Below are 72,089 nucleotides of genomic sequence, written 5' to 3' on the forward strand. Positions count from 1 at the left end.
ATTAGGTTATGTTTATTCAGTTTACCTTCTCAAATCCATGTGCTGTTAGCATTCCTGTGTATTTCTGCTCATTACACATAATCTCAGATGCACACATTTTTATGTTTATATATGAGTATATGAGACATATAAATACACATTTATTAATAATTTAAAATGACATATGAAGTATAAGTAATAATTATCCTCACTTGACTATTCTTATAAATTATTTTTATGCAAATTAGATTTGTTCATTGATTATTTTATTTCCTGATGATGTACATAGAAGACAATCCAGTATCTCTATGATGCAAATAAATCTATTGAATGTTAAAAAGTAATTGAAGCAAGCAAAAAAGAAATTAGGAAAGTTAAAGATAGTTATGTAAGAAATATATTCAAAGGACATGACAGACTTATAGATTACAGAATATTGCACTACACTTTCACCATTCAAATCATAGAATCATCTCATGCTGCTTTTTCAAAGTAAGATCATCAAATGCATATAGTCATACAATGTCTCTTAATCAAAACATGATACACATTTTAACCAATTTGTGGAAAGTGAGCCAAATGAAAGAGAGGCAAGACCCTTATTTGTCATAGAGTAGACTTCATATGTAAGGAGACAAAAACAACTAGAATATGTTTATTTATTAATGTGTTCAGAGCACTCAGTTTAACTGGTGCCCAGAAGTCAATCTCTAAATATATGATGAAATCATTTATCCTTGCATTTCCCTCTGAGAAAACTCATAACAAATTTCAATGTTCATAGCCTCATTCAAGGAACCACATAGCAAAATGAACTTAAGATATTATATAGTTTTTTCCATAGTCTATGAACAGCATATTTTACATCTTTGTTTCTCAAGCTGTAGATCAAGGGATTTAACATGGGGGTAATTAGCATGTAAAATATAGATGCCACTTTATCAGCATCAAAGGAATGGCTGGACTCTGGTTGAACATACGTAAATATCATAGTCCCATAGAACACTGTAGCCATGGTCAAGTGGGATCCACATGTAGAGAAAGCCCTGTGCTTTCCTTCATCAGAGTTCATCCTGAGAATAGCTGTAAGAATAAGCAGGTAAGACATGAGAACTATTAGCAGAGATGAAATTAAATTAAAAACTGTAAAGATCAGAATAATCCGTTCAATTTCATGTGTATTTGAACAAACCAAAGATATCAAAGGGAGACAGTCACAGTAGAAATGTCTGATGACATTGTAGCCACAGAAGGATAAATTAAACATTTTTATAGTGATTAGAAGAGACACAAATGTGCTATAGACATAGGAGATTGCCACCAGCATCCAGCACGCCCTTTTTGATGTGATGACTGTGTAGAGAAGAGGGTTACAGATGGCCACACCGCAGTCATAGGACATTGCTGCCAGATAAAAAGCTCACTAATAATGAACATAATGTAGAAAGCTCCCTGAATGGCATAAAAATTGTAGAAGATTTTATTTTGATCCACAAGAAAATTTACCAACATTTTGGGTCCCACAGTTGTTGAATAACCAAGATCAGTAAAAGCCAGGTGCCTGAGAAAGAAGTACATAGATGTCTGTAGCCTGGAGTCCACCTTAGTAAGGATGACCATGCCCAAGTTGTCCACTACTTAGGTCACGTAGATGATGAGGAAGAGTCCAAACAATGGAGCCTGCAGCTCAGGGCAGCCTGTGATTCCCATGAGGATGAATTCACTCAGCAATGTTCAACTGAGCTTTTCCATCAAGGTTTCCATCAAGATGGGGATACCAGGCCTCTTGATCTGCCTTTTGAGAAATCTATATGCAGGTCAGGAAGCAACAGTTAGAATTGGACATGGAACAACAGACTGGTTCCAAATTGCAAAAGGAGTACGTCAAGGCTGTATATGGTCACCCTGATTATTTAACTTATATGCAGAGTACATCATGAGAAACTCTGGACTGGAAGAAACACAAGCTGGAATCAAGATTTCCAGGAGAAATATCAATAATCTCAGATATGAAGATGACACCACCCTTATGGCAGAAAGTGAAGAGGAACTCAAAAGCCTCTTGATGAAAGTGAAAGTGGAGAGTGAAAAAGTTGGCTTAAAGCTCAACATTCAGAAAACGAAGATCATGGCATCTGGTCCCACCACTTCATGGGAAATAGAGACGGAAACAGTGGAAACGTGGCAGACTTTATTTTTCTGGGCTCCAAAGTCATTGCAGATGGTGACTGCAGCCATGAAATTAAAAGACGCTTACTCCTTGAAAGGAGTGTTATGACCAACCTAGGTAGCATATTCAAAATAGAGACATTAATTTGCCAACAGTTTCATCTAGTCAAGGCTATGGTTTTCCCTGTGGTAACATATGGGTATAAGAGTTGGACTGTGAAAAAGGATGATCAGATCAGATCAGTCGCTCAGTCGTGTCCGACTCTTTGAGATCCCATGAAACGCAGCACACCAGGCTTCCCTGTCAAACACCAACTCCCGGAGTTCACTCAGACTCACGTCCATCGAGTCAGTAAAGCCATCCAGCCATGTGATCCTTAGTCGTCCCCTTCTACTCTTGCCCCTAATCCCTCCCAGCATCAGAGTCTTTTCCAATGAGTCAACTCTTTGCATGAGGTGGCCAAAGTACTGGAGTTTCAGCTTTAGCATCATTACTTTCAAAGAAATCCCAGGGCTGATCTCCTTCAGAATGGAATGGTTGGATTTCCTTGCAGTCCAAGGGACTCTCAAGAGTCTTCTCCAACACCACAGTTCAAAAGCATCAATTCTTTGGTGCACAGCCTTTTTCACAGTCCAACTCTCACATCCATACATGACCACAGGATAAACCATGCCCTTGACTAGACGGACCTTTGTTGGCAAAATAATGTCTCTGCTTTTGAATATGCTATCTAGGTTGGTCATAACTTTTGTTCCAAGGAGTAAGCATCTTTTAATTTCATGGCTGCAGTCACCATCTGCAGTGATTTTTGGAGCCCAGAAAAATAAAGTCTGACACTGTTTCCACTGTTTCCGCTTCTATTTCCCATGAAGTGATGGAACCAGATGCCATGATCTTCGTTTTCTGAATGTTGAGCTTTAAGCCAACTTTTTCACTCTCCGCTTTTACTTTCATCAAGAGGCTTTTGAGTTCCTCTTCACTTTCTGCCATAAGGGTGGTGTCATCTGCATATCTGAGGTTATTGATATTTCTCCCGGCAATCTTGATTCCAGCTTGTGTTTCTTCCAGTCCAGTGTTTCTCATGATGTATTCTGCATATAAGTTAAATAAACAGGGTGACAATATACAGCCTTGACGTACTCCTTTTCCTCTTTGGAACCAGTCTGTTTTTCCATGTCCAGTTCTAACTGTTGCATCCTGACCTGCATACAAATTTCTCAAGAGGCAGATCAGGTGGTCTGGTATTGCAATCTCTTTCAGAATTTTCCACAGTTTATTGTGATCCACACACTCAAAGGCTTTGGCATCATCAATAAAGCAGAAATAGATGTTTTTCTGGAACTCTTAATTTTTTGATGATCCAATGGATGTTGGCAATTTGATCTCTGCTTCCTCTGCCTTTTCTAAAACCAGCTTGAACATCAGGAAGTTCATGGTTCACATATTGCTGAAGCCTGGCTTGGAGAATTTTGAGCATTACTTTATAGTGTGTGAGATGAGTGCAATTGTGCGGTAGTTTGAACATTCTTTGGCATTGCCTTTCTTTGGGATTGGAATGAAAACTGATATTTTCCCGTCCTGTGGCCACTGCTGAGTTTTCCAAATTTGCTGGCATATTGAGTGCAGCACTTTCACAGCATCATCTTTCAGGATTTGAAAGAGCTCAACTGGAATTCCATCACCTCCACTAGCTTTGTTCGTAGTGATGCTTTCTAAGGCCCACTTGACTTCACATTCCAGGATGTCTGGCTCTAGGTCAGTGATCACACCATCGTGATTATCTGGGTCATGAAAATCTTTTTTGTACAGTTTTTCTGTGTATTCTTGCCATCTCTTCTTAGTATCTTCTGCTTCTGTTAGGTTCATATTATTTCTGTCCTTTATCGAGCTCATCTTTGCATGAAATGTTCCTTTGGTATCTCTGATTTTCTTGAAGAGATCTCTAGTCTTTCCCATTCTGTTGTTCTCCTCTATTTCTTTGCATTGATCGCTGAAGAAGACTTTCTTATCTCTTCTTGCTATTCTTTGGAACTCTGCATTCAGATGTTTATATCTTTCCTTTTCTCATTTGCTTTTCGCTTCTCTTATTTTCACAGCTATTTGTAAGGTCTCCTCAGGCAGCCATTTTGCTTTTTTGCATTTATTTTCCATGGGGATGGTCTTGATCCCTGTCTCCTGTATAATGTCACGAATCTTATTCCATAGTTCATCAGGCACTCTATCTATCAGATCTATGCCCTTAAATCTATTTCTCACTTCCACTGTATAATCATAATGGATTTGATTTAGGTCATACATGAATGGTCTAGTGGTTTTCCCTACTGTGTTCAATTTAAATCTGAATTTGGCAATAAGGAATTCATGGTCTGAGCCACAGTCAGCTCCCAGTCTTGTTTTTGCTGACTGTATAGAGCTTCTCCATCTTTGGCTGCAAAGAATATAATCAATCTGATTTCGGTGTTGACCATCTAGTGATGTTCATGTATAGAGCCTTCTCTTGTGTTGTTGGAAGAGGGTGTTTGTTATGACCAGTGCATTTTCTTGGCAAAACTCTATTAGTCTTGCCCTGCTTCATTCTGTATTCCAAGGCCAAATTTGCCTGTTACTCCAGGTGTTTCTTGACTTCCTACTTTTGCATTCCAGTCCCCTATAATGAAAAGGACATCTTTTTTGGGTGTTAGTTCTAAAAGGTCTTGTACATCTTCATAGAATGGTTTAACTTCAGCTTCTTCAGCGTTAACTGGTTGGGGCATAGACTTGGATTACTCTGATATTGAATAGTTTGCATTGGAAAGAAACAGAGATCAATCTGTCATTTTTGAGATTGCATCCAAGTACTGTATTTCGGACTCTTTTGTTGACCATGATGGCTACTCCATTTCTCCTGAGGGATTCCTGCCCGCAGTAGTAGATATAATGGTCATCTGAGTTAAATTCACCTATTCCAGTCCATTTCAGTTCACTGATTCCTAGAATGTTGACATTCACTCTTTGCATCTTTTGTTTGACCACTTCTAATTTGCCTTGATTCATGGACCTGACATTCCAGGTTCCTATGCAATATTGCTCTTTACAGCATCAGACCTTACTTCTGTCTCCAGTCACATCCACAGCTGGGTATTCTTTTTGCTTTGGCTTCATCCCTTCATTCTTTCTGGAGTTATTTCTCCACTGATCTCCAGTAGCATATTGGGCACCTACTGACCTGGGGAGTTCCTCTTTCAGTATCCTATCATTTTGCCTTTTCATACTGTTCATGGGGTTCTCAAGGCAAGAATACTGAAGAATTCTGAGTGCCGAAGAATTGATGCTTTTGAATTGTGGTGTTGGAGAAGACTCTTTTGCGTCCCTTGGACTGCAAGGAGATCCAACCAGTCCATTCTGAAGAAGATCAGCCCTGGGATTTCTTTGGAAGGACTGATGCTAAAGCTGAAACTCCAGTACTTTGGCCCCCTCATGCGAAGAGTTGACTCATTGGAAAAGACTCTGATGCTGGCAGGGATTTGGGACAGGAAGAGAAGGGGACGACAGAGGATTACATGGCTGGATGGCATCACTACTCATTGGATGTGAGTCTGAGTGAACTCTGGGAGTTGGTGATGGACAGGGAGGCCTGGCCTGCTGCAATTCATGGGATCGCAAAGAGTCAGACATGACTGAGCAACTGAACTGAACTGAACTGAGAGTTCATATGTAAATGGAAAAAAACAACTAGAATATGTTCATTTATTAATGTGTTCAGAGCACTCAGTTTAACTGGTGAACAGAAGTCAATCTCTAAATATATGTTGAAATCATTTATCCTTGCATTTCCCTCTGAGAAAACTCATAACAAATTTCAGTGCTCATAGCCTCATTCAAGGAACCACATAGCAAAATGAACTTAAGAGAAGATATTATATAGTTTTTTCCATAGTCTATTACCAGCATATTTTACATCTATTTTCCTCAAGCTGTAGATCAAGGGATTTGACATGGGGGTAATTAGTGTGTAAAATATAGATGTCACTTTATTAGCATCAAAGCAATGGCTGGACTCTGGTTGAACATACATAAATATCAAAGTCCCATAGAACACTGTAACCACGGTCAAGTGGGATCCACATGTAGAGAAAGCCCTGTGCCTTCCTTCATCAGAGTTCATCCTGAGAATAGCTGTAAGAATAAGCAGGTAAGACACAAGAACTAGTAGCAGAGATGAAATTAAATTAAAACCTGCAAAGATCAGAATAATCAGTTCAATTTCATGTGTATTTGAACAAACCAAAGTTATCAAAGGGAGAAAGTCACAGTAGAAATGTCTGATGATGTTGTAGCCACAGAAGAATAAATTAAACATATTTTATAGTGATTAGAAGAGACACAAATGTGCTATAGACATAGGAGATTGCCACCAACATCGAGTATGCCCTTTTTGACATGATGACTGTGTAGAGAAGAGGGTTACAGATGGCCACATAGTGCTCATAGGACATTGCTGCCAGAATAAAAACCTCACTAATAATGAACATAATGTAGAAAGCTCCCTGAATGGCACAAAAATTGTAGAAGATTTTATTTTGATCCACAAGAAAATTTACCAACATTTTGAGTCCCACAGTTATTGAATAACCGAGATCATAAAAGCCAGGTGCCTGAGAAAGAGGTACATAGATGTCTGTAGCCTGGAGTCCACCTTAGTGAGGATGACCATGCCCAAGTTGCCCACCACTGAGGTCACATAGATGATGAAGAAGAGCCCAAAAAGTGGAGCCTGCAGCTCGGGGTGGTCTGTGATTCCCATGAGGATGAATTCACTCAGTACTGTTCTATTGAGCTTTTCCATCAAGGTTTATCAGAAAACCTATTCCCTATAAAGATATCAGCATAGTCAGTAGTTATCATATAGTATCATCTGGTAGGGTTTAGTACCCAAAGCTAGTACAAATATGACAAATTTGAATTTCTAATTCATGGTATTTTAAAATAATCCTAACTGTCACACTAAATACACATAACAATGATAGATAGATTATAGATAATCAGTGATGATAGAGATAGGGATGGCAATAGAAATAAATCAGTGGTTTTTCAACTGGTGAAAAGCTGTCCTCCAAATAACCTTGATAATCTTTTGAGAGATTTGGATGCAGGAATTGCAGATATTGGAGGGAGGCTACTGCTGGCATGTAATGGTTAGAGTCTAGTGATGCTGCTGGAATGAACCACCCCCCAATCAGCATAAAAAATAAAAATTTACCAAACCCAAAATATCAATAAGGCCAAGATTCACAAAGACTTTTAAAGACAGATATAAATAGATACAAAGATATAGGAGGTAAAAATGAAAAAAAAAAGTTGATACTTTATATATTAATTTTACAGATGATTATTAAATTTTTAGTATATCATTTATATAATGATAACATAATTGGGGCATTCCAGGTGGCTCAGTTGTAAAGAATCTTTCTGCTAATGCAAGAGACATATTTCGATCTTTGGGTTTAGAAGAACCCCTGGAGAAGAAAATGGCAACCCCCTCTAGTATTTTTGCCTGGTAAATTCTGAGGACAGAGGAGCCTTGTTGGGCTACAGTCCATGGGATTACAAAAGATTCAGACATGACAGTGACTAAAAATCAATAATAACATAATTACATTATCATATAACAGTCCCTGATGGTGCAGATGGTAAAGAATCTGCCTGCAATGTGGAAGACCTGGGTTCAATCCCTGGGTCAGGAAGATTCCATGGAGAAGGGAATGGTTACTCACTCTAGTGTTCTTGCCTGGAGAATTCCATGGACAGACCCTACAGTCTATGTGGCCACAGAGTCAGACACAACTGAACGACTAACACTAATATATGTTAGTTACATAATAAAAACTGAACCCAAATTTTAATACTCTATGGAAACATTAAATCAGTTTATAGTAAAAGTCATGTGAGACCCTTTGTGAATGCAGATGGTGCAGGATGAAGCAATTAACACTGTTGATACAGGACATAAGCTTTCAAAAGGAAACTCTAACAGATTGTAGTAGAAACTACTTGTATATATCCTGGGAAATACTCCAGGAAATAGACATGGGTAGATAGAGTCAGCTATACATACAACTGTGGTATATGTAAAGGAATACTTTGAAAAAAATGATATAACTAATCTTACTCTATTTTTCCATATTGGAAAAATCAACTCTTCCTTTTTTGCAGTTTCTGGGAAGACAGATGAGAATTAAATGTTTCAGTGTGTCAGTAGTATTTGGAAATATGCCTGAAATATCATGTATTTAATGTGTTCTTAGTGTGTTTGAGGGTTGATTATCTGATTATTATTTTTAAAACTATCCATTTTGAGAAAAATATATGTATTTGTTTCATATTCTCCTGGAAACTTAACATGTTATATATCATAATACCACCATAAACCTGATTACTTAAGAGATTCCTAACTACCAAAAATGTTTTTTCATGTCAATGTAAAGTAGAAATGCCCATCTTTGCTTATTAAAATACCAGAAAAAAATAAAATTTACAGATTTTTAAAAATTTGTATTAATTCCCTGGTAGCTCAGCTGGTAAATAATCTGCCTGCAATGTAGGAGTCCTTGGTTTGAATCCTGGGTCAGGAAGATCTGCTGGAGAAGGAGTAGGCTACCCACTCCTGTATTCTTGGGCTTCCTTTGTGGCTCAGCTGGTAAAGAATCCACCTGCAATGCAGGAGACTTGGGTTCAATCCCTGGGTTGGGAAAATCCCCTGGAGAAGGGAAAGGCTACCCACTCCAGTACTCTGGTCTGGGAAATTTCATGGACTGTATAGTCCATGACGTCCCAAAGAGTCAGACATGACTGAGTGACTTTCACTATTAATATTTCTGAGAAGAAAATAAGAAGAGCACAGAGACAATGACTGAATAAAATCTAGCTAGAAACTAACCACTTGCAGCTTCATGATTCTGCCATGATTTTCATTTTTATTCTTAACCCTTTAGTTAGGCTTCTTGTGTTATACTTTTCCTTTCTTATTTGTATAATTAGGCATTTATAAAAATATAAATATTACATAACATGGCACTGATGTTTCAAAGATGCTCATTAGTGTTTGTGAAAATACTTGTATAATTAGTCTGAAGAAAAAGTACTGACGTCCTATTCTGCTTATATATTAACAATAGCAAAGTGTACACAGAATTAAAACAGAAATCCCCTTATTTTGCTGTGGTTTATCATAGAATAAAAATATTACCTTGTTAGTATCTTCAGAACTATCTGGATATTGATAAAATATGACACTACATGAGCTATACTGCTTACCTGTCATGAAACCTCTGTCTTGGCTTCCTCGTGTGCTTCATGACATGTATAGTAAGAACAATTTATGGATTCTTTTCCATCCTCTGGGACTCTCCCTGAGGAGATGACAAGCAATTTCTTGCTTGACCCTGAAGCATTTGAAAGCTTAACAGAAACAAGGGAGGGGGTATTTTTGTTAGTGGTCCAGGATTGTTTATACACACCAATGAGTTAGAATATTTACAGGTATTTTTGTGTGCCATTTCACCTTTTACTCTTGAATAATTTTCTTCTTCACATGACCCTAAAGTTTATTCTCTGTGTTTGTGTGACTAGACTATGCTACCCAGATGTTTAATAAAAAAACAGTCAAGGTGTCTCTGCAGAGATACTTTTTTAGATGTGATAAACTTTCAAAGCAGTAGATTTTGAGTACGGCATATTTCCCTCCAGAATATGGTGAGACTCTTTCAATTAAGAGTGAGAAACCCCAAAGAAAAAGGAATCATTTTTCCAGATTGCCACAAAAAAAGTCTGCCTTGGTTTCTTGCATTTGTGCTCAGCATCATTTAGTGCTGTCTGCCACCCTGGCCCACAGATTTCTGCCTTACCATCCCCCATTATAACATTGTACACTTTCTTAAATAAATCTATTTATCTATCTGTCTATCATATATCTATATTATATTCCCTGAAATACCCTAATACGACCATATAGGAATCTGGATTAATATATCTCATCTGTAAGACAAGCCTGTCAGTATTCCTTCAGCTCTCCAAAAGTCTCTCTAGTGGATTTCAAAATGCTGTGCTAAATTACTGTTCTATGGCATTATTTAAAATGTTTAAATGAAATACAAATAATAAATTTTGTGTGTGTATATATATACATATATATGCAGAATTTTGTATATATATTCTTTGCTTTTTTTAACTCTATGGAGCAGTCATGTCTGACTCTTTGTGACCCTATGGACCTTAGCCAGCTCTCCTCTGTCCATGGGATTCTCCAGGCAAGGATACTGGAGTGGATTTACCTTTAACACATTTCAATATTTCTTGCTTTTCCATCATGTCCAAAATCCTCTCCAGTTCTGCTTGTCTACCTTGACATATGTTTTCATGTGTCTCATGTAATCCACATATTCTACAACAATATAACTTGTTGTTGAGCTGTAAATGTGCATTGTTGAATATAATTCAGTAGCTATTTGTGGTTTATCTATGCTGTAGCTTTTCACTATTCATTAAACTAAAAATTCATGGATTTTTTCTTTATTGATTCTTTTTTATGGCCAATTAATCTACGACCAAGTAGAAAATAACACTGCAATGAAGAAAAGATGGTTTCTTCAACAAATGGTGGTGGGGAAAATGGACAACTATGTGTAAAAGAATGAAATTAAAACATTCTCTATCACTATACATAGTAGATTAAGGGTCAAAATGTAAGACCAGATACTATAAAACCTTTAGAAGAAAATATAGGCAGAGCACTCTTTGATATAAACCATCTCCCAGAGTTATGGAAATATAGACTACTCTTTCTTATCCCATATTGTTCCAAGCAGCCTTAAACTTGATTAAAAAAAAAAAATTATGTTGAAGTAATTATAGGATCACAAGAAGATTTCAAAAAGAAAACATGGAGACTTCTGTCCATTTTAGTTCTCTTAGTGGTAACAACTTGCATAAAACAGTACAATATCATAACCATGAAATTATCTTTGGTAAAATTGACTAAATTTGTTCAGACTTCACCAGACTTGTACGCACTGATTTGTGTATCTTCATTTATATAATCACATACCCTCCTCAATGTTATCATATGTGCACAGTTGTATAACCACACTATTGTCAGCACACAGACTTACTTCATCACCATGAATATCGCTCATGTCGTTCCTTCATCGTCACACCCATTCTCTCCTCTAATTCTTATCTTTAACCTAAAGATAAAATAAAATACTTACCTTAAAATACTAAAATAAAAATTTTACCTTAAAATACTAAGCAGCTTTCATCACTATAACTTTAACAATTGAATATTTTATAAAGAAAATACCACGTGTAATCTTTCCCAATAGGTTGTGTTCATTCAGCATAATTTTCTTGAAGTGCATTCAGACTTTTTGTATATCAATGCCTGTTCTTTACCAGGGCTGAATATTATTACATGGTGATACACCTTATTCACTCATGGAAAGACATGTGGATTGTTTTCAGTATTAAACTATGTGAAGTGAGTAAGTTTACCAACTCATTCAATTTGTCTTTGGTTTTGTTACTCAGCACTTTGTACTTTTCACTATACTGATCTTGTTTATGTATTTATTTATTTGTTTGTTTCACCAAAACATTTCATTTTGCTCTGGTAATTTACATGCCTTCTTAGTTTCTACTCAATTATTTTATTATATTAATATTGGCGAGATTTAAATGGTATGTGTGTAAATTACTTTTAATGTGAAATATATTATTTTCTCATTATGCATTATTGTTTCCATATTTTGCTAATTCAATTTGATACAATTTTGTTTAGAATTTTTGAATATATATATTAAGACTGATACTGTTATTTTTTTCTTAAAATAACTTCTCTTGCACTTTTATAACAGGAAAGTTTTCCAAGTAGTGTTAGGAAATGTACCTTCTCTTTAGTTTTCTGAAGGAATTAGAAGTTATTTGTTTACCTCTTTAGCCCTAAACATTATGTAGAGTTTTGCAATCAAAGCACCTGAATCAGAATTTTGAGTGGAGTTATTTTAACACAAATTTATGCTTGAGATTATCTTAATTCTTAATTTTTTAATAGTGTGTCTTAGTGTCCAAACACATCAATATATATATATTTAAATTATATCCTTTCATATGGTTCTGGCCTTAAGCATAAATTGCTATTTCAAAGAAATATTGGGGTTGGTAAATTTTCCTTTTTATCTAATTTTATTTATTTAAAAAATATTATTATATTATGCATTAAATTATATTTACATCAAAAATGTCCATTCAAATTATTCATTTGTGTATAAACTGGTATTTTTCAATGTTTGCATTCTATGAAAAATTAGCCAACTTCCTTAAATAACAGATATATGGGATATTATATATACTTAGTCAGAGTTAATTTTTAAAATTCAGATATTAGAGACTATATCTTTCCTCATTATGAAAGTTATAGTGTTAGTTGCTCAGTTCTGTCTGATTCTTTATGACCCCATGAACCGAACCCATCAGGCTCCTCTATCCATGGGATTCTCCAGGCAAGAATACTGGAGTGGATTGCCATTCCCTTCTCCAGAGGATATTCCTGACCCAGGGATTTAACCCAGGTCTCCTGTACTGCAGGCAGATTCTTTACCATCTGAGCTAGGGGACAGATCATGAGAGTTATAACCATTCATTTAAGATGTTTGGGGAAGAATATATAAAGAAAAATATAAAATTAAGCATTTTAATAATCTCAATAGCCACTACTATCTAATGTTATTTTACTGTATTTCTGTCAACATAATTTCCTAGAAACAAATGTTTTTATTTTACTTATATGTGTATTGTTCATACTTTTTTCCTAATTAAAAATCAACTGTAAAAACTTTTAGTAATATTTATTTTATATGTGTGTGTGTGTTAGTTGCTTAGTCATGTCCGACTCTTTGCAACCTCATAGACTATAGGCCACCAGACCCTTCCATCCATGGGATTCTCCAGGCAAGAACACTGGAGTGGGTTGCCATTTCCTTCTCCAAAAGGAACTATAGAAAGAAAGAAAATGAAGTCACTCAGTCATGTCTGACTCTTTGTGACTCCATGAACTGTAGCCTACCAGGCTCCTCCATCTGTAAAATTTTCCAGGCAAGAGTACTGGAGCAGGTTGCCACTTCCTTCTCCATATTTTTATATGACATTATACATATCTGGTATCTGGTCCCATCACTTCATGGCAAATAGATGGGAAACAGTGGAAACAGTGTCAGACTTTTTTGGGGAGGCTCCAAAATCACTGCAGATGGTGACTGCAGCCATGAAATTAAAAGACGCTTACTCCTTGGAAGGAAAGTTATGATCAACCTAGATAGCATATTCCAAAGCAGAGACATTACTTTTCCAACAAAGGTCCGTCTAGCCAAGGCTATGGTTTTTCCTGTGGTCATGTATGGATGTGAGATTTGGACTGTGAAGAAGTCTGAGTGCCAAAGAATTGATGCCTTTGAGCTGTGGTGTTGGAGAAGACTCTTGAGAGTCCCTTGGACTGCAAGGAGATCCAACCAGTCCATTCTGAAGGAGATCAGCCCTGGGATTTCCTTGGAAGGAATGATGCTAAAGCTGAAACTCCAGTACTTTGGCCACCTCATGTGAAGAGTTGACTCCTTGGAAGACTCTGATGCTAGGAGGGATTGGGGGCAGGAGGAGAAGGGGACGACAGAGGATGAGATGGCTGGATGGCATCACTGACTCGATGGACATGAGTCTGGGTGAACTCCAGGAGTTGGTGATGGACAGGGAGGCCTGGTGTGCTGCAATTCATGGGGTCGCAAAGAGTCGGGTACGACTGGGTGACTGAACTGAACTGATACATATTTCCTTGATGCTGGGTACGATTGAAGGAAAAAGGAAAAGAGGATGAAAAAGTAGTAGATGAGAGGATTAGGTAGCATCTCTGACTCAATGGACATGAATTCAAGCAAAATCTGGGAGATAGCAGAGGACATAGGAGCCTGGTATGCTGCAGTGCATGGGGTTGCAAAGAGTTGGACATGACTTAGCAACTGAACAGCAAAAACAACATACACATAATTATTTTATTTCAATGAATGTTATTCACTGAAATTTAATTGACTACATAGAAAATTCTACTTCTTTGTTGGCAGACAAAGAAGTGAGTCTAGTCCTTCAATGATGTAAAGAAAATGTCTTGAATGTTAAAAATACTAAAAGTAAGCAAAAAAAATGGGGGACTTTAGTGAGGGTTTGGAGGAAGTTGGTCCAGATATCATATGATATATATATCAATTGTTACATTTCACATTACACATTCGCTATAAATACAGCATAGACAAAATCATGAGACTGCCTCCTTTTTACTTCTTAAAAGAGAAATTGAGTTTGCTTTTAACACACCTTATGGAAGAACATGAAGACTAAAATGGAGTGAATGTGCTAACACAAAACACACACATGTACACAAACACAAATAGATACTTTAAAGTTTATTCCAAAGACTGACTGTCCTAAAAGTCATTTCATTCTCCTTCTGTACTTACTGTTTTTCATCATTCCTACATAGCTTACTCTCCTTGACTGCTCTTATGGTCTATTGTGTCCTAATTCATCCCACTGTACTCCAAAATTGATTTCATATTTTGCTTATATTTTGACTCTTGTCAAAGATGGCAAATATTTTCCTGTTTTTTCTTACACTAATAAATTTATATCACATAGAAGTGTGAATGGCATGTAGAAGTTATTCTCTAAATATCTAAACTGTTGTGTCCATTTTCCCCTCTGAAAACACAAAAAGTGAGATATGAAGTCCTTAACCTAATTTGTAGAAATCACATTGACACTGATCATTAGGAAAAGATACTACATAGTTTTCTCCACATCTTCTGTAGTGCATATTTTACATCTTTGTTTCTTAAGCTATAAATCAAAGGATTCAACATGGGAATAACAAGAGTGTAAAATATAGATGCCACTTTATCAGTGTCAAAGGAATGACTGGACTTGGGTTTCACATACATAAATGTCAAAGTGCCGTAGAACACTGTGACCACTGTCAGGTGGGATCCACAGGTAGAAAAAGCCTTCTGCCTACCTTCAGCAGATTTCATCGTGAGAATAGCTGCAAGGATGAGCAGGTAAGACACAAGAACTATCGCAAGGGTGAAAGTCAAATTAAAAGCTGAGAAAATCATTATCATAAGTTCAATTTCATGTGTGTTTGAGCAAAGCAAAGATAACAAAGGGAAATTGTCACAGTAGAAATGACTGATAACATTATAGCCACAGAAGAATGAATTAAAAAGCTTTATGGTGATCAACAGAGACACGAATGTGCTATAGACATAGGGGATTGCCACCAGCACTTTACACACCCTTTGTGACATGATGACTGTGTAGAGTAGAGGGTTACAAATGGCCACATAACGATCATAAGACATTGTCGCCAGAATAAAAAGTTCATTAATAATGAACATGATGAAAAAACCCATCTGTGTAGCACACAAATAATAAGAGATTTTATTCTGATCCACAACAAAATTTACCAACATTTTGGGGCCCACAGCTGTTGAATAACCCAGATCAGTAAGAGCCAGGTGCCTGAGAAAGAAGTACATGGGTGTCTGTAGCCTGGAGTCCACCTTAGTGAGGATGACCATGCCCAAGTTGCCCACCACTGAGATCACGTAGATGATGAGGAAGAGCACAAACAGTGGAGCCTGCAGTTCAGGGCGGTCCGTGATTCCCATGAGGATGAATTGACTCAGCACTGTTCTGTTGTGTTCTTCCATTTTATCAGAAAACATAGGCTGGATAGAGACCTCAGAGTAGTAAATAGTGTTATGATTTAAATCCTGGTGATTTTTTAGCATTCAAAGTTAATGTAAATATAATAAATTTAATTTTAAAGTTTAGATTCTATTAAAATGACTGCCTCCTGGAAGTAAAGCATACATTTAAAGACATAGAAACGGTTACAGAGATAGCAATACAGTTGGAGAGAGGGCTAGGTTTGTCATTTTCCAGCGAGAAAAATTAGTTCCCCAAAGAGCATTCAATAATATCTTGAGGCTGTTTGATTGTCACCAGTGGAGGAAGTGTGCTGCTGGCTCCAAATGGTTATAGCTCAGTGACACTTCTAAATATGATACTGTATTATGGTATCCCCCCAACCAGAAAGAATTATTATGCTTCCCTTGTGGCTCAGATGGTAAAGAATCTGCCAGCAATGCAGCAGACCTGGGTTAGATCCCTAGGTCAGGAAGATATCCTGGAGAAGGGAATGGCTACCCACTCCAGCACTCTTGCCTGGAGAATTCCATAAATGGAGGTGCCTGGTGGTTAGAGTCCACTTTTACAGGCTTTCCTGGTAGCTCAGATGATAAACAATCTGCCTGCAATGCAGGAGACGCTTGTTTAATTCCTGGATGGGAAAGATCCCTGGAGAAGGTGTAGGTGAACCACTCCACTTTTCTTGGGCTTCCCTGGTGCCTCAAATGGTAAAGAATCTGCTTGCAATTCAGGAGACCTGGGTTTGATCCCTGGGTTGGGAAGATTCCTTGGAGAAGGGAACAGCCACCCATTCCAGTATTTTGGCCTAGAGAATTCCATGAACAGAGGAACCTGGCAAGGAACCTGCAACTCCATGGGGTTACAAAGAGTTGGACACAACTTAGCAACTTTCCCTTTACTCAAATGCCAAATGGCTATTTTTGGCAAACACTGACACATGTGTAAATATATAGATTGACATAAAAATAGATAAAGGAAACAGAAAGGGAAAGTATTGACATAACCTTTATTACTTGACAACTTTTTAGTTATATATTATATGCTATCAATTCTGTAACTACAAATCTTTAATTTGTAAGCTGTCTAACATGCAAGTGTGTTTTCATGTGTACAATTATGTAAGTTAGTTCAGGTGTCTGCCATACATTATAATGCACCTGTATCCATGTAGCTGTGATTTTTTGTACTTACTGTACTGTACAGTAGTTTGTACTGTAATATACCATCTTTATTTCTATCCCAGGATATCTGGAAGCAAGTGTACAAACAATGGTGATGGGTGCTATAAACCTATTAAAGTTCAATACTATATAGTCAATTGCATTAGTTGGGGACCTAGGGTAACTTTGCTGATGAAAAAAGAAAGTGTTAGCTCCTCAGTCTTGTCTCTTTGTGACCCCATGGACTGTGGCCCACAGTCTCCTCTGTTCATGGGATTCTCCAGGCAATAATACTGAAATGAATTGCCATTCCCTTCTCCAGGGGATCTTCCAGACCCAGGGATTGAACTGCCATCTCCTGAATTACTGGCAGGTTCTTTACCATCTGAGACTCAAGGAATCCTACAGACAAATCAAACTTGCAAACATGCTCTCGGAAGGAAACCCGTTATTATGTAGAGGACTTACTGTAATTATAATTTATAATTATACTTACATAATTACAATTATATAGTATAATATAGTCATGTTCTAATTGCATAAATTTTTTAAATCCTATTTGCAGTTGTGTGTAGACACATTTAGTAGTCCCTGTATTCAAATATATTTATGTGAAAGACCTTCTGTCTACTGATAGTAAAAGATGAACTAATTAATACTCTTGACTAATACTGGACAGAGGTGTAAGAGTAAGGAAATTCTATCAGAACATATTATACATTTGTCTTCATACAAGGAAATTTTAAGAAATATACATAGGTTGATATAATCTGTTATTCCTATATTTTGGCATATACAAAGGAATAATTTGGCAAGTGTAAATTTTGTGAATATCTTTACATACATTGGCAAAATCAACTGTTTATTGCAGGGTTGCTGTGAAAATAATCAAAAATAAAATATTTCAAATTATTCATGGTACCTGAAACACCCTCAAAATCAATTACATAGGAATTTTTTGTTGTTTGTTTTCCACTTCTTAGTAGAGACAGCAGGTTACCTAAAATAGATTATGCTTACACAGGTACATATAAATTCATTTTTTGTGACTTAATTTTTTGTCAGGATTATCATGATGATTAATAGGTTGATACCTTGTTCAGGTAACAGGTCCCAACTCTGTGACTACAAGGGGACTGTCACTTCTTTTGAATAATTTATGGACTATCTTACCTCATATATGTAATGTATATTAACCTAAAATTTTGCACATTTCTTCCCCCAAGATTATTTTCAGTATAACTGACATATTCCGAGTTGTTGGTAATGTGTAATGTATATTTTGTCAAGGAGGAACCAAAGATATTGTAAGGAAACTGAGCAAATCGAGAGAAAGTGATGTCACTGGAATTTGTTTTATATAATGAAATTTTATAAACATTACTTTTGGATAAAGACATTGTCCACCTTATATAAAAAATAAGTTTTAAATCACTATATTACACAATAGGATACTGGCAAAATAAAATATATGTATGTGTTAGTTGCTCAGCCATGTCTGACTCTGTGACCCCATGGACTGTAGCCCACCAGGCTCTTCTGTCCATGGGATTCTCAAGGCAAGAAGACTGGAGTGGTTTACCATGCCCTTCTGCAGAGGATCTTCCAGACCCAGGGATCAAACCCAGGCCTCCCACATTGTTGGTAGATTCTTTACCATCTAAACAACCAGGGTCTACCCTTATATATATATATATATATATATACATATAGACTCTTTGCTGCCCCATGAACTGTAGCCCACCAGGTTCCTTTGTCATGTAATTTCCTAATTACAAACAAAATAATAGTGTCAGGAGCTTCTTAAGTTTAATAATTCAAAAAATATTTTATTAAAAAATAAAAATATTTTAAATGTTAAATTATAAATATGTTTGTAGGAAATAAACACACCTCAAATAAATCTTGTGTACAAGGCTGTGAGCTTCTGATATCATGTCCTCGCATACATTAATTTCTTATGTCAGAAATACTGAGCTACAATTAATTTTCTTAAATTAATGAAAGGAGGCATATAAGTCTTGTTTAGGTGCAATTTTTGAAAGGCTAAGAATAAATAATTACACTGGCAAGAGCTGATTTTCCTGTAAGATAATTAAGGACTGAAAAGATTATTTCTAACAACATCAGAATTGTATGGAAAGCATCAAATTACTTTTTCCTATTTGCTATCTGTGTTGATTATCTGATATTTCATTTTAAAATCATAGTCTTTGAGAAAATTACATGTGTTTTCTGTCTGATTCCATTGGAAACATGCTGTACATTATATCATCACCATAACACTCAGCAAAGTCCCCTAGGCTCCAAAAATTACTTTTCACATCTCAATGCAAAGGGGAAATCCCCATTTTTCTCATCAAAAGATCAGGAAAAAAATTATGCATTAATTTAAATGTTCATTAAATATACAATTTTTGAGAGGAGACTAAGAAAAGCTCAGAATCAGTAACTAAAGATTTGGAAAGACAATAACCTGGAAGTTGACTACTTGCCACTTCATAATTTTTCCATAAGTTATATATATAATTTCTTACTCTTTCAGTTCAGTCACTCAGTCATGTCCGACTCTTTGCAACCCCATGAACCGCAGCACACCAGGCCTCCCTGTCCATCACCAACACTCCCAGAGTTCACTCAAACCCATGTCCATTGAGTCAGTGATGGCATCCAGCCATCTCATCCTCTGTCATCCCCTTCTCCTCCTGTCCCCAATCCCTCCCAGCATCAGAGTCTTTTCCAGTAAGTCAACTCTTTGCATGAGGTGGCCAAAGTACTGGAGTTTCAGCTTTAGCATCATTCCTTCCAAAAAAAAACAAAAAACAAAACAACCCAAGGCTGATCTCCTTTAGAATGGACTGGTTGGATCTCCTTGCACAAGAGACTCTCAAGAGTCTTCTCCAACGCCACAGTTCAAAAGCATCAATTCTTTGGTGCTCAGCTTTCTTCACAGTCCAACTCTCACTTCCATACATGACCACTGGAAAAACCATAGCCTTGACTAGACGGAACTTTGTTGGCAAAGTAATGTCTCTGCTTTTGAATATGCTATCTAGGTTGGTCATAACTTTCCTTCCAAGGAGTAAGCATCTTTTAATTTCATGGCTGTAATCACCATCTGCAGTGATGATGCATCTTACTCTTTAGGCTGTCTTATCTCTCAGTTTTGTCCTTTCTTATATGAATTGTCATGCGGGAAAGACTCTTAAGAGTCCCTTGGACTGCATGGAAATCAAACTAATCAATCCTAAAGGAAACCAACTCTGAATATTCAATGGAAGGACTAATGCTAAATCTGAAACTTCAACCCCTTGGACACATGACGCGAAGAGCTGACTCATTGTAAAAGATGTTAATGCTGGGAAAGCTTGAAGGCAAAAAAAGAAGAGGGTGGCAGAGTATGAGAAAGTTGAATAGCTTCACTATCTCAATGAACATGAATTTGAGCAAACTCCAGGAGAGAGTTAAGGACAGGGAAGTCTGGCAGGCTGTAGTCCATGGGATAGCAAAGAGTTGGATACAACTTAGCAACTGAACAACAAATTCACATATTGAAGTCTTGATATAGAACATAAATATTACATAAGCATTGTGGCACTGATGTTTCAAAGGTGGTCATCAGCAGTGGTGAAAATATTTGTATATTAATCTAAAGAAAAAGGGGAGCCATCCTATTCTGATTGTGCATTAGATAACAACCTGTTATCAATAACAGGACGCATACAGAGGTCAATCAGAAATCTTGATATTTTGATATGCTTGGTTATAGAATAAGTGCTCTATTGCAAATTACCAAACTACTTGTATATTGGTAAAATATGATACCACATGAAATATACTACCTGCTTACCTGTCACAAAAGGTGTGTCTTGATCTGTCCATGTGTTTCAGAATATGCTTAGTGAGAGCAATTTATGGAAACTTTTTCAGTCTCTGTGTCTCTCCCTGAGGACATGATAAGCAATTTTGTGATTGTCCCTGAGGCATTGGAAACCTTAATGGAACCTAGGGAGCAGATGTGTTTATTACTAGTCCAGTGATTTGTATTCCCCCAAAGTGAGTAACGGAGAAGGCAATGGCACCCCATTCCAGTAGTCTTGCCTGGAAACTCCCATGGAGGAGCCTGGTGGGCTGCAGTCCATGGGGTCGCGAAGAGTCGGACACGACTGAGCAACTTTACTTTCACTTTTCACTTTCATGCATTGGAGAAGGAAATGGCAACCCACTCCAGTGTTCTTGCCTGGAGAATCCCAAGGACAGGAGAGCCTGGTGGGCTGCCATCTATGGGGTCACACAGAGTCGGACACGACTGAAGTGACTTAGCAGCAGCAGCAGCAAAGTGAATAAGATTTATTTGTGTGTTTTTCCTCTTAGTTAGCTTCCTGTTGATTCTGTTGCTCTGGTGTACTCTGATCCCACCAGATAGGGATCTGGAATAATGTAATTTACCTATACAACAAGCCTGTCAGTATTCCTATCATTCTGTAATGGTATCCTCAAGTGGGTGATGCAAAGGGGATCTGTTGAATCAGTCTTATTGTGTTACATAAAACATGTAAATGAACTAAAAATAATAGTACATTGTGCATATACAAACTGTTTTCTTTCATATTTCTTTCTTCTTATTTTTTTTTTAATATAGGGGATTACTGTTTTAATTGTTGTGCTGTGCTCGGTCACTTAAGTTGTTTCTGACGCTATCTGAATTTTCATAAAGTTGATTGCCAAAGAATAAGTTTTCATTTCCTCAGCTGAGTGCTCAAGAGTGATTCGTATTAAATATACCCTTTGAACTCTGATGCAGCTCAGTTTATAAAGTTTACTATGATAGCTACTAATTTTGATATCATGATCTATAAACTCTTCACTAGTTCTATAACAGAGAACAAACCTGCCTCCATATCACATATTGCTTTAGCTCTGAATTATATGCTCCGTTGCCTGTGCTTAGTCATGTTGGACCTGCCCCTTTTTGAAAATGAATTTGCATATAGTCTGAAATATACCTAATAGCTCCTTTTTAAAACTCTGATGTTTAAAGGTACAAAGAGTGTAACAATTGTCTTGCTGGAGGTTGGCATGAACATTATGACCAGATCTGTGTGGACTTCTGCAAGAACACAGCATTCCTGCACTGAAAAGTTTGCAACAATCAGCCACAACCCTTGCCCTTTTATTATTAAAGAAGCCTGAAGTCTACCTCTGTTAAGATGATTCTTTGGAACATTAGTCTACCATCTTCTCCGCTTGCTGGCTTTCCTAATAAACTCACTATTCATTGTACCAGGAACTCCTCTCTTGATGTATTGTCCTATTCTGCAGCACAAGCTTAGGCTGGGTAACAATTCTGGGTCCCAGACAGAGACTTTGCCCTATATTGTTCTCTAAAGATTTTCTGTCTTACATTTTGCATTTTTCTACTTTTAATTTGATTTTTAAATGGTTTAGATAAACATTATTTGTAGTTTGTTTCCCTTCAGTTCAGTTCAGTTGCTCAGTCGTGTCTGACTCTTTGCAACCCCATGGACTGCAGCACGCCAGGCCTCCCTGTCCATCACAAACTCCTGGAGTCCACCCAAACCCATGTCCATCGAGTCGATGATGCCATCCAACCATCTCCTCCTCTGTTGTCCCCTTCTCTTCCTGCCCTCAGTCTTTCCCAGCATCAGGGTCTTTTCAACTGAGTCAGCTCTTCACATCAGGTTGTTTCCCTTTTGAATGTCTAATTCATCTAGCCCCATTTTAAAATAGACTTTTATTGAATTACCTTTGCACATTCATAAAGAATTAATCAGATTTCAAGGGCAACTTGTGAGTTTTTATTCTGTTCTGTTGATTTATATGGCCATCTCTCCACCAGTACTAGCAGTTTTTATTACTGTAGCTACATAGTAAGATAGTAAATCTTAGCACAATGAGGAGTGATCATTCTTCATTATTCTACATTTTAAGATATGTTGGGTGGGCTTCCCTGGCAGCTCAGATGGTAAAGAATCTGCCTGCAATGCAGGACACCAGGGTTCAATCCCTAGGTCAGGAAGATCCTCTGGAGAAGGGAATGACAACCCACTCCCATATTCTTGCCTGGAAAATTCCATGGACAGAGGAGCTTGGTGGGCTACAGTCCATGAAGTCACAAGGTCACTCTTCAGATTTAGTTATTCTAGGTCCTTGGCCTGTCATACATATTGTAGTATAAACTCATCTGTGTCTATAGAATATCTGCTGAAACTTCATGGACTTTGAATTAAATCTATAGATCACTTTAGAGAGAACTAGGATTTTACCACATTTAGTCTTTCAACTGTAAACTGAGTATGTTTAACATCTCATTCCGAACATAGTGTACAGATCTTCTTAATTTTTTTCTTTGTTCCACAAAAGTGTTTCACTACACTTGATAATGTCCAAGTTTGCTTAGTTTTCGCCTAAGTATTTCATTTTACTTGAGGTGAATTAAATGGTACGTATGTAAATTTATTTTTTAATATTAAACTTATGATACCTTTCAAAATTAGCTAATCATTATGCATTATTATTTATACATATTGCTAGATTAAATCTGTTCAATTTTTGTTTAGAATTTTTGAATATCTATTAAGACTTGTATTTTTTTCTTAATATCTTTTCTTGTTTTTTATACTATTGGAAAGCATTGATTTAAAAGTTGGAAAATGCAATAGATTTTTTTGTTGTTTGGCTCCAAAATCTCTGCAAATGGTGATTGCAGCCATGAAATTAAAGGACGCTTACTCCTTGAAAGGAAAGTTATGATCAACCTAGACAGCATATTAAAAAGCAGAGACATTACTTTGTCAACAAAAGTCCATCTAGTTAAGGCTATGATTTTTCCAGTAGTCATGTATGGATGTGAGAGTTGGACTGTGAAGAAATCTGAGCACCAAAGAATTGATGCTTTTGAACTGTGGTGTTGGAGAAGACTCTTGAGTGTCTTGGACTGCAAGGAGATCCATCCAGTCCATCCTAAAGGAGATCAGTCCTGGGTGTTCATGGAAAGGACTGATGTTGAAGCTGAAATTCCAATACTTTGGCCACCTCATGGGAAGACTTGACTCATTGGAAAAGACCCTGATGCTGGGAGGGATTGGGGGCAGGAGGAGAAGGGGATGACAGAGGATGAGATGGCTGGATGGCATCACCGAGTCAATGGACATGGGTTTGTGTGGACTCTGGGAGCTGGTGATGGCCAGGTAGGCCTGGGGTGCTGCTGTTCATGGGGTCACAAACTGAACTGAATTGAAAGAAAAGAAGAAAATCAGTTACTTCTTATTCCTCAATATCAAGTAGTCAGTGCACAAGAACCTGATTTGAGGGAGTTATTTTTAATATACATTTCTATTGAGATAATCCTTATTCTACAATTTGTTGTAAAGTGTTTCTTAGTGTACATACATGAATTCATACACACACTTATATATATGTTTAAATTACACCTCATGTTTCTGACTTAAAACTCAGATTACTGTTTCAAACACAATAATAGGGTTGTTAAAGTTTCTTTGTATTTGTCTTTTTCTAGTATTCTAGTGATCTTTTAACATTGTTTCTGTATTATGTATTAAATATAATCGATATTCAAAATACTCTATCAAATTACTCATTTATGCTGGTAAATCATTCATTTACCAACTCCTATTTTTTCAAGTATTCATATCCTATTAAAAATTGGAAAACTTCCTTAAATAAAGTTTGTGTGTGTGCTAAGTTTCTTTAGTCATTTCAGACTCTGTGTGACCTATGGACTGCAGCCTGCCAGGCTCCTCTGTCCATGGGGTTTTCCAGGCAAGAATACTAGAGTGGGTTGCTGTGCCCTCCACCAGGGGATCTTCCTGATTCAGGCATTGAACCTGTGTCTCTTACGTCTACCTGCTTTAACAGGTGGGTTCTTTACCACTAACGCTATTTGGGAAGCCCAAATAAAGTATGGATTCAGATAATATTGAAATAGAGAGTAACATAGAATGAATGAAATGTATTGGAAACTTATGTGAATCTGAATTTTTCCGCTTTTGTACATCATTTTAAGGGGACTTTCATATGAAGCACACTGACTGATTTTAGAAAAAGTATATTGCATTATGCTTACTCAAGATTTTTTTCAATTCCAAATATTAGACACTTTCTTTACCATAAAAGTTGCAATTATTTACTAAAGATGTTTTGGGAAGAACATATAAGCAAATTTATTAAATTAAGCATACCGATAATCTCAGCAGCCATCAATAACTAAAATTAACATTTCACAGTATCACTGTCCAATATAATGTTCTAAGAAGATAGTTTATGTTTATAAGTAAATATTTCTTAGCTATATTAATTTTCATAATTTAAAAATCAACTATAAAAAACTTATTAGTAATATTTATTTTTACAAATGAATTTTGTTTATTCAAATTTATTTGACTGCATGAAAAATGTTAATATTTTTAAATATTTTTTATTAAAAATGTTTATTTATTTTTAGCTGTTCTTGGTATTCATCGCTGTATGCAGGCTTTCTGTAGTTGCAGCAGGTGGGAGCTTCTGTTTTTGTGAAGCACAGGCTCTAGGTATTCTGGCTTCAAAGACTGTGGCCCAAGGGCTTATCTTATCCAGAGTATGAGGGATCTTCCATGACCAGGGATGAAACCTGTGTCCCTGGCAATGGCAGGCAAATTCTTAAGCACTGGACCATCAGAGAAGTACTGATCACATGAAAATTTTTAGTCCCTGACAGTGGCTGAAGGAAAGAATCCAGCCCTCTATGAAATAAATAAAAACCATGAATGTTAAAAAATATGAAAAGTAAACAGAAATGTGGAGAGATTTAAGAGTCTCTTGATGAAAGAGAGATGGCTAAAACTGGAGTTTCAGCTTTAGCATCATTCCTTCCAAAGATATCCCAGGGCTGATCTCCTTCAGAATGGAATGGTTGGATTTCCTTGCAGTCCAAGGGACACTCAAGAGTCTTCTCCAACACCACAGTTCAAAAGTATCAATTCTTTCATGCTCAGCTTTCTTCACAGTCCAACTCTCACATCCATACATGACCACTGGCAAAACCAGAGCCTTGACTAGTGGACCTTTGTTGGCAAAGTAATGTCTCTGTTTTTCAATATGCTATCTAGGTTGGTCATAACTTTCCTTCCAAGGAGTAAGCGTCTTTTAATTTCATGGCTGCAGTCACCATCTGCAGTGATTTTGGAGCCCCCAAAAATAAAGTCTGACACTGTTTCCACTGTTTCCCCATCTATTTTCCATGAAGTGATGGGACCAGATGCCATGATCTTCATTTTCTGAATGTTGAGCTTTAAGCCAACGTTTTCACTTTCCACTTTCACTTTCATCAAGAGGCTTTTTAGTTCTTCTTCACTTTCTGCCATAAGGTTGGTATCATCTGCATATCTGAGGTTATTGATATTTTTCCCAGCAATCTTGATTCCAGATTGTGCTTCTTCCAGCCCAGCATTTCTCATGATGTACTCTGCATATAAGTTAAATAAGCAGGGATACAATATACAGCCTTGACGTACTCCTTTTCCTATTTGGAACCAGTCTGTTGTTCCAAGTCCAGTTCTAACTGTTGCTTCCTGACCTGCATATAGGTTTCTCAAGAGGCAGGTCAGGTGGTCTGGTATTCGCATCTCTTTCAGAATTTTCCACAGTTTATTGTGATTCACACAGTCAAAGGCTTTGGCATAGTCAATAAAGCAGAAATAGATGTTTTTTCTGGAACTCTTTTGCTTTTGGAAAAGACTCTGATGCTGGGAGGGATTGGGGGCAGGAGGAGAAGGGATGACAGAGGATGAGATGGCTGGATGGCATCACTGACTCGATGGACGTGAGTCTGAGTGAACTCCGGGAGTTGGTGATGGACAGGGAGGCCTGGCGTGCTACAATTCATGGGGTCGCAAAGAGTTAGACATGACTGATCGACTGAACTGAACTGAACTGATGAAAGAGAGAGAGAACAGTAAAAAAGTTGGCTTAAAACTCAACATTCAGAAAACTAAGATCATGGTATCTGGTCCCATCACTTCATGGCAAATAGATGGGGAAGCAGTATTTTGGAGGGGGCACCAAAATCACTGCAGATGGTGATTGCAGCCATGAAATTAAAAGATGCTTGCTCCTTGGAGGAAAAGCTATGACCTATCTAGACAGCATATTAAAAAGCAGAGACATTACTTTTCCAACAAAGGTCCATTTAGTCAAAGCTATGTTTTTCCCAGTAGTCATGTATGGATGTGAGATTTGGACTGTGAAGAAAGCTGAGCACAAAAGAATTGATGCTTTTGAACTGTGTTGTTGGAGAAGACTCTTCAGAATCTCCTGGACTGCAAGGAGATCCAACCAGTCCATCCTAAAGGAAATCAGTCCTGAATATTCAATGGAAGGACTGATGCTGAGGCTAAAACTCCAATACCTTGGCCACCTGATGCGAAGTGCCGACTCATTTGAAAAGACCCTGATGCTGCGAAAGATTGAAGGCAGGAGAAGGGGATGACAGAGGATGAGATGGTTGGATGGCATCACTATCTCCATGGACATGAGTTTGAGTAAACTCCTAGAGTTGGTGATGGACAGGGAAGCCTGGTATGGTACAGTTCATGGGATCACAAAGAGTTGGACACGACTGAGCAACTGAACTGAACCTGAATGGCACTTTGGAGTAAGGTAGTATGAACATCATAACATGTACATTAATTGTTTCATGTCACACTATACTTTCACTCAAAATACAGCATAGACCAAGTCATGGAACTGACACATTATATTTCTTAGAAGAGGAACTATGAAATCAATGCAGTGAGATAATGTATCCTTATCAACATATAATGCACACTCAATCAGTCAAATTTGAGGGAAAACAGCAACATGAAAAAGAAGTAACAATATAATTTATAATATAGTGAACTTCTTATGTAAATATAGTTTGCATATGACCCTTATATGGTCAATTTGCAAAATGACACTTAGACAAGAATTATTTAAAATAATTTTTGTCTCTAAGAAATTTGTCGTAATTGATATATTCACAAGTGTAGACAAAAAGACTGAATAAAACAAAAACAGATGCTGTGCTGACCTGAGTTGCTGAAATGCCATGATGTTGAGTGAATAGATTCTGTAGAACTCATATGTCATAATAATAAAACTGAGGAGAAAAAACAGGACCCTAAGTTCCCCATGTGGAAGGAGGGTGTTTGAACAAACTCATATGACTGTTGAGTTTAAGTCATCCCACTCCAAGGAGCTTGATTGAAATCACAAATAAGTTTGCTCTTAACATAGACCATGAAAGAGTATGAATGATAAATCAAAATAAATGTTAATAAACAAAAACCCACACCTGTACACAAGCACACAAAGATAACTTCAATGTTTATTCTAAAAATTTGAGAATAAAATGAATCATTTAAATTCCCCTTTTGTACCTACCATTCTTTCTCTCTCTTTTCCCCATAGCATGCCCAATCTTCTTGACTATTCCCTGGTCTACAGCTCCTAATTCATTCTAATACACTTTAAAAATTAATTTAACTACTTTGCTTATGTTTCATTTCTTTTTCTCAGAAATGGCAAAGTTTTTTTTCTTCTGTTTTTCTTACACGAATGGATTTATATCCCTTGGAAGTGTGAGTGACATGCAGAAGCCAGTCTCTAAAATATGTGAAGAACTTATTTATATTTGCTTTTTCTTCTGAAAGCACAGATAGAAAAGTATAAAGTCCTGAAACTAATTTACAGGAATCACATTGATAGTGATCTTTAAGGAAAAAAAAAAATTTCATAATTTCATCCAAATCCTTTATAGGGCATATTTTACATCTTTGTTCCTCAAACTGTAGATCAGGGATTTAACTTGGGGATAACAAGGGTGTAAAATATAGATGCCACTTTATCAATGTCAAAGAAGTGTCTGGACTCTGGTTGCACATACATAAGTAGTAATGTTCCATAAAACACGGTGACTGCTGTCAGGTGGGACCCACAGGTAGCAAAAGCCTTGTGCCTGCCTTCAGCAGAGTTTATCCTGAGAATGGATTCAAGAATAAGAAGGTAAGACACAAGAACTATCAAAAGGAAGACTATCAAACTAAAACTTGCTAAGAATAATATATTGAATTTCATGTGTAGTTGAACAGAGCAAAGATATCAAGGGGAGACAGTAACAATAGAAATGTTTGATGATGTGGTAGCTACAGAGGATAAATTAAAAATCTTTACAGTGACTAGAAGAGACACAAATGTGCAATAGAAATAAGGAGTTGCTACCAACACCCAGCACAACCTTTGTGACATGGTGACTGGGTGGAGCAGAGGGTGACAGTCATAGGGCATTGCTTTCAGAATAACAAGTTCATGAATAATCAACAGAAGAAAGAAAGCTAGTTGTACTGTACAAAAATAATACAAGATTTTATTTTGATCCACCACAAAATTTGCTAACATTTTGGGTACCTTGGTTGTTGAATAACCAAGATCAGTAAAAGCCGGGTATCTGAGAAAGAAGTACATGGGTGTCTGTAGCCTGGAGTCCCTCTTGGTGAGGATGACCATGCCCAAGTTGCCCACCACTGAGATCACGTAGATGATGAGGAAGAGCACAAACAGTGGAGCCTGCAGCTCAGGGCGGTCTGTGATTCCCATGAGGATGAATTCACTCAGCAGTGTTTTGTTGTGTTTTCCTATCTGGGCTTATTGGAAAATCTATTCTTGACAGAGATAGCACAGTCATGTAGTACATTTAGGTAAATTTTTGGTATTTTATATATCTATATTTACATTTTAAGCTTTATTAATACTCTATGCTCTCTGCCTGGAAATAAAGCCTAGATGTATAGAAATATTAACAGAAATGAAGATAGAAATACATGTGGAGATAGGGAGAGATGTGTAGCTTCCCAAAGGGGAAAATTTGTCCTCCAAAGAATATTTGATAATGCTTTGAACAATCTTGGTTTTCATCACTGCAGGACAGATACTACTGGCTTCTAATAGTTAAGATTTAGTAAGGCTTCTGAACGTCCTACTAGATTAGGGTAGACCCAATAAATAAGGATTGCTGCTGCTGCTGCTAAGTCGCTTCAGTTGTGTCCAACTCTGTGCAACCCCATAGATGGGCCCACCAGGCTCCGCTGTCTCTGGGATTCTCCAGGCAAGAACACTGGAGTGGGTTGCCATTTTTTTCTCTGATGCATGACAGAGAAAAGTGAAAGTGAAGTCGCTCAGTCATGTCCAGCTCTTAGCGACCCCATGGACTACAGCCTACCAGGCTCCTCCATCCATGGGATTTTCCAGGCAAGAGTACTGGAGTGGGGTGCCATTGCTTTCTCCAAATAAGGATTATACAGCCCAAAATGTCAGAGAACTAAGATTGGCGAACCCTGATCATGTGTGTGCATATAGCTACAGTCCATAGGGTAGCCAAGAGTCAGACACAACTGAAGTGACTTAGCACACACACACATAGATCCATACAAAGGTAAATAAAAAACAGAAAGGAAAAGAAGTGATATACACTTTAGCTTCTTTATGGGTGGGAATGTTTAGAAGCCCTCACTTTAAAACATATTTATGTGAAAGACTTTATGTCTACTGAATGCACAGGATGAAATGATGAACACACTTGCCTAATATTGGAAAGAGATCTGAAGTTAAAGAAATTCTATCAGATCATGTTAAACATAATCAGCTTTCGTATCAGGAAACATTTTGAGAAGTGTGCATAGACGGTATAATCCATTATATGTACATTTTTGGTACATACAAAGTAATACTTTGGCAAATACAAGCTATCTTAATCTCTTTATGCATGCATGCCTGCTCAGTCACTTGAGTTGTGTCTGACTCTTCCCAACCCCATGCACCTTAGCCCACCTGCCTTCTCTATCCACAGGGTTATCCAAGTAAGAATCCTGGAGTGGCTTTCTATGCCTTCCTCCAGGGGACTGAACCCTTGTCTCCTGCAGTGCGGGTGGATTTTTTTCCACTGAGCCATAGTGGAAGCCCCTAATATCTTTATATCCATCAGCAAAATCAACTATTTCTTGCAAGGTTGTTAGGAAGATAACTAAGAATGAAATCTTTCCGTATATTCATGGAACCTGGAAATATCTTCGTATGTCAGCTAAATAGGATTTTCCTGATATTTATTTTTCATTTCTTAATGGAGACAGCAAGTTACCTAAAACAGGTTTTTTTTATACATGTACATACAAATTCTGTTTGTGTGACTGAACTTTTTTTCAAAGGTATGATGATGAATAGATATTGTGTTTCCATGTAAGAGTCCTCAGTGCCCCCACCATGACCAACTTGATGCCTACAAGGGGCGTAGAATCAGTGCTATATTGCAAATCATCAGACAATCTAGATATTGGTAAAATATGGCACCACACAAAATATACTATCTGTTTACCTGTAATGAAAACTCTGTCATGGCTTTCTCGTGTGCTTCATAAAATACATATTGTGAACAATTTATGGATTCGTTTCTGCCCTTTGAGACTCTCCCTAAGGAGATGCCAAGCAATTTCTTGATTATCCCTGAAGCATTTGAAATCTTAACAGCAACAAGGGAGGAGATGTGGCTATTAGTAGTCTTGAGCAATTTGTGTTTCCCAATAGCCTACTCAGAATTATTTCTGTGCATTTCATTTTCCTTTTCCTCATACTTGCTGCTGCTGCTGCTAAGTCGCTTCAGTCAAGTCCAGCTCTGTGCGACCCCATAGGCAGCAGCCCATACTTTGGTTCATATTAATTCTGTTCCTATGGTTCACCCTAATACAACCTCATAAAGATTTGGATTAAGATATATTTTATCCATAGTACAAGCCCTTCAGCATTCCTGTAGCTCCTCAGTGATCTCCTTAAGTGGATAGCATAATGGAGATGTATTAAGTCATTGTCTTATTTAAAATGTTTAAATGCACTAAATATAATAATATGATGTGTCTAGATAAGATCATGTTTCCCTTTTATTTTCTTCTTTTTAAAACTCTAAGGAGAGGAATTAGCTACTTCTATTTTACATTCTCATTCCATACAGCATCAGTATCATTTTATTACAGAATTCTCTTTCACTTGCTTTGTTTTCATTACATTTCAATGTACTGAAATGTTGAATTCAACATTTTCACTACCACATGCAATACCCATTCTCATTTTTCTGTCTCAATTCACAGATTCTGCTGTGCTTCATGTAAGCCTTGCATGATCAATATATTTTGCAGTATTGTCATATTTTGTGCACATATGTTTTACTGTCTACCTATTATTATTGAACAGCAAATTGCATTGTTTAATGTAATTTGCTGATTATTTGTCATATACCATGATGTGGTTTTTTTCTTCTTTATTCATTACAGTAAAAAATACATAAAGAAAGTTGTGGATCTTTTCTTTATAAATGTATATGTTGTTTTTTCATCCTCAGCTATCATGAACACTACTACAACATATAGGCCAATAAAAAGCCTTAAGTTTGACATGTTAATATGTTGTGAACAAATTCTACATGATACACACATCACATATCTGCCTCTGTGAGTGTTCCTGTGTAGACAGAGATAGAGACAGGACTTTTGAGTTTTTATGCCAGTCTGATTTGAGAGTCCATACCACAGATCACGGGAGAAGTGCTTGCTTTTTTCAAATGCCAAATTTTTAACAAAATATCACAGGGCATCACAAAGAAACACACAGAAATATCACAAGGAAACAAGGAAAATAGATCAATTCAAATAAACATAACTCTCCCATATATAAACAAACTGAGGACACAAACAGAGGTAGGAAGTAATTTAAAGAGAACCAAATCAAAAACTCAAAAGCCGAAAACATAACAATTGAATTAAAATTTTACTACCTGGTTTCACCAACAGATTAGAACAATCCAGTTAATAATCAGGGAATTAAACTCAAGTCATTTTAAAGTATTGAGTATGAGGAGTGAATAATAATAATACTAATAGTAATAATAATAAGTGAAGAGATACTAAGGGACTTAGACAACACCACTAAAATAGTTTATTTAAGGAAATAATGGGCAAGAATTCCCCACATTTGAAGAAAGACAGATAACAAAGTACAAATGCAAGAAACTAACACATATAAGTGGGGGGAAAACTTCCATAACTCACACAGAAACATATTATGATCAAGTTGTGGCAATTAAGTCATTTAAATTTCCCTTCTGTACCTACTATTCTTCCTTACCCTCACATAGCATACACACAGTCCTTGATTGCTCTGATGGTCTATTCTACTGTCCTCTAAAATATACTTAATTGTTATGCCTATATTTCATCACTTCTCAGAGATGGCAAAGGTTTTGCCTTTTTGTTTTTGCCAATGTGTTTATATCACTTAGGAGTGTGACTATCAAGTAGAATACTCCAAATTCATGATGATCTTATATGTATTTGCTTTTCCCTCTGAAAGCATCCACCACAAGGTGGAAAGTAGCCAATGTAGTTTGTAGGAATGACATTGACAGTGGCTTTTAAGGAAAGATTTTGCAAAGTTTTTTCCATGTCCTTTGTAGTGCGTATTTTACATCTTTGTTTCTTAAGCTATAGATCAAGGGGTTCAACATGGGAATAACAAGGGTGTAAAATATAGATGCCATTTTATCAGTGTCAAAGGAATGGCTGGACTCTGGTTGCACATACATAAATATCAAAGTCCCATAGAATACAGTGACCACTGTCAGGTGGGATCCACAGGTAGAAAAAGCCTTCCGCCTACCTTCAGTAGAGTTCATCCTGACAATAACTGTGAGGATGAGCAGGTAAGACACAAGGACTATTAGAAGAGAGAAAATCAAATTAAATCCTGATAAGACCAGGATAATGAATTCAATTTCATGTGTGTTTGAACAGAGCAGTGATAATATGGGGAGACTGTCACAGTAGAAATGACTGATGATGTTATAGCCACAGAAGGATGAATTAAAAATGTTTACAGTGACTAGAAGAGAAACGAATGTGCTATAGAGGTAGGGGATTGCCACCAGTGCCCAACACACCCTTTGTGACATGATGACTGTGTAAAGCAGGGGGTGACAGATGGCCACGTAGCGGTCATAGGACATTGTGGCCAGAATAAAAATCTCACTAATAATGAACATGATGAAGAAAGCCAGCTGTGTGGCACACAAATGATAGGAAATTTTATTCTGATCCACAACAAAATTTACCAACATTTGGGGTCCTACAGATGTTGAATAACCCAGATCAGTAAGTGCCAGGTGCCTGAGGAAGAAGTACATGGGTGTCTGTAGCCTGGCATCCACCTTAGTGAGGATGACCATGCCCAAGTTGCCCACCGCTGAGATCATGTAGATGATGAGGAAGAGCCCAAACAATGGAGCCTGCAGCTCAGGGCGGTCTGTGATTCCCATGAGGATGAATTCACTCAGCACTGTTCCATTGTGTGTTTCCATTTAACCAGAGAACCTATTTTAATAGAGACATCATATAGTCAATGATATCATTAATGAACTTTAGTGATTTCTTTTAGTTTACGTACATGACATAAATAAAATAAATTTAAATTATATTTTAAACACAAAGAAAAAATTCTGCATCCTATAAATAAAACATACAAATATAAATAGAAATAAAAAAGAGAGGTAAATATACATCTGGAGAAAGAGAGAGACCTATAGTTTTTCACTGATGAAGATTAACCCCCCAAAGAACATGTAACAGTATTTTGCGGCATTTTGGTTGTCAGCACTGGAGGTAGTTAGAAACCAGTGAGACTGGTATTTATCCTAGTATATTAGGGCTGCCCCAAAAACAACAAAGGAGCTTCTCCAATGGCTTAGTGAGTAAAGAATCTGCTTGCAATGCAGGAGACTCAGAAGACATGCGTTCAATCCCTGGGTTGGAAGATACCCTGGAGGAGGAAATGGCAACCCACTCCAGTATCCTTGTCAAGAAAATTCAGTGGATACAGTCTGTGGGATCACAAAGTGTTTGATGTAGCAACAAGGAATTATACAGAATTGAACAGAGGTTTAAAAATAAGGCAGTTCTAACATCATACCACACTGTGTTTCTATTTTTATTTAACAGGGAAACATTCCATATAACATACATGGGTTGATATAATCTCTGTTACAGCTATATTTTTTGTATATGCAAACGAGTACCCTGGCAAATATGGTAGGTTATTTCAATCTCTTTCCTGCCAGGTTGTTGGGAAGATATATGAGATTTAAACATTTAATTCCATTTATGTTATCTGAAAATACCCTTCAATGTCTAATACATAGAATTTTTGTGTGCATTTGCTTTTAATTTCTTAGTGGAGAAAGCACGCTACCTGAATTGGATTCTCCTTACACATGCATATATAAATTATTTTTGTGTGACTTCCTTCTTGGGTGTATGACTGTGAATAGACTGAGGGCTGTGTTACCCAGGAAACAGCCCTCAGTGTCCCCACTCCCCCCATGACCCCTCCACATGACTGCAACTGGGACCATCAGTGAGCTCTTGCTCTAGGTATTTTAATCTTCTATATAACTTAAAATATGTAATATATATTTACTTAAAATGTAACATTTTTCTTCCTCCCCAACTGCATTTTCATTAAAACTGACATATACTGAATTATTTGTCACACGGACAGTATATTTAGCCAAGGAGAAACCGAGGTCACAATGAGGAAACTGAGTAACTCGAGAGACTGTGATGTAACTAAAATTGGTTTTAGATAATGAAGTTTCATAAATACTTCCTTTGGATAAAAGGGTTATCTATAGAAAAAGAAAAGTTTTTAAATTGTTATATATTACACAATCAGTCAGTCAGTCAGTTCAGTTGTTCAGTCATATCCGACTCTTTGCGACCCCATGAACCACAGCATGCCAGGCCTCCCTGTCCATCACCAACTCCCAGAGTTCACTCAGACTCATGTCCATGTCGCATACTGAAAAAAGTTAAAAAAGGATATACAAGCATACATCTGTATCTATCTATCTATATTTATATGTATCATACATTTCCAGAATGTTTTTTGTCTGCTTTCACATTAAGGCTGCAAATAGCATCCATACAACATTAAATGCAGAGGTATAAGTACAGTGAATTAAAGATACATATGAATAGTCCTCAGAAGACATCATTCTTATCATGAATATTACTCAGAAAACAGAATGATACCAGACTAGAATGTAGATTTTTTAACGTAAAAGAATTGACCAAGGTTTGCAACACTGCACAGTATGTGGTGATCAAAACCATCCCCAAGAAAAAGAAATGCAAAAAGGCAAAATGGTTGTCTGAAGAGGCCTTACAAATAGCTGACAATAGACGAGAAGCTAAAGACAGAGGAGAAAAGGAAAGATATAGCATCTGAATGCAGAGTTCCAGAGAATAGTAAGGACAGATAAGAGCCTTCCTAAGTGATCAATGCAAAGAAATAGAGGGAAAAAAAAAAAAAATAGAGGAAAACAATAGAATGGGAAAGACTAGAGATCTCTTCAAGAAAATTACAGATATCAAGGGAATATTTCATGCATATATGGGCACAGTAAAGGACAGAAATGTTTGGACCAAACAGAAGCAGAAAATATTAAGAAGAACTAGCAAGAATTCACAGAAGAACCAAAAAAAATTAAAAATTAAAAAAAAACAACTTAATGACCCAGATAACCAAAATGGTGTGATCACTCAATATGGCAGCAAATTTGCAAAACTCAGCAGTGGCCGCAGGACTGGAAAAGGTCAGTTTTGATTCTAATACCAAAGAAAGGCAGTGCCTAAGAATGTTCAAACTACCACACAATTGCACTCATCTCACATGCAAGCAAAGAAATGCTCAAAATTCTCCAAGCTAGGATTCAACATTACATGAATAGAGAACTTCCAGATGTTCAAACTAAATTTAGAAAAGGCAGAGGAACCAGAGATCAAATTGCCAATATCTGTTGGATAATAGAAAAAGCAAGAGAATTACAGAAGAATATCTACTTCTGCTTCATTGACTGCGCCAAAGCCTTTGACTGTGGATCACAACAAATGGGAAAATTCTTAAAGAGATGGTAATACTAGACCACCTAATCTGCCTCCTGAGAAACCCATATGCAAGAAGCAACAGATGGAACCAGACATGGAACAAGGTGTCCTTTGCCAACAAAGGACTGTATAGTCAAAGCTATGGTTTTCCAGTAGTGATGCATATATGTGAGAGTTGAACCATAAAAAAGGCTGAGCACTGAAGAATTGATGCTTTTGAACTGTGGTGTTGGAGAAGACTCTTGAGCGTCCCTTGGACTGCAAGAAGATCCAGCCAGTCAGTTTTAAAGGAAATAAATCCTGAATATTCATTGGAAGGACTAATGCTGAAGCTGAAGGTCCAATAATTTGGCCATTGCATGTGAAGAGCTGACTCATTAGAAAAGACCCTGATGCTCGGAAAGATTGAAGGCTGGAGAAGAGGACAACAGAGGATGAGATGGTTGGATGGCATCATCAACTCAATGGACTTAAGTTTGAGCAGGATCCAGTAGATGGTGAAGAACAGGGAGACCTGGCATGCTGCAGTCCATGGGGTTACAATGAGTCAGACACGATGGAGTGTCAACAACTAAAAGAAAAGCAATCAGTTCAGTTTAGTCACTCAGTCGTGTCCGACTCTTTGTGACCCCATGAATCACAGCATGCCAGGCCTCCCTGTCCATCACCAACTCCCGGAGTTCACTCAAACTCACATCCATCAAGTCAGTGATGCCATCCAGCCATCTCATCCTCCGTCGTCCCCTTCTCCTCCTGCACCCAATCCCTCCCAGCATCAGAGTCTTTTCCAATGAGTCAACTCTTCGCATGAGGTGGCCAAAGTACTGGAGTTTCAGCTTTAGCATCATTCCTTCCAAAGAAATCCCAGGAATGATCTCCTTCAGAAAGGACTGGTTGGATCTCCTTGCAGTCTAAGGGACTCTCGAGAGTCTTCTCAAACACCACAGTTCAAAAACATCAATTCTTCAGTGCTCAGGCTTCTTCACAGTCCAACTCTCACATCCATATATGACCATGGGAAAAACCATAGCCTTGACTAGACGGACCTTTGTTGGCAAAGTAATGTCTTTGCTTTTGAATATGCTATCTAGGTTGGTCATAACTTTCCTTCCAAGGAGTAAGCGTCTTTTAATTTCATGGCTGCAGTCACCATCTGCAGTGATTTTGGAGCACCCCCCCCCCAAAAAAAAGGAAAAAAGAAAAGCAATAGCAAGGGGAAAAAAAGTCATTTTTTAAAATGTACTAATGCTTTACTAAAAAAAAAAAAAGAATAAGAAATAGAATTGATACTATTACAAGAAAAACAAGTATCAGGATTCTCTGTGAACTCTAGAAAAGTAAATAAAAATATAATATTCATAAAATTAGATTATGTATGTGTTGATTGGAAATCCACATTTATCTCATCAAATACATTGCTTATACGGTTTTGAACCTCTGATGTCCTAACCTATCCCCATATACATGATTTCTTATATCAGAAATATGGCACTACAAATAGGAAAACATGAAGTGACATAAATCTTTGTTTATTTGCTTATGAAAGGCTACAGCCAAAAAAAAAAAAAAAAACTACACTGGTAAATGCTGATTTTCCTGTAAGATAAGGCGGGGGGAGAGGGGGCATTGAAGATAATTTTTTTGTTTGTTTCACCAGCTTTAGAATTGTATGAAATGTATGAAACTACTTTTCCGTAGTTTACTGCTACTGCTGCTAAGTCACTTAATAGTTTACTACCTGTGCTGACCTCCTGATTATTATTTTTAGAACTATACTCTAAAAAATTATGTGTTTTTTGTCCAATTCCACTGGAACTGAACTTGCTGGATTGTAGATTCACCGTAAAACTGGGTACTCGAAATCCCTAGCCTCCAAAAATTTCTTTTCACATCACAATGCAAGATGGAAAACCCTGCTTTTGCTCATTAAAACATCAGAAACACTCCCATGAATATATTGATTTAATTATTCATTAAAAACACAATATTTTGAGAAGGCAATAATACCCCAGAGTCACTAACTGACTAAGGACTTGGAAGAACACCAAACGAGAAATTGACCACCAGCAGCTTTGTAATTCTAATTTTTTTTTTTTTAATTACTGAATCTTCAGGTTTTCTTGTCCCACAGTTGTGTCCTTTCTTATTCATACAATGAATTTATAGAAAACATTTGTTGCTATTGTTCAGTCCCTAAGTCATGTCAGTCTCTGTGATCCAATGGACTGCAGCACACCAGGCCTCCAAATATTAAATAATATGACACTGACATTTCAAAGATGCTTCTTAGTATTTGTGAAAATATTTGAACAGTTATAGGCAGGAAAAGGGTTGCAGTTCTATTCTGCTCATACATTATCAGTAGAAAGTTGTACATGGAAAAGAGCCAAATATCCTCATGTTTTGCTGTGATTTGTCATAGAGTAAAACTGCTATCTTGCAAATGCCACCAAAGCTATCCATCTACTGTTAAAATAAGGCACCACATGAAATATGCTATTTACCTGTAATGAAACCTCTGTTTGACTTTCTCATGTGCTTTGCAACACAAACAGTGAGAACAATTTATGCATTTTTCTCTCCCTCTCTGACTCTCCCTGAGGAGTTGCCAAGCAATTTCTTGACTGTCCCTGAAGCATTAAAATATCACAGAATGCAAGTAATGAAGTGTATTTATTAATAATCCAGAGCAGTTTGTATGTACCTGTAAATAAGTTACATACATTGGTTTCCTATTTTTTACTCTTTATTAATATTCCCTTTTTTCCTGCTTTCATGGTTAATTTCTGTACCCATTTGGATAGCTGTGGTGCCCATTTGTTTAGTTAAATATCAGTCCAGTGTCACTGTGAAAATTATTATTTTTTAAATTTTTATTAACTTTTAAATGAATAGATTTCAGTACAGCCAAATGCTCCTCAAAATATAAGTGGGCTTCATCTAATCATTTGAAGGTCTTCAAAAGCAAATACTGAAGTCCTTTAAAGGAAAAAGTGTCTCTCTAGACATTATGTAAGTAATTAAATAAACTGAAAGTAACAATACATCAGGTAGATTATATATATATATATATATGTATATATATGTATATGCTGCTGTTGCTGCTGCTAAGTCACTTCAGTCGTGTCCAACTCTGTGCGACGCCATAGATGGCAGCTCACCAGGCTTCCCCATCCCTGGGATTCTCCAGGCAAGAAAACTGGAGTGGGTTGCCATTTCCTTCTCCAACGCATGAAAGTGAAAAGTGAAACTGAAGTCCTCAGTCGTGTCTGACTCTTAGCGACCGCATGGACTGCAGCCTACCAGGCTCCTCCATCCATGGGATTTTCCAGGAAAGAGTACTGGAGTGGGGTGGTATTGCCTTCTCTGATATATATATAGGACAGGGAACTATATTTAATATCCTGTAATAAACCATAATGGATATATATATATATACTGCTAAATCGCTTCCGTTGTGTCTGACTCTGTGCAACTCCATAGACAGCAGCCCACCAGGCTCCCCCGTCCCTGGGATTCTCCAGGCAAGAACACTGGAGTAGGTTGCCATTTCCTTCTCCAATTTGTGAAAGTGAAGTTGCTCAGTCGTGTCTGACTCCCAGCGACCCCATGGACTGCAACCCACCAGGCTCCTTCATCCATGGGATTCTCCAGGCAAGAGTGCTGGAGTGGGGTGCCATTGCCTTCTAGTCTTTATCTATTTCCAAGTTCCACATTGATCCCTCCCCCCACTTTCCACTTTGGTAACCATAAGCTTTTTTTCCATGCGTCTAGGAGTTTATTTCTGTTCTGTTGCTAAGCTAGTTTGTAGCATTGCTTTTAGATTCCACATGTAAGTGATATCATGCAGTATTTGTCTTCCTCTTCCTGACATCACTTAGTATGATACACTCTAAATTTATCAATATTGATATAAGTGGCATTATTTCACTCTATTTTTATGACAACAGTATTTCATCATGTACACACACCACATCTTTATCTGTCCATCCCTCAGCGGGCAGGTGTCTTCCATGTCTTGGCTACTGTTAATAGTGCTTCTATTGTTAACAGTGCTTCTATTGTTAATAGTGCTTCTATTGTTAATAGTGCTTCTATTGTTAATAGTGCTTCTATGAACCTTGAGGTTCATGTATTTTTTTGAATTGCTGTTCTCCATATGTGTGCTCAGAAGTGGGATTGCTGGATCATATGGAAACTTTAGCTCGTACAGGAACCTCCATACTGTTTTCCATAGCGGTGATGGCGATTCAGTCGCTAAGTCGTACCCGACTCTTGCGACCCCATAGTGGCAGCAGCAAATTATATTTCCACCAACAGAGGGGGATTTCCTCTTCTTCATACCCTCTCTGGCATATACTATTTGTAGACTTTTAAAATGATAGTCATTCTGAACAGTGGGAAGTGATATCTTACTGTAGTTTTGATTTGCATTTCTCTAATAATTATCAAAGTTGTGCATCTTTTTATATGCTTATTGGCCACTTGTATGTCTTTTTGAAGAAATGTCTATTTAGATCTTCTGCTCATTTTTTGACTGGGAGCAGACTTCCCCTAAATATACACATATTCCATTCACTCAACTTCTCAAGTGTTTATTTAAGCATCATTCTTACACAAGGCCATCTGACAACTTTAATCAAAATTTAGGCTCCATCCTGGCTATGTCTTCTTTTTCATTTTAATATTGCTCAACAACATCAATAATACTATACAGCTCACTTTTCATTCTGCAAATTTTCTGTATTTTCTCTAAGCCTCGTGAAGAATGAGTCTTGGTTGTTAAAAAGCCAATGCATGTTTAATTTCTTCAATGAATCACTTATGTAATATTTATCAGCCATTCTTTCTTGTAACTTTTACTCTGCTAGCACTACAGAAAAACTGTGAATGTACTACACATTATCTGGTTTATAAAAATAAGTGTTTTAAGGAAGAGACACATAATAGGCCACACATAAGAACACGCGGGAACGGCAGATGAGGGCCTGAAACAAGGCATGGGTGAATATCTGAGCAGGGATTAGTCATCTGTTAATGATATATTTTGTTTCAAAGTAATGAATAGTTTTCTTTATTTCTATGCTTCTCATACATCAATTCTTGTTCATCCAATAGAGGTAAATTTACAAGGCTTAAACAACACCAATAATGGTATGCATTCACTAATAGATTGCCCATTGTTAACATATCCTAGAGTAAATTTTAAATAGTATATTTGCACATATTTTCCAATTTATAGACAGGGCATTTTCACCTCTTTGTTCCTCAAACTGTAGATCATTGGATTCAGCATGGGTATTGCTGCTAACCACTTCAATATTCTTGCCTTGAGAACCCCATGAACAGTATGAAAAGGCAAAAAGATAGGATACTGAAAGAGAAACTCCCCAGGTCAATAGGTGCCCAATATGCTACTGGAGATCAGTGGAGAAATAACTCCAGAAAGAATGAAGGGATGGAGCCAAAGCAAAAAGAATACCCAGCTGTGGATGTGACTGGTGATAGAAGCAAGGTCTGATGCTGTAAAGAGCAATATTGCATAGGAACCTGGAATGTCAGGTCCATGAATCAAGGCAAATTGAAAGTGGTGAAACAAGAGATGGCAAGAGTAAATGTTGACATTCTAGGAATCAGCGAACTGAAATGGACTGGAATGGGTGAATTTAACTCAAATGACCATTATATCTACTACTGTGGGCAGGAATCCCTCAGAAGAAATGGAGTAGCCATCATGGTCAACCAAAGAGTCTTAAATGCAGTACTTGGATGCAATCTCAAAAACGACAGAATGATCTCTGTTCATTTCCAAGGCAAACCATTCAATATCACAGTAATCCAAGTCTATGCCCCACCCAGTCATGCTGAAGAAGCTGAAGTCGAACGGTTCTATGAAGACCTACAAGACCTTTTAGAACTAACACCCAAAAAAGATGTCCTTTTCATTATAGGGAACTGGAATGCAAAAGTAGGAAGTCAAGAAACACTTGGAGTAACAGGCAAATTTGGCCTTGGAATACGGAATGAAGAAGGGCAAAGACTAATAGAGTTTTGCCAAGAAAATGCACTGGTCATAGCAAACACTCTTTTCCAACAACACAAGAGAAGACTCTATACATGGACATCATCTGATGGTCAACACCAAAATCAGATTGATTATATTCTTTGCAGCCAAAGATGGAGAAGCTCTATACAGTCAGCAAAAACCAGACCAGGAGCTGACTGTGGCTCAGACCATGAGCTCCTTATTGCCAAATTCAGACTGAAATTGAAGACAGTAGGGAAAAACCACTAGACCATTCAGATATGACCTAAATCAAATCCCTTATGATTATACAATGGAAGTGAGAAATAGATTTAAGGGCCTAGATCTGATAGATAGAGTGCCTGATGAACTATGGACTGAGGTTTGTGACATTGTACAGGAGACAGGGATCAAGACCATCCCCATGGAAAAGAAATGCAAAAAAGTAAAATGGCTGTCTGGGGAGGCCTTACAAATAACTGTGAAAAGAAGAGAAGCGAAAAGCAAAGGAGAAAAGGAAAGATATAAGCATCTGAATGCAGAGTTCCAAAGAATAGCAAGAAAAGATAAGAAAGCCTTCAGTAATCAATGCAAAGAAATAGAGGAAAACAACAGAATGGGAAAGACTAGAGATTTCTTCAAGAAAATCAGAGATATCAAAGGAACATTTCATGCAAAGATGGACTCAGTAAAGGACAGAAATGGTATGGACCTAACAGAAACAGAAGACATTAAGAAGAGATGGCAAGAATACACAGAAGAACTGTACAAAAAAGATCTTCATGACCCAGATAATCACGATGGTGTGATCACTCACCTAGAGCCAGACATCCTGGAATGTGAAGTCAAGTGGGCCTTAGAAAGCATCACTATGAACAAAGCTAGTGGAGGTGATAGAATTCCAGTTAAATTATTCCAAATCCTGAAAGATGATGCTGTGAATGTGCTGCACTCAATATGCCAGCAAATTTGGAAAGCTCAGCAGTGGTCACAGGACTGGAAAAGGTCAGTTTTCATTTCAATCCCAAAGACAGGCAATGCCAAAGAATGCTCAAACTACCGCACAATTGCACTCATCTCACACACTAATAAAGTAATGCTCAAAATTCTCCAAGCCAGGCTTCAGTAATATATGAACCGTGAACTTCCTGATGTTCAAGCTGGGTTTAGAAAAGGCAGAGGAACCAGAGATCAAATTGCCAACATCCACTGGATCATGGAAAAAGCAAGAGAGTTCCAGAAAAACATTTATTTCTGCTTTATTGACTATGCCAAAGCCTTTGACTGTGTGGATCACAATACACTGTGGAAAATTCTGAAAGAGATGGGAACACCAGACCACCTGATCTGCCCTTTGAGAAATTTGTATGCAGGTCAGGAAGCAACAGTTAGAACTGGACATGGAACAACAGACTGGTTCCAAACAGGAAAAGGAGTTCATCAAAGCTGTATATTGTCACCCAGCTTATTTAACTTATATGCAGAGTACATCATGAGAAACACTGGACTGTAAGAAACACAAGCTGGAATCAAGATTGCCGGGAGAAATATCAGTAACCTCAGATGTGCAGATGACACCACCCTTCTGGCAGAAAGTGAAGAGGAACTCAAAAGCCTCTTGATGAAAGTGAAAGTGGAGAGTGAAAAAGTTGGCTTAAAGCTCAACATTCAGAAAACGAAGATCATGGCATCTGGTCCCATCACTTCATGTTAAATAGATGGGGAAACAGAGGAAACCGTGTCAGACTTTATTTTTCTGGGCTCCAAAATCACTGCAGATGGTGACTGCAGCCATGAAATTAAAAGACGCTTACTCCTTGGAAGGAAAGTTATGACCAACCTAGATTCATATTGAAAAGCAGAGACATTACTTTGCCAACAAAGGTTCATCTAGTCAAGGCTATGGTTTTTCCTGTGGTCATGTATGAATGTGAGAGTTGGACTGTGAAGAAGGCTGAGCGCTGAAGAATTGATGCCTTTGAACTGTCGTGTTGGAGAAGACTCTTGAGAGTCCCTTGGACTGCAAGGAGATCCAACCAGTCCATCTTGAAGGAGCCCTGGGATTTCTTTGGAAAGAATGATGCTAAAGCCGAAACTCCAGTACTTTGGCCACCTCATGCAAAGAGTTGACTCATTGGAAAAGACTCTGATGCTGGGAGAGACTGGGGGCAAGAGGAGAAGGGGACGACAGAGGAAGAGATGGCTGTATGGCATCACTGACTCGATGGACATGAGTCTCAGTGAACTCTGGGAGTTGGTGATGGACAGGGAGGCCTGGCGTGCTGCGATTCATGGGGTCGCAATAAGTCGGACACGACTGAGCCACTAATGTAATCTGATCTGATCTGATTGCTGCTAATTCACTTCAGTCGTTTCCAACTCTCTGTGACCCCATAGACGGCAGCCCACCAGGCTCCCCTATCCCTGGGATTTTCCAGGGAAAAACACTGGAGTGGGCTGCCATTTCCTTCTCCAATTCATGAAAGTGGAAAGTGAAAAGTGAAAGTGAAGTCGCTCCATCGTGTCCGACCCTCAGCGACCCCTTGGATTGCAGCCTACCAGGCTCCTCCGTCCATAGGATTTTCCAGGTAGGAGTACTGGAGTGGGGGTGCCTTTGCCTTCTCTCAGCATGGGTATTAATAAAGTATAAAATAAAGATGTCATTTTATCAGTATCAAAGGAATCACTGGATTTGGGCTGCATGTACATAAAGAAGAGAATACCATATAATATGACTGTCACTGTCATATGAGATCCACAGGTGGAGAAAGCCTTGTGTCTGCTTTCCGCTGAGTTCATCCTAAAGATGGTGACAAGGATCAAGATATAGGACATGAGAACTATCAGAAGAGATGAAACCAAATTAAAAATTGAAAAGATCAGAATTATCCATTTAATTTCACGTTTGTCTGAACAAAGCAAAGATATCAAGGGCAGCCTATCACAATAGAAATGCTTAATGACATCATGACCACAAAACGATGAAATAAAAATTTTTATGATGGTTAGCAGAGACAAAAAGAGGCTGTCTAGATATGAATGGCCACTAGTGTGTGACATAACCTTTGTGACATGATGCTTGTATAGAGCAGAGGGTTACAGATGGCCATGTAGCAGTCATAGGCCATAGCAGAAAGAATGAAAATTTCACTGGTGATAAACCTACTGAAGAAAGAGAGCTGGGTATCACATCAATCATAAGAGATTGTACGCTGATCTATGGCAAAATTTACTAGCATTTTGGGTCCTACGCTGTTGAGTAACCAAGATCAGTAAAAGCCAGGTGTATGAGGAAAAAGTACAGGGGTGTGTGTAGCCTGGAGTCTATCATGGTGAGAATGATCAAGCCCAGGTTATACCCCACTGAGACCATGTAAACAATGAGGAAGAGTCCAAACAAAGGTGCCTGTAGCTCAGGGAGATCGGTGATTCCTACGAGGATGAATTCATTCAGCATCGTCAGATTGTGTTTGTCCAGCCAGGCCATTCGGGAAATATAAACTGAGAATAAATATAAAAATAATGGTTAACCTTCATGAGCTATGATGAGATTATCATTGTAAGAAGTGGTTACAATTTTAAATCTTATGTTTATGGTTTGTTAATTTAATTGGCAGCTCAGTTTTCTCTCTCCCAAGTCACTTTAGCTCCTGACAGGTGTCTTAGACATGACACATAAACAGTACAAAAAACAAAAATAAATAATTTGACTTTACATAAATGAAAATTAAAACAAAGTTTTGTCTGTCAAAGGACATTCTCAAAGTATTAAAAAACGTGACCCTCACAATGGAAAAAGTTGGGAATCATATGTCTGATGTGTCTAATACATTGAATATACAAAACACTTTTATAATTCAACAATAGAAAAAACACCCAAACTAAAAGCAGACAAAGGATGTGAACAGAAATGTCTCGCAGGAGATATACAAATGGCCAATAATCACCTGAAAATATGTACAAAACATCATGGAAAAGGGTGAACATCAGACCTTCACTGTGCACACTAAGAACGGAGGTTAGAGAAGCTGAGTCATTTCTAATCCTTCCCCCCCACCCCCTCCGCTGGTGCCACCAACTATACCTTTCAACAAAAAATGCATGACAGTAAATGTAATCTACAAAGAGAGATCAAAAATATACGTTTAAATGCATATAGTTAAACATCAAAGTAATTTTTTGAGAGAGAATAAAGTGAGTTTTGGAAAGAGCTACTAAATAAGTAAAGAGTGGAAAATAACCTTAATTTTAAGCAAAATATACATTCCCACTTCATAATTTTGAAAGGACTGTCCTGTGCATAAATCTGTATCTGTACAGATTTTCTTTTTCATTTCAATCTCCATTAGATGTGCAGTTAGTCATTTAAGGGATGATTTGACAGCCTCAAAGATTTGTAGGTGGAAGGGAGTGAGAGTCACAATGGGGTGATGAAGTCACAATGTAGTGAAATGGATGCTTTAATATTTTATTTTGACCTCACCTCTAGCAAAAAATAAAAAATGATGACTTTCAAATGGCATTGATCCTTGCAATATATGGATAAATCTGGGAAACTCATATATTAGAAGCAGATAAATTACAAGGACTATAAACACATTGATATAATGCCTTTAATTCAGATATAGTTGGAAAACACTGTGAGAATCTGTCATTATTTGGTGTTAAAATTTTGAAATAAATTCCATTTATATCAAATATATATCATATTTATATACCATTTTATATCATATGATATCAAATATCATATTTCATATCTTCATTAAGGGTCCAAGTATAATCATGAAAATCTTAAAAGGTGGAGTTTCTTAATAATATTAACTCCCTTTCCAAGGGTTACATTTTTTTTCCCACTATTCAAAGAGGACAAGCCTGTAGCATCAAACTAAATGTGTAGCTTTCATCAAAAAACATAATAAAAATGTTTGCTGTTGTTCAGTCACCCATTGTGACAGACTCTTTGCAATCCCATGGACTGTAGCATGCCAGGCCTCCCTGTCCTTCACCATCTCCCAAAGTTTACTCAAGATTATGTCCATTGCCTCAGTGATGCCATCCAGCTATCTCTCATCTTCCAATGCCCTCTTCTTCTGCCCTCAGTCTTTTCCAGCATCAGGGACTTTTCCATTGAGTCATCTGTATGCATCAGATGACTGAAATACTGGAGCTTCAGCTTCAGCATCAGTCCTTACAATGAGTATTCAGTTGATTTCCCTTAAGATTGAGTGGCTTGATCTCCTTGCTGTCCAAGGGACTCTCAGGAGTCTTCTCCAGCACCACAGTTCTAAGGCCTCAATTCTTTGGCGTTTTTTCTTCTTTTATGATTCAACTCTTACAACCATACATGAACACTGGGAAGACCATAGCCTTGACTATACGGACATTTGTTGGCAGAGTTATGTCTGCTTTTCAACACACTATCTCAGTTTCTCATAGCTTTCCTGCCAAGAAGCAATCATCTTCTGATTTCATGGCTGCAGTCACCATCCACACTGATCTTAGAGCCCAAGAAGAGGAAATCTTTCACTACATCCACCTTTTCCCCTTCTGTTTGCCATGTACAATATTATGGACCTCCGCCCATAGTTCTTCAGGCATATTGTTTACTAGATCTAATGCCTTGAATCTATTAGTTATCTCCCCTGCATATTTACAGAGGATTTGATTTAAGTCATACCTTAAAAATGAACATTCAGAAAACTAAGATCATGGCATCTGGTCCCATCACTTCATGGCAAATAGATAGGGAAACAATGGAAACAGTGAGAGACTTATTATTTTTTTTGGGGGGGGGGGGGCTCCAAAATCACTGCAGATGGTGACAGTGGCCATGAAATTAAAAGACACTTGCTCCTTGGAAGAAAAGTTATGACCAACCTAGACAGCATGTTAGAAAGCAGAGACATCACTTTGTCAACAAAGGTCCATCTAGTCAAAGCTATGGTTTTTCCAGTAGTCATGTATGGATATGAGAGTTGGACTATAACGAAAGCTGAGCACCAAAGAATTGATGCTTTTGAACTGTGGTGTTGGAGAAGACACTTGAGAGTCTCTTGGACGGCAAGGAGATCCAACCAGTCCATCCTAAAGGAAATCAGTCCTTTATTTCGTTGAAATTGAATATTCGTTGAAAGGACTGATGCTGAAGCTGAAACTCCAATACTTTGGCCACCTGATGCAAAGAACTGACTGATTGAAGAAGACCCTGATTCTGGGAAAGATTGAAGGCAGGAGGAGAAGGGGATGACAGAGGATGAGATGGTTGGATGGCATCACCGACTTGATGAACATGAGCTTGAGCAAGCTCCGGAAGTTGGTGATGGACAAGGAGCCCTGGCATGCTGCAATCCATGGGGTTGCAGAGAGTCAGACATGACTTAGGGACTGAACTGAACTGACACCTTGCTGGCCTAGTGGTTTTCCCCACTTTCTTTAGTTTAAGCCTGAATTTTGCTATGAGAGCTGATGATCTGAGTCAGAGTCAGTTCCAGGTCTTGTTTTTGCTAACTGTAAACAGCTTCTCCATCTTTGGCTCCAAAGAATGTAATCGATTCTAACACCAAGAGAAAAAAAAAAAAAAAAAAAAGAGGTTTTACTCATCATTGGGGATTAAATGCAAAAACAGTAAGTCAAAAGAACCTGGAGTAACAGGCAAATTTGGCTTCGAAGAATAAAATGAAGCAGGCTACTCTACAAAAATAGTCTACAAAATGATAACTATTTTTGTATGCTGACATTATAGCCATCAACCTGGTAAAATTCACTTCTTATTTCTAATATTTTAGCTTGAAATTTATTTTTTTGGATTTTTAATTAACACATATCCATTTGAGAATAACTGCCATTTTATTTTTGTTTCCCCAAGCTTAAAAATGTTTGTTTCATAATTTGACAGAAATTTGAGATGGCAGCTATAAAGGGGGTTATGGCTAATGTTTCATTAAGACAAATATTTTTGATGTATTGCTCATTGCTGTACTCGCCAGCAAAAGAACACTAACTGCCATCTTCTACTTAGCCAGTATGATAGGCACTAGTATTTAAATGTTATGTAATACACACACACACACACACAAACATTTTATTAAGATCCACAAGAATGTCTTTAAAAAATATTTAATGATGGATGTAAAAAAAAACAAAAAAAAAAAGGCTTCCCTTCAGTTGAAACATAAACACTTGGCAAAGTGAGAACAATGATCTGGACTTGAGTCTCTTGCACTGAAACTTGAGGTTAAACCAAAGTTGACACCAGAAGAATGATCACAACTTGAACATCTATAGTTGACGCAAGAAAAACCATTTCTAGTTTGCATGATTTTCACACATTACTGCTTTTGAGTAATTTGTAACAGAAAATAAACAGTTGTCCATAATCTAATTTATCATGCATGCCTTTTATATTTACTTTTTTTTTTCAGTGTTACAGCTCTATTTTATTTATAAGATAGCAGGAGAATCCAAGACTGGAAGAGAAGAGAGTGGAGGAGTGTGTGGGGAGGGAGAAAGAGAGAGAGCGAGAAAGAGAGAGAGAGCAAGCACGGGAGGGAGGGAGGGAGAGGGAGAGAGAGAGAGAGAGAGAGAGAGAGAGAGAGCGCACGCGCACGTGCGCACGCGGGAGAGAGAGTCCAAGAGAAAGCGCTTTGGCTCCTCCTTTTATATGTTTTTTCCTCCACCAGGGCCTGCCCTATGCAAATTGGGCTTAGCCAGGAGTGCTGTCTGTTCTGTTTGTCGTGCCTGAAGTCTTCACTCTGGCCCTCAGACCTTCCTTGTCTTTTAGCCACTGCCATTTTGGACTACTTTTCCCTATTCTACCTACCTAACATTCCCCCCTCAAGAGATGGGAGGCCCAATTCTTCGGGAATAGGGGCGTCGAGGTCTTTCTGGCTACTTCCTGCTGAACTGGGGTGGCGAGGGGTATTGGGCCTCCCCCTCTTGCTAGTCTCAAGCCTCAGAGTCTTTATAGCGGTGTCCAAGGGTGTGTGATATTTTCCGTGGTCAGCTGTAGTTTTATATCTTTGTTGAACTGGCACTGCATGTTGTAGCTGGTTGACCTAGGCAGAGACAAAACAGGTTAGACAATTGACAGTACATGGAATAATCACAAGCATCATCAATATAGCATAACAAGGACTAGTAGGGACATTGGTCAATTTTAAATGCACATCGCCAGGATAGCTCAAGTCCCGCCTTGTTCAGGGATCAGAAGATCTGTCTCCTGTCTGTTTTGGAGTACAGTCTCTGTCAAGCTGTGTTGGCTCCTTAGAGTTATCCTGAGAAATCTTATCCCCAGAAACCAGATTTTGGGGGTGTTCATTAGAATGACACTCATTGGTAGTTCTGAATAGGTATCTGAGATCTCCCAGGGGCTCACAGGTGTATTGAGTGTCCTCTTTTGTTTTCTTCCATGGCTTGACTCGTGAGTAGTGAATCCAGGAGTCATGTCCTGGTACCTTGACTGCTGTGGGGGTAGAAAGTATTACAGAGTAGGGGCCCTTCCATGTGGGCTGGAGTTGAGCCTTTGGGGACCCATCTTTCCAGACTTTAATTAGGACTTGAGTTCCTGGAGCATATAGTGGTGACTCTTTAGATAATCTTTTGGGTCCTGGTTCATACCCCACAAGCGTATATCCTGTTGGAATTGCCCAATGGCCATGGTATAAGACTGGAGGGTCTGAACCTCTGGATCTAGGAAGAGGTCATTGACATAAACAAAAGGTCTTCCATATAGCATCTCATAAGGACTAAGACCAACCTGTTCCTTAGGGGCAATGTGGGTGTGGAGGAGAGCTATTGGTAAAGCCTCCTTCCATCCCAGGGAGGTCTCCTGGGTTATCTTTTTTATTGCTGATTTTAATAATTGATTGGCTCTTTCTACTTTTCCTGAAGATTGAGGCCTCCAGGCACAATGGAGATAATAAGTAATGCCCAATGCTTTCAAGACTCCTTGGGTGACCTTAGAAGTAAATGATATCCCATTGTCATTTTGTAATGACCTGGGCAGACCAAATCTTGGAATGATTTCATGGAGCAGTTTTTTTACCACCTCCTCAGCCTTCTCAGTCTGGGTGGGAAAGACTTCAATCCATCCTGTGAATGTATCTATCATGACTAATAGGTATTATACCCTTGAGAAACTGGCATCTGCGTGAAGTCCATCTGCCAGTCCTCTCCTGGGTAGGCCCCACATCGTTGGATGGGCTGGGCCAGCTGGGGTCTTTGAGCTCCTTGAGGGTTGTTTAATTGGCAAATGGGACAAGAGGAGACCACCTATCCTATAGTTGTTTGGAGGCCTGTTCCTCTGAAGGACCTTTCTAGTAATCTTTGGAGGGCCTTTTCTCCTAAATGAGTAGTGGCATGTAGGGAGTTAATCAACTTCCACTGGAGGTTTCCAGGCAGAAAAAAGAGTCCCTCCTTTTGGAACCACCCCATATGATCTTCTTGAAAGCCCTCGCTCTTAGCTTTAAGAGTCTCACTAATTTGCCAGAAATTAGTGGCAAATTAGTCTGGCAAATTAGTCTGTGGAACTAAGGTGGCAATCCCTATTAGGTCATGGTTCTGTAATGCTGCTCTCCTAGCTGCCTGATCAGCTCTTGGTTCCCTCGTGCCACTTCCGTGTTCCCTTTTTGGTGTCCTTTACAGTGGGAGACTGAAACCTCAGTGGGCAGATGGACTGCCTCCAAGAGTCAAAGAATCTGATCACCATATTTGATTGGGGACCCTCGGGTGGTCAAGTGGCCCCTTTCTTTCCAAACAGCCGCATGTGCATGTAACACCAGAAAGGCATATTTGGAGTCAGTGTAAATGGCTATTCTTTTTCCTTTTCCCAGCTCTAAAGCTCGAGTCAGGGCTAGGAGCTCAGCTAATTGGGCTGAAGTACCTGTTGGCAGAGGCTTAGCCTCTATGGTCTCAAAATTGGAGACTACTGCATACCCGGCTCTTCTTTTTCCATCCAAGACAAAGCTGCTTCCATCAGTGTACCAGATTTCCTCAGGATTGGTCAGAGGATCTTCTGATAATCCCTCTCGGGGTTTTGTCCAGTGGTCTAAGGTTTCTAGACAAGAGTGAAAAGGGAGAGAGCCCTCGGGGGTAGGGAGGAGGGTGGCTGGGTTAAGAACCTCACAAGGGGATATAGTGAGGCCTGGATTTTCCATCAGCATTACTTGATATCTGAGGATTCTTTGATTAGACATCCATAAGTGGCCTCTCCCGTTTAGGAGTTGTTTTACTTGGTGGCTGGTAAAAATAGTTAGTTTGCCCCCAAAGGAGAGTTTTAAAGCATCTTCTATCATGATTGCAATAGCTGCAAGATTTCGAAGGCAGGGGGGCCAACCTCGGGAAGTTGGATCGAGCCTCTTGGATAAGTAAGCTACAGGCTGGGGCTCAGATCCCAACCTTTGAGTTAACACTCCCAAGGCTATTCCCTCTCTTTCATGGACATAAAGTTGGAATGCTTTTTCTGGGTTTGGCAACCTCAAGGCAGGTGCCTGAATTAAGGCCTGTTTTAGTGTAGCTTCTGCCTCCTTTTGAGGAGTTCCCCACATCAGTGGGATTGAATCATCTCGTCCCTTTAAGCTTTCATATAAGGGCTGGGCAATTAGACCATAATTGAGTATCCAGATTCTACAATAACCAGTTAGCCCCAGGAAAGCTTGCAATTGTTTTCGAGTTGTGGGGGAGGGCAACTGGAGAATTTCTTGTACCCGATCAGAGAACAGCCTCCTGGACCCGTGTATAATCTGAACTCCCAGGTAAGTGACCTTTGTCTCGACCATCTGTGCCTTAGCACAGGAGACTTTATATCCCCTTTCTGCCAAGAAGTTTAGAACCTGAATTGCATGTTGTTGGGCACTTTTATCATCTGGAGAGCAGATTAGTAGGTCATCTATGTATTGTAATATTTTCCCATTAGGTCCCAGGTCCAGATCTAGGAGATCCCGGCTAAGGGCCTGTCCAAACAGGAGGGGGCTATCTCTGAACCCCTGAGGTAATACTGTCCAAGTCATCTGTTGGTGTTTTTCTCCTGGGGCCTCCCACTCAAAGGCAAAAAGGTATTGGGATTCTTTAGCCAGTGGTATGCAAAAAAATGCATCTTTGAGATCCAAGACTGTAAACCATTTGGCACTGGGTGGGATTTCTCCCAAGATTACATAGGGATTGGGTACTGTGGGATGGAGGGGGACTACAGCTTCATTTATAATCTGGAGATCTTGAACCATTAACTAGGTTCTGTCTTTTTTCTTTACTGAGAGGATTGGGGTGTTACATGGCGAACTGGTAGGGACCAGTAGCCCACAAGCAAGGCATTTATTTATTAAAGGCTGTAGTCCCTCCTGAGCCTCTTTTGAGAGGATATTGTTTCCGGTTAGGAAACCGAGTGGGATCTCGGAGGACACTGATGACCAGTTCAGCTTGGTGGGCTTGCCCAGGAACCCAATGGTCCCACACCTGGGGGTTAATTTTGTCTTCCCATAGTTTTTGTCCCTCTCTATTGAAGGTGTAATGGGTTCTTCAGTGGTAACCAGGAGCTGTAGAGCTCTAGGGGCTGAAAAACTTCCCATCACAAGGGTGGTCCCCAGTTTAGTGAGTATATCTCTTCCCAATAAGGGAGTAGGACACTCAGGGACCACCAGAAACTGGTGGGAAAATGTTTGTCCATCCCAGCAACAAAGAAGTGCTCGGGTGAATCTTTTAGTAGTTGCTTTTCCTGTAGCACCCAAAATGGTACAGGTTTGGGAGGAGAAGGCTTCGGAGTAGGTCAAGACAGAGTAGGTAGCCCCTGTGTCAACCAAGAAATTCTCGGACCTACTTGCCACATCCAGTTGTACCCTTGGCTCCAGCCCCATGATGGTTATCTGTGACAGGTGGGCTGGCTGGAGCAGGCTGCTTCAATCCTCTTGAACCTCTTGAGGGTAGGCTTGGCACTTGACCTTGAGGCTCTTGGGTCCCGAGGGCAGAGTGCCACCCAATGTCCCAGTTGATGGCATTTGTGGCAAGCCATTCTAGGAGACTTGTCACGGTTTGGACACTCTTTGGCCTAATGCCCCGCCTGTCTACGGATCAGGCATATGTCTTGTGCCTTGTCCTTCAAGGACTCGGGGTTTGCCATAGGGTTTCTCTGGAGGGCAGCCAGCATCTAGGCATGCCTTGTCTCTTTCTTTCTCTCCTTCTCCTGGGCCTTGGCCTCCTCCTCCTGTTCTCTGTTATAAAAGGTATTGGTGGCTGTCTGGACCATCTCATCTAAAGAGGCAGCAGGATCCTGCTGTTGTAGCTGCTATAACTTAATTCTGATATCTGATGCACATTGGGACAGGAATTTGTCCTTTAAAATCACCCGTCCCTCATAAGAGTCTTAAGTCCAGGTTGGTAAACTTTTGGAGTGCCTTTTTTAGCCTCTCCAGAAAGGCAATGGGGTTCTCATTGGGCTCCCAAGTTATTGCTGAGACCCAGGCACAGTCCCACAAGTAATAGGCTTCTTTCTGTTTCCATAGGTAGACTTCCTTAGGGGTGAGTCTTTCTGAAGCTTATCCTACCCAGAACAGTTGCAACCTGAGAGCCAGGTGTCCCCAGGTCAGGGTGCAGATCCCCAGGCAGGATGAGGCATGACAGCCTCCTAGAGATCGAATCCCCGGGCAGGTCGAGGCGTGAAGGCCTCCCGAGGATTGGGTCCCTGGGCAGGTCGAGGCGTGACGACCTCCTGGGACCCCTGGGACTAGAGGATCCCCAAACAGGTTGAGGCGTGACAATCTTTTGAAGACCGATCCCTAGGCAGGTCAAGGCGTGATGACCTCCTGGGACCCCCCAGACTGGAGTTTGGGCGTCCCCAAGATCTCCAGTGTGACCAGTGCTGGGTAGAATTAAGAGATTTGTAACTCATTGCTAGTTTGCCCACCATGGACGGGAATAGATAAGTTCATCTTACCCAGAACTGTTGCAACATGAGAGCCAGGCGTCCCCGGGTCAGGGTGCAGATCCCCAGGCAGGCTGAGGCGTAACAGCCTCCTAGAGGTCGAATCCCCGGGTAGGTCAAGGCGTGATGGCCTCCCGAGGATTGGGGCCCTGGGCAGGTCGAGGCGTGACGACCTCCTGGGACCCCTGGAACTAGAGGATCCCCAAACAGGTTGAGGCGTGACAACCTTTCGAAGACCGATCCCTAGGCAGGTCAAGGCGTGATGACCTCCTGGGACCCCCCGGACTGGAGTTTGGGCGTCCCCAAGATCTCCAGTGTTACCAATGCTGGGTAGAATTAAGAGGTTTGTTTTGCCCACTCTAGACGGGAATAGATATGATGTAAGTTCATCCTACCCAGAACTGTTGCAACCTGAGAGCCAGGCGTCCCTGAGTCAGGGTGCAGATCCCCAGGCAGGCTGAGGCATGACAGCCTCCTAGAGATCGAATCCCCGGGCAGGTCGAGGAGTGATGGCCTCCTGAGGATTGGGTCCCTGGGCAGGTCGAGGCGTGACGACCTTCTGGGACCCCTGGGACTAGAGGATCCCCGAACAGGTTGAGGCGTAACAACCTTTTGAAGACCGATCCCTAGATAGGTCAAGGCGTGATGACCTCCTGGGACCCCTCAGACTGGAGTTTGGGCGTCCCCAAGATCTCCAGTGTGACCAGTATTGGGTAGGATTAGGGATTGGATATTATAGAGTATTTCCCTCCCAAGGCCAGCTATTTTCTGGTTGTCTCTCCAGAAGATTGTAGAAACCTTGTGGGTCTGGATGGGGCTCAGGAAAAGAGCATGAAACAGGAGGGAAGGGGGCAGAGCACAAGGGTATAATGTAAACCAATTAAAATCAATTGGGTCCAAGATGACAAGTCAAATTCAAGTAAACCTTAATCCCCAGTCTATAAGCCAACAGACACACCCAGAGGTGGCAGGACAGCTCCAAGGCACAAGGTCAGAAGAGGGAGAAGTGGGTGGTTCCCCAATGGTTGGGATGTTCCTCTCACTCATTAGCATATGAATTCCATCCCCTCACAAAACCTAGCCAGGCCTAATTCCATGGCTGCAGCCCTTGCCCTCGGCAATGGTTCACACCCTGAAGGGTGGCTTCTCTCTGGATCCTAACAAATCTACCTCTTATCGCTTTGTCTCTCAATGAATTTTTGCAATGAGACATCAGAGCCTGAGTTTCATTAGTTTTGGTCGGGCTTGAGTCCCGGGAGAGAGCTGAAGGACAGGAGAAAAAAGCAGTGGGAAAAACATGCCAAAGAATCCCCTTCATAGCCCGCCGAAAAATTCGCTAAATATCTGACCGGTGCTCACAGTTTAATTGGTCTAATCTTTGGCACAGAGAAGAGAAAGGACAGAAGAGCCCCCACCGACTTGTGTAACAGCTATTGGGGCTCAGCAGATAGCACCTTTGGGACATGCTGAGGAGTAGCCTCTCCAGAGTCCCTCAATTGTGCCCCTGCCACCCGCCTCTTAGTGGGAAGTTTGAGGAAACAAGAAACGAGAGATTGTAAAGGTCCTCCAGCCATAGGAGTGAGGATCTCTTACCTTAACCGGAGGTCTTCTGGAATCTGAGACTGGGCCGCATGAGCTTTCTGCTGAGTTCGTTTTTCGCTGTCCCAGTTTCCAGCACGATGGGCCTTCCCCTGAGCTGGGTTTCTTCGCTTTCTGCTTCTAGCACGGGAGCTTCGCTGAGTTGGGCTCCTGTTGTGCTTGGCCTCTTCCACGTAGAGATTGTTTCAGCCAGGTTAAACCCGAGTCATGGCACCATAGATGTCACACGAGTGTATGTTCCTCGGTTCTTTGTCTCGTCACAACAAAGATTTGGAGCGATGGACATTAAAGCCCTCAGCGTGTCACAGCTCTTGGGTCTTGGACAAACTGTGCTACAGCTCTTAGGCAAATCAGTATTACAGCTCTATTTTATTTATAAGATGGCAGGAGAATCCAAGACTCGAAGAGAAGAGAGTGGAGGAGTGCTTGGGGAGGGAGAAAGAGAGAGAGAGAAAGAGAGAGAGAGAGAGCGCGCACGCACGGGAGGGGGGGGGGCGGGGAGAGAGAGAGAGAGATCGCATGTGGGAGAGAGAGTCCTATATTTACTTTTATATAGGAATTTTGCAGAGATTTTTCCACATTCTATGCAGAGCACCTTTTACTTCTTTGTTCCTCAAGCTGTAGATCATAGGGTTCAGCATGGGTATGACCAAAGTGAAAAATACAGAGGCCATTTTGTCAGTATCAAAAGAGTGGCTGGACTTGGGCTGCATATACATAAAGGCTAGAGTGGCATATAGTACAGCCACCACTGTCAGATGAGACCCACAGGTGGAGAAAGCCTTCTGCCTGCCCTGTGCAGTGTTCATTTTTAGGATGGCCTTAAGGATCAGTATGTAAGATACAAGGACTATCAGAAAAGATGAAACCAAATTAAACACGGAACAGATCAGTATGAAGAGCTCGATTTCCCATGTGCTTGAGCACAGCAAAGTTAGCAAGGGGAGACTGTCACAGTAGAAATGACTGATGATGTTATAGCCACAGAAGGATGAAATAAATATCTGGATGGTAGTTATTAGAGAAACGGAGGCACTGTAAACATAGGGGACTGCGACCAGCACCCAGCATACCCTCGGTGACATAACTATTGTGTAGAGCAGAGGGTTGCAGATGGCCACGTAACGGTCATAGGCCATTGCCGACAGGATGAAAAGTTCACTGATGATGAACAAGATGAAGAAAGTCAGCTGCATAGCACACCAATGATAGGAGATTGTGTTTTGATCAGTTACAAAAGCTACCAGCATTTTGGGTCCCACAGATGTGGAATAGCCAAGATCGATGAAAGCCAGGTTTCTGAGAAAGAAGTACATGGGTGTCTGTAGCTTGGAGTCCACCTTGGTGAGAACGATCATGCCCAAGTTTCCCACTGCCGACACTGCATAGATGGTGAGGAACAGCACAAAGAAGGGAGCCTGCAGCTCAGGCCGGTCTGTGATTCTCATGAGGATGAATTCACCAGGCACTGTTTGATTTTGTTTGTCCATCCAGGCCATCAAGGGAAATAACTGTGGGAAGAGCCATAAGAATAGATGTTGGGGTTCAGAAGATACCATCTGATAAAAGTTTAGTATGCAAAGCCGTTATGTGTAAGATGAATCTAATTATTTTTGATGGAGTGATTTAAAACAAGACTCACCTCCATCACTGAACCTGGAACCAAATTTAGAAACCATTATAAGGTAAGATGGACTTCACTGGTGGATCAGTGATACAGAATCTGCCTGCAATGCAAGAGAGGTGGTTTGATCCTAGAAGATCCCCTGGAGAAGGAAATAGCAACCCATTCCACTCTCCTTGCCTAGGAAATCCCATGGACCGAGGAGCCTGGCAGACTATAGTCTATGTAGTTGCAAAGAGTCAAACACAACTAAACCACCACCACCACCATCATAACGTAACATATAAAATAGCCATTTTACTTTTTGTGTCAATGATTCTCATTACAAAATACACACAGTTCCTTTATGGCTCTGTTAACAAACTATCATTTTAAACATTTGGCCACAGTGGGAAACCTGATTTTTTTTTAATGTAAATTTATTTATTTTAATTGGAGATTAATTGCTTTACAATATTGTATTGATTTTGCCATACATCAACTTGAATCTGCCACGGGTGTACATGTGTTCCCTATCCTGAACCCCCCTCCCTCCTCCCTCCCCATACCATCCCTCTGGGTCATCATTTTTCAGTTGAAATACATATAATTGGTTTTTAAAAAGTATCAAATTTTAGAAACAATCATAATACAAAGTAACAGTACTTACTTTCTTTCCCTTGGAACTTCAGTCCCAGTCTCTGAAGAAAACTATTACTAACTTATTTAATAGACTTTGATTTACTTCTCTTTATGGCACCCCACTCCAGTACTTTCACCTGGAGAATCCCATGGACAGAGGAGCCTGGTAGGCTGCAGTCCATGGGGTCGCAAAGAGTCAGATACAACTGAGCGACTTCACTTTCACTTTTCACTTTCATGCACTGGAGAAGGAAATGGCAACCCACTCCAGTGTTCTTGCCTGGAGAATCCCAGGGATGGCGGAATCTGGTGGCCTGCCGTCTGTGGGGTCGCACAGAGTCAGACACGACTGATGTGACATAGCAGCAGCAGCAGTGTAACTCTATATATTCAAACATTATTTTCATCCCAATATCCGTTTTGCAAAAAATTGTACTAAATTGATTATCTCCATAGAAAATGGTGAAACTGAATCTTTAGCTCATCCATATAAAAATCAGTCACAGACTGGTCAAGAACTTGATATTAAAAGAAAAATTTTAAACTCATGGTGCTGAAACTGAAGCTCCAATATTTTGGCCACCTGATGCAAAGAGCCAACTCATCAGGAAAGACCCTGATGCTGGGAAGGACTGAAGGCCAAAAGAGAAGGGGGAGCAAAAGATAAGATGGTTAGATGGCATCACCTACTCAATGTAGGTGAATCTGAGCAAACTATGGGAGACAGTGAAGGACAGAGGAGCCCTGCTACAGTCCTTGGGGTTGCAAAGACTAGAACGTGACTTAGGGACTGAGCAACAGCAAGTTAAAAGCTAGAACTTCTGGATGTCACTAAGCAAATATAAATTTCAAGAAAATCAGAATATAAATTTGCTTGATTTGGAAGATTAAATCTGCTTCATACAATTCATTCTTTCTAAAAATCTATTCACAATATTAACAAATTATTTACAAAAAAGGTAAAAAACAAATTCATTAGCAGGAACCAAACAAGAAAGAGGGCAAAATCTAGGGCCTTTAGCTACAAGAGTTATACTCAAGGAAAAGAATTTTTCACAGAAGCTTGTGTATTGTGGCAAACCTTTTCATCCAAATTATCTTGTACTTTACAAATCCTTGGAGTTCTGAAACTCAACTGAGTTGATTTTTTTTTAAAATTACCTTATTAAAGCAGTTTGAGATAAAGTACTATGGTATTGAGAACAAGACAGGCTTTCAATTCATGGGCATATTTATGGCTTGGAGGAGTTTGGCTTCCTAACTGTGAAACTGACACTCAACCTTATGTATCTGGGTCTTCATGGGATGGATTAAAGAGCAGGATGGTTTATTTGTGGTTAGAGGGCTCCTCAGGTATAATCAGAGGAATATTCACTTCTCTATGTAACAACAAGCTCTCATCTTATTATTATCATTATATACTTTCATCTGATTCTCCCCACATCAGCCCTACCCAAGCATCAAAGCACCAACTGTAAAAAAAAAAAAAAAAAAAAGGCAGGAAAATTGAGCAATAAGACTGACTTTTCTCTGATAGAAGCACAAACTTCAGAGTTTCACCAGGACTTGGGGAATGAATGTACATAAAACCCATTAATTATTATCTTATGCAAACTCAACCACCCAGTCTTAGCTATGTATTCTAAAACTTTGCAAACAGTCTCAACTGAGATACATGGGTTGGTCAGATTGAGAATATTCTCTTTCAAAGCGCAGACAAAAAACTAAGGAGGATAAAAAAAGAAGAATCTTGAATGGGTCTTAAAGTAGGTCAGGGTCAGCAGTCTTTAAGTGAGTTAACGTTGGCAGAAATATTTACACACATTAATTTAAAAGTATAAAAGGACAACAATACTTTCTCATTCAATACAGCTAATAAGGCCAAAAGTCCTTATCTTCCCTTTCCTTATTTTGTAAAATACACTATATTTTCTCAATCAGGGAGCACTAACTCTGCAATTATGTAGCATTAGTGAAGGGCATAAAATCAGTCTAAATCTTTTCCAGTTACATTTTGGAATTTGATAAATAGTGCTCTTGGCAAATCCTCCTTAGCAAACACCAAAATTTTCTAACTTAAGATGCCCAGTATTATCCTCACCAAATGTGGGATTCTGTGCAGATTGCTAGACTGCTATTATGTGGCTTTTTATAATCCATGAAGATTATTTAAAACTGCACCACTTCGTTATAATGATATCCCATGATGCTAGATTCTCAAACATGCAGAAATTCTATGAGCTGACTAACACAGTTTTTGTTTTACTTGTGCTATATATCTGGGAGCTGTGGAGAGATGTAGGGAGGCCTTCTGCCCTCTCCTTCCCATCCTTCAAAAAATATTTCCTCCTATTCAATTCTGAGGAGAAGGCAATGACAACCCACTCCAGTACTCTTGCCTGGAAAATGCCATGGACGGAGGAGCCGGGCAGGCTGCAGTCCATGGGGTCGCTAACAGTCGGGCATGACAGAGAGACTTCACTTTCACTTTTCACTTTCATACATTGGAGAAAGAAATGGCAACCCACTCCAGTGTTCTTGCCTGGAGAATCCCAGGGACGGGGGAGCCTGGTGGGCTGCCGTCTATGGGGTCGCACAGAGTCAGACACGACTGAAGTGACTTAGCAGCAGCAGCAGTATTCAATTCTGATGTGTGCAGTTTGTAACACAAAACACAAGAGATCAAGAAGAAAGCTGCTCTTGAGGCATTTAGATTAATGAGAGTGAAAAGGCAATACCCTAGGCTAGATTATGAAGTGTTTAAGGTGTGGCAAATTCACAAACACTGAAACTATAATGCATGCACTAGATTAAGAAAGCTTCCAAGGATTGATATTTCTTGACTCTTATTGGTATTGATTTTAGACTCAGTTTTGCTCCACTATATGTGTAATGCTTCCAAGCCTTCAGCCTCATTATCTATACAAAATTAAATTTGATACAAAGGTGATAGGGTCAAAGACATCCAATCATTTTGGTGTGGAGGACATAGTACCCAGAGTCAAAAAGTCTATTTTGGAAACCAGAGAAGAGCAAAAGTCTCCTTCCTGTTGCATGGGTTTGAAAGGGCCTAGTCAGTGTAGCCCACACACTCATGTTAACAGAATTTACTGACATCTGTGTGAGGAGAGAATACCTGCAAACAGGAAAGAATAAATTAACAGCTTCATCTCTGTATAGGAGCTGGTTTTTCCTGAATGCCTCTAGAGACAAAGGGCAGAAGAGGTTGGCCTTTTTGGGATCCCAAGGTCCTTCTGCCTATGGGTGTGTTGGGGGCCGGTGAAGGAACTGTGACTTTGAAGGCAAATTCTAAAGATGTCGATGTGATTCCTCAGCATAATATTAATGAAGAATGACCCAGAGAAGGAGTGAAAGAGGAACCAATGGCAGCTTCTCAGAAAATGTTTTTAAAAGTTTATTCTGTATTATTTTGCCTTTTCCATCAACTTACTACTGCAAATATCACTGTAGCAGACACAGCTGTCTTCCATGCGTTGTGTTTAAGGTCACCTCTGAATTGACCTGGGCTTCTCTGTTGGCTCAGACCGTAAAGAATCTGCCTGCAATGCGGGAGACCCTGGGTCGATCCTGGATGGGGAGATGCCCTGGAGAAGGGAATGGCAGTGCACTCCAGTATTCATACCTGGAGAATTCCATGGAGAGAGGAGCCGGTTATAATCCATGAGTTATAATCCATGGGGTCGCAAAGAGTCAGACATGATTGCTTGACTGACACTGTCTTTTTCTTTCTGACTTGACCTACAAGCCAAGATAGATTGTTTTCTGACTTGCTGGTTGCTTTCCATCTCTAGTGTTTGACTTCATTTCCTGAGGGCAAAAGGATCTTGCTTGGACCCCACCCACAGCAGTTTGTAAGGGCCTGAGATCTAATGTGTTAAGAGAAATATTAAACTAATAAGTGACAGGACTCAATGGATAAAAACTCAAGCTTTTCTAGCCCTCTTTTATGCAGGAAGCTAAACTATCTTAAGTAATTGAAATTTAGTTGCATGCAGCAGTAATTTTTCTTTATTGCATACTTTGTTAGCTGTCTCCCTAATCAGGGGAGTCTCACGTTCTTTATCTGTCAAGGAAAGTTTAATTTTAAGGAATCCTATATGTTGTTTTCTGTTTCTCAAGGGCCTTCTGTTCCTTATTATTTCCTGGAAAACAGGAATGAGCAGAGCTGCACGCATCTCTCAGGACTGAGGCCACGAGATGGAACGCATACGTGGATTCCTTTCAGTAACCTTTTACTTTTCTGTAAAACTACTTAGTCACGTTCCTATTTCCAATACATGGGTTGTTGTCTGGCCCTGAGACGATTGTTATTCCCCTAGTTACTGTGATTATGCATTTGGTTTCGGTGTTTTTGCTCAACTTTATTTTTCTGCCTAAAGCTTCCTTGTATAGCAGTATATAAACTCACGCCGCCGTGATTAAAGCACCCTTGTTCCACTAGAGACTTGGGTCCCCCACGTCCTTCTTTTCTTCGCCTTCTTTTCATCGACTCCTGTCCCCTTCTGTCAAGAAGACCATAACACTTATCCCTCATTTTTGCTTCCTAAAATCCTCTACCAAGTAAACATTAAAAGTCCAGCTCCTTACCTCAGAGCCTTCTTTTGAAATTTACACTCTGACCAACACCATCTCTTATGTGATACTAACAGAAAGAGGCAACAAATATATGTATAGCACAAATAAAACTCTATGGAGCCATGATAATGATAATATCGTGTTATTGTATAACTGAAAGCTCTGTCAGAAACTGTTACCACCTGAGGCATAGACGGTCCTTTAGTATCAAAAACTCTGGCCTGCAATCAGTATCTTTGCATTAACAGCATTTTACGTGGAGGTTTCAAGAAATACCTACACTCCCTTCAGAATGTTTATGGTTTTAGAATCCCAGTATAGAGTTAAAAACAAATGGAAGAAAAGGTTGTTTACTATTTGCAAAGAATACAATAACAGAGTAGTAAAATATATCATTTCTCCATAAATCGGTTATGACAAGAGAGTATTAATATTCATGGACTAATGTATTGCGACTGGCATCAGTGACTAAATTAATCTATAATTTTAAACTGAAGACAGAAATCAAGAATTGTCACTGGAGCTAATCTGGTAATCAGCCATACACTCACCAAAAACAAGGAATGCCTTCTTGTTCTGCCGTGTGGTTAGTAGTCTGACTGAAGTCAGAAGAATTTATGAATGTTCCTCCCCTTTGAGACAGTCCCCTAGAAATCTGAGTGCAATTTCTTGATTATTCCCAAAGCATCTAAGAACATGAAATGAAGCCACTGTAGTCTTGGTTAATTATTTTTGATTTCCCTATTGAGAAAACACTCTTTTAGATGCAATTCAAATCCTTTTTATTATTAATTTTATTTCACTCACTCAAATATCTGGATTTCAGTTTATCATTTGTTGGATAAATCCTTTGATCACCCATAAATTACTTCAATATTCAGTATTTTCCACCACGGCTTCTGCTCAAGTTTTATGTCTGAGGATAAAGACAAAACTCTTTAAACATGTCATCAGTTCAGTTCAGTTCACTCGCTCAGTCATGTTTGACTCTTTGTGACCCCATGAATCATAGCACGCCAGGCCTCCCTGTCCATCACCATCTCCCGGAGTTCACTCAAACTCACATCAATAGAGTCGGTGATGCCATCCAGCCTTTGTCGTCCCCTTTTCCTCCTGCCTCCAATCCCTCCCAGCATCAGAGTCTTTTCCAATGAGTCAACTCTTCACGTGAAGTGGCCAAAATACTGGAGTTTCAGCTTTAGGATCATTCCTTCCAAAGAACACCCAGGGCTGATCTGCTTTAGAATGGACTGGTTGGATCTCCTTGCAGTCCATGGGACTCTCAAGAGTCTTCTCCAACATCACACTTCAAAAGCATCAATTCTTCGGCGCTCAGCTTTCTTCATAGTCCAACTCTCACATCCATACGTGACCACTGGAAAAACCATAGCCTTGACTAGATGGATCTTTGTTGGCAAAGTAATGTCTCTGCTTTTCAATATGCTATCTAGGTTGGTCATAACTTTTCTTCCAAGGAGTAAGTGTCTTTTAATTTCATGGCTGCAGTCACCATCTGTAGTGATTTTGGAGCCCAAAAAAATAAAGCCTGACACTATTTCCCCATCTATTTCCCATGAAGTGTTGGGACCAGATGCCATGATCTTAGTTTTCTGAATGTTGAGCTTTAAGCCAACTTTTTCACTCTCCACTTTCACTTTCATCAAGAGGCTATTTAGCTCCTCTTCACTTCCTGCCATAAGGGTGGTGTCATCTGCATATCTGAGGTTATTGATATTTCTCCTGGTAATCTTGATTCCAGCTTGTGCTTCTTCCAGCCCAGCATTTCTCATGATGTACTCTGCATATAAGTTAAATAAGCTGGGTGACAATATACAGCCTTGACATACTCCTTTTCTTATTTGGAACCAGTCTGTTGTTCCATGTCCAGTTCTAACTGTTGCTTCCTGACCTGCATATAGGTTTCTCAAGAGGCAGGTCAAGTGGTCTGGTATCCCCATCTCTTTCAGAATTTTCCACAATTTATTGTGATCCACACAGTCAAAGGCTTTGGCATAGTCAATAAAGCAGAAATAGATGTTTTTCTGGAACTCTCTTGTTTTTTCCATGATCCAGTGTATGTTGGCAATTTGATCTCTGGTTCCTCTGCCTTTTCTAAAACCAGCTTGAACATCTGGAAGTTCATGGTTCATGTATTACTGAAGCCTGGCTTGGAGAACTTTAAGCATTACTTTACTAGCATGTGAGATGAGTGCAATTGTGCGGTAGTTTGAGCATCTTTGGCATTGCCTTTCTTTTGGATTAGAATGAAAACTGACCTTTTCCAGTCCTGTGGCCACTGCTGAGTTTTCCAAATTTGCTGGCATATTAAGTGCAGCACATTCACAGCATCATCTTTCAGGATTTGGAATAGCTCAACCGGAATTCCATCACCTCCACTAGCTTTGTTCGTAGTGATACTTTCTAAGGCCCACTTGACTTCACATTCCAGGATGTCTGGCTCTAGGTGAGTGATCATACCATCATGATTATCTTGGCTATGAAGATCTTTTTTGTACAGTTCTTCTGTGTATTCTTGCCACCTCTTCTTTGGTTCTAAAGACTCAGAAGAAATACAAATTATGAATATGTATGTAACTCATTTTTCATTCTCAGGGGACTAAATTGAGTTACTCACAGCCTAATTCTATATCTTATAATCCTCTTCAATCCTCATTTCCCATCCCCACCCCAGTTCTTCCTCATACAGGCACCTTCTCTATGAAAGCTGCTGTATGCTCTTAAAAAGAAATACAGCCATATAATGTAAATATAGTATACATTTTAATGTGCACTCATGTTATCATTCAGAGAAGGCAATGGCACCCCACTACAGTACTCCTGCCTGGAAAATTGCATGGACTTGTGGGCTGCAGTCCATGGGGTCGCGAAGAGTCGGACCCGACTGATTGACTTCACTTTGATTTTTCACTTTCATGAACTGGAGAAGGAAATGGCACTCCACTCCAGTGTTCTTTCCTGGAGAGTCCCAGGGACGGGGGAGCCTGGTGGGCTGCCATCTATGGGGTCACACAGAGTCGGACATAACTGAAGCGACTTAGCAGCAGCAGCAGCAGCAGCAGCGTGTTATCATTTAACTTGCTTTGATGCTTAAAGAGTCTCATTCAACTCTACATTTTTGAAGCACATTAATTTTACTGTTTGTGTGTGTGTGGAGGGGGTGGTGTGAGTGTGTGTTAGTTGATCAGTCGTGTCCAACTCTTTGCAACTTCACAGACTGTAGCCCACCAGGCTCCTCTGTCTGTGGAATTTTCTAGGCAAGATTACTAGAGTGGGCATCCATTCCCTTCTCCAGGAGATTTTCATAACCCAGGGACCGAACCCGGGTCTCCTGCATTGCAGGCAGATTCTTTACCATCTGAGCCACCAGAGAAGCCTTGTTTTAGTGAATGAGTGAGTGAGTGAGTAAAGTCACTCAGTCATGTCCAATTCTTTGCGACCGCATGGACTGTAGTCTACCAGGCTCCTCCATCCATGGGATTTTCCAGGCAATAGTACTGGAGTGGGTTGCCATTTCCTTCTCCAGGGACCATTTTAGTACAAACACCATTATTTCTCTCTATTCTGTTTTGTAAAATTACTATAATCTGGGTCTCCTTTAATTTGAAATGTTTGCTTCCATAGTACTGGGATTCAGCTAGTTACCAACTCTGGAATTTTATCTGTGTCACCACAGTTAATGACTTTATGTGTGTGGTCCCCACAGATCCATGAATGAACTTTTCTGTGATATATTGTGTTAGTCAAAAAGTTTGTTTGCTTTTTTCCCATAAAATGACTCTAATAGCATTTATTTATCTTTAATATCATTTGATAGATTGTATCAAAACAGCTGTCATATCAACATGCATTTAAAAATTATCAAAACTGGTGAATGTTTGTGTAGCCATTTTAATATTGAAGATGAAAGCAAAAAGCAACGTTTTAGCATATTATGCTTTATTATTTAAAGAAAAATAAAAGCACAACTGAAACCCCCAAAAAAGATTTGTGCAGTGTATGGAGAAGGTGCTGTGACTGATCAAATGTGTTAAAAATGATTTGCCAAGTTTTGTGCTAGAGATTTCTTGCTAGACAACGCTCCACCATTGGGTGGACCAGGTGAAGTTGATAGCGATCAACTCAAGACATTGAGAACAATCAACATTATACCACGTGGGAGATAGCTGACATACTCAAAATATCCAGATCAAGCACTGAACATCCTTTGCACCAGCCCGGTTATATTAATCACTTTGATGTTTGGGTTCCACATAAGTTAAGTGAAAAAAACCTTCATGATCATATTTCCACAAGCTATTCTCTACTTAAACATAATAAAAACATTTTGTTTTTTTAAAAAAATTTGTGGTGGGTGATGAAAAATGTATACTGTACACTATTGAGGAATGGAAGAAATCACAGTGCAAGTGAAATGAACCACCATCAACCACACCAAAGGCTGTTCTTCATTCAAAGATGTTGTGTATATGGTGGGATTAGCAGGGAGTCCTCTATTATGAGTTCTTTCTGGAAAACTAGATGATTAATTCCAACAAGTACTGCTCTCAATTATATTATCTAAAAGCAACACCCGATGAGAACCATCCAGAATTAGTTACAGAAAACATTTAATCTTCCATCAGGATAATGTAAAGCCCCATATTTCTTTGATGACCAGGCAAAAAGTGTTACAGCTTGGCTGGGAAATTCTGATTCAACCACTGTATTCACCAGATATTGTACCTTCAGGTTTCCATTTATTCTGCCCTTTATAAGATTCTCATAATGGAAAACATTTTCAATTCCCTGAAAGACTATAAAAGGCACCTGGAACAGGTCTTTGCTCAAAAAAAAGACAAAAGTTGTTGGGAAGATGGAAATATGAAGCTACCTAAAAAGTGGCAGAAGGTAGTAATGAAATGGTGAATACATTGTTCAATGATGTTCTTGGACAAAATTAAAAATATTTATTGTATTTGCATTTAAAAACTGAGGAAACTTTTTGACCAACTCAATATTTCCTGGAGTGAGTCCCTGATAAGAGAAATACAAGCAAAATTAATTTATTTAAATTAATATGAATCTATGCCAAGATTTATCAATATACATTATATCATCACTACACAAAATTTTGTACTTTGAGCATCCAACATATGAATATGTACAATTTGTTCACATGATAAGGGACTGTAAAAAATAATTAAACCAGATTCAAATTCTTAGAGCCAAAATTGCTTTCTTAATACATTATTTTTTTAAAATAATCATCCAAATGATTTGGAATAGAATGATATACTAAGCATTATCCATTCCAACTGATACAGATAACACATATTTTAAAATAGTTTTAATATTCAAATGTCCATGATAGTGATAAGACTGACAATTTTGAATAATGCTGAAGAAATAATCATTGAAGTGACACAAAATCTGCCACATACATCCTGTAGCAGAAATTGACTGATCATCAAACCGTTTTTGTTTTCATTTTGACCACTTCTACCTATATATCCAATCTTCAGTTCAGCCTACTTATATTTTGAATAATATCTTTGAATGGACTTTTCATTTCCATAGAAATGGCTTGTGGAAACAGCCCTTTGGAAAGTAGAGATGCAGGTATGACAATGTAGACAAATGGAGTCAATGTTTATGGACTTCCAGGGTGGGAACAATAGCTGCTCAAACTAAACTTACCCATAATAGCTCATAAAGTATTCTTTTTTCAATTATTAGTAACCTCTTCTGACCAAGAGACAAGCAAATCTTCACTGAAAACCTTAAAACTCAAGTTTGCTTTTAAATTAAAAAGAAAAGAAAAAACATAAGTGGGACCAGTTTCTATTATCTTTTTGATTATTGAACTAGAAACATCTTTTAAACCTGAGTGTTTTGAGACATATGTAAAATAATGGAGATACCTGATCACAGTCCTTCAAAACAAAAGACATTACTGAGAAAATGGCAGGGCCTTTTAGTAGGTTTTTGGATTTAAATTTGTAAAATGGCATTTGCTATTCTGAATTTGGGACGTTTGAATGGCTTTTCTTATTTTCATGATCTTTAAAGGATTTATTTATGACCTCCACCTCCAAGATTAACACACTTGCAGTGCTTTTGGCCTAGGGCATCCTTATATTACAGAGCTGGGCTCAAGTTTTTATACTTACTGTCTCTATTGCAGCTACAGGATGAGAGGTCCTTCTGGTTGCTGTTTCAAGTCTTTCCTAACTTCCAAAGGTATTCTCAAACCTTGGGAGATGGAAGGAAGGTTCAGGAGTGAGGGGCCATATGTTTACCTGTGGTCGATTCTGTGACATACGGCAGGAACCAACACAGTATTGTAAAGCAATTATCCTCCAATGGAAATGTTAAAGCAAAAAAGAGATTTGCCAATGTGATTAAGTAAAGGGCCTCATGTGAGTGAGTCAAAAGTAGTCACAGGGAGAGAAAGATGCAAAAGTAGGAAGCAGAGGAGATGTGTCAGTGAAAGCAGAGGTTAGAATGATGGCTTTGTTGGATGGAAGGTGAACGCCAGGCAAGGTATATGGAACCTGCAGGAGGTGGGAGAGGCAAGGAGACAGATTGAACCCTATTTGGGTCCTGAAAGGAATACAATCTTCTGATACCTTGATTTTAAGTCTGGATGACTCATTGTGAACTTCTGATCTCCAAAATTGTGGGACAAGAAGTTCACATTGTTTCAAGCTTCCAAATCGGTGATGATTTGTTATAGCACTGTTCGGAAGCTAATACAAGTGACAACATAATTATTTTAGAAAATACATATATGTCAACCAAATTAAGAAGTAGGAAACACTGCAGTTTTAATTCTTAACTTCATTTCAGTTCAGTTGCTCAGTCACGTCCAACACCCTGTGACCCCATGCACTGTAGCACGCCAGGCCTGTCTGTCACCAGCTCCTGGACCTTGCTCAAACTCATGTCCATTGAATCAGTGATGTCATCCAACCGTCTCATCCTCTGCTGTCCCCTTCTCTTCCTGCCTTCAATCTTTCCCAACATCCCTTTTCAATGAGTCAACTCTGCATCAGGTGGCCAAAGTATTGGAGCTTCAGCTTCAGCATCAGTTCTTCCAATGAATACTCAGGACTGATTTCCTTAACTTAAATTCCTAACTTAAGTTAATTAAATAGGTTGCAGATAATTGGTAGAAATACAAGTGTGAGTTTAGTCCTGTTGCTCTATTTCTGTTGACCTAACCAGACTCAGAGAGAATTGTTTTCTGCTATAAAGTAAATTTCTCTGATTGCAAGTACCTAGGTTGATGAAGCTAAATAAAACTGTAACAAAAGAAAACAAACATTCCCTATGGATGTTTATATAATTATAAATAATAAAATATAAAATTCTAAAGGATAATGGTACCAAGTTATTACTGGCTTTGACCCTGATGACCAGATATATACATTATATACAACTTTTCTGTCTTCAAATAATCTACTTATTTGTGAGTAAAGTTGAAAATTAACTCATGAACTTGACTCTCACTAAAAGAAGTATTTGCTGTTATGATTTTATAACAAAAACTTTTTAATATGAGTCTATGTTAGGAAAAAA

At 39.0% G+C, this 72,089-nt stretch overlaps 3 protein-coding genes and 4 pseudogenes across 4 annotated transcripts; all 7 read right to left on the reverse strand.

Annotated features, from left to right (window-relative positions):
• Positions 1-769: 769 nt before the first annotated feature.
• Positions 770-1,731, reverse strand: LOC133261095 (olfactory receptor 8K3-like; annotated as a pseudogene).
• Positions 1,732-6,032: 4,301 nt separating this feature from the next.
• LOC133261472 (olfactory receptor 8K3-like) lies at positions 6,033-6,974 on the reverse strand (annotated as a pseudogene).
• An 8,020-nt stretch (positions 6,975-14,994) lies between these two features.
• Positions 14,995-15,936, reverse strand: LOC133261473 (olfactory receptor 8K3-like). The gene has a single exon (XM_061439949.1). It carries the CDS (start codon positions 15,934-15,936, stop codon positions 14,995-14,997), a length of 942 nt encoding a protein of 313 aa, XP_061295933.1.
• A 12,973-nt stretch (positions 15,937-28,909) lies between these two features.
• LOC133261096 (olfactory receptor 8K3-like) lies at positions 28,910-31,543 on the reverse strand (annotated as a pseudogene).
• Positions 31,544-33,607: 2,064 nt separating this feature from the next.
• LOC133261474 (olfactory receptor 8K3-like) lies at positions 33,608-34,556 on the reverse strand. Its single transcript, XM_061439952.1, has one exon. It carries the CDS (start codon positions 34,547-34,549, stop codon positions 33,608-33,610), a length of 942 nt encoding a protein of 313 aa, XP_061295936.1. The 5' UTR covers positions 34,550-34,556.
• Positions 34,557-41,462: 6,906 nt separating this feature from the next.
• LOC133227092 (olfactory receptor 8K3-like) lies at positions 41,463-47,548 on the reverse strand (annotated as a pseudogene).
• A 6,152-nt stretch (positions 47,549-53,700) lies between these two features.
• On the reverse strand, positions 53,701-59,186 carry LOC133227093 (olfactory receptor 8K3-like). Of its 2 annotated transcripts, XM_061381510.1 has the most exons (2): positions 58,256-59,186; positions 53,701-53,924 (listed from the first exon to the last, which is right to left on the reverse strand). In XM_061381510.1, the coding sequence occupies exons 1-2, from the start codon at positions 59,164-59,166 to the stop codon at positions 53,795-53,797; spliced, it is 1,041 nt and encodes a 346-aa protein (XP_061237494.1). In that variant the 5' UTR covers positions 59,167-59,186; the 3' UTR covers positions 53,701-53,794. The 2 variants fall into 2 exon arrangements, with proteins under 2 accessions (XP_061237494.1, XP_061237495.1); XM_061381511.1 differs by lacking the exon at positions 53,701-53,924 and having other exon boundaries at positions 58,216-59,186.
• Between the last annotated feature and the right edge of the window lie 12,903 nt (positions 59,187-72,089).

The sequence above is a fragment of the Bos javanicus genome, chromosome 15, assembly GCF_032452875.1.
Source record: "Bos javanicus breed banteng chromosome 15, ARS-OSU_banteng_1.0, whole genome shotgun sequence".
Lineage (NCBI taxonomy): Eukaryota > Metazoa > Chordata > Mammalia > Artiodactyla > Bovidae > Bos > Bos javanicus.

Bases quoted from the DNA above. Each gene is read 5' to 3' on its own strand.
- LOC133261473 (XM_061439949.1), bottom strand. From the start codon at position 15,936: ATGGAAGAACACAACAGAACAGTGCTGAGTCAATTCATCCTCATGGGA.
- LOC133261474 (XM_061439952.1), bottom strand. From the start codon at position 34,549: ATGGAAACACACAATGGAACAGTGCTGAGTGAATTCATCCTCATGGGA.
- LOC133227093 (XM_061381510.1), bottom strand. From the start codon at position 59,166: ATGGCCTGGATGGACAAACAAAATCAAACAGTGCCTGGTGAATTCATC. The intron at 53,925-58,255 runs GCATAGAATGTG...CAGATGGTCGAG, and splicing joins AAAGAAGTAAAAGGTGCTCT to ACAAAGGTCACTTACCTGGG.